At 41.1% G+C, this 72,089-nt stretch overlaps 1 protein-coding gene and 1 pseudogene across 3 annotated transcripts in view; one reads left to right on the plus strand and one right to left on the minus strand.

The window, feature by feature from the left end:
- Nucleotides 1-10,560: 10,560 nt before the first annotated feature.
- Nucleotides 10,561-12,006, minus strand: LOC120234666 (annotated as a pseudogene).
- Nucleotides 12,007-58,428: 46,422 nt separating this feature from the next.
- The window catches only part of CRADD (CASP2 and RIPK1 domain containing adaptor with death domain), a 180,332-nt gene continuing 166,671 nt past the window's right edge, over nucleotides 58,429-72,089 (plus strand). For all 3 annotated transcript variants that reach the window (XR_005529162.1, XM_039236634.1, XM_039236635.1), the window contains exons 1-2: nucleotides 58,429-58,532; nucleotides 59,818-60,121. Coding sequence is in view for 2 of the 3 variants with exons in the window: in XM_039236634.1 (XP_039092565.1) it covers nucleotides 59,824-60,121 (298 nt within the window). In the remaining variant the exon portion in view is untranslated. The remainder of the gene's footprint in view (nucleotides 58,533-59,817; nucleotides 60,122-72,089) is intronic.

A 72,089-nucleotide genomic window follows, 5' to 3' on the forward strand; every position in this document is an offset into this window, starting at 1 on the left:
ACTCTGCTTTTTGTATACCATGTGGTGATTGAGAGCGCTGGCCCTGAACCTGGCCTGCCTGGCTTTAAAGCTCAGTCCCCCTGCTGTGTGACCCTGGGTAAGTTCCTTAACCTATTTCTCTGAGCCTTGGAGAGTCCTCTTTGCAGGGCTGTTATGGGGAATTAAGTGACTTGATATGGGCATATTGGTTATGATGATGATTCCATTCTCGGATACTACCACCGGGGTCTCCTGCCCTGGAGCTGGTCACCTCCTCCAAGTGTGTCTGGGGACATGCCAGGCATTGCAGTGGGGCTGTGTTCTGGTTCCACTGGGCACTGAGGTTGGAGTGGAAGCAGCCATTCAAACCACCTAGGGCTCCGAGTAACAAATGAAGCCATCACCTCTCTTTCTAAATCCCAGTCGTTTTCTAAATAAACATTTCCCCCAACAGAGCAGCGTTTTGTGAACCACTGGTGCCGCCAGGCTCCCACTGATCTCACACAGGACGCCCGGCAAGACACCTGAACTCCCTGTGTCCTTTCCTTCTTTGAAAGAGTGCTGTGGCGGTGCCTGTGATTTCATGAATAGCACAGGCTTTGGAATCAGATAGGCCTGGGTTCAAATCCTGCCGCTGCCACTGCTTAGCTATGGGACTTAGGCGAGGTGCTGGACCCTCTTTTGTGTCTAAAATGAGAACAGTATCAATATCCACCTTGTAGAGCTGTTGAGAAGAGTCTCTGGAGGGCAAACCAAGCACTTAATACAGAATGTGCTTGGTACATGATGGCCAAGTTCAGAATTAAGTGCCATATGACATGTATGTGCTTGAGAACACACAAAATCACTGAGTGAGTATAAAGCCTTATTTTTAGTTTTCTATTATTTTTTAAATTTTTTATTTATTTTAGAGAGAGAGACAGCATGAGTAGGGGATGAACAGAGAGAGAGAAAGGGAAACACAGACTCTGAAGACAGGCTTGAGGCTCTGAGCTAGCTGTCAGTACAGAGCCCAACGCGGGGCTCAAACCCATGAACCGTGAGATCATGACCCGAGCCGAAGTTGGATGCTTAACTGACTGAGCCACCCAGGTGCCCCAAGACTTTTTTTTTTTTTTTTAAATAAAGATATCTGCAAGTGTTTTCTCATAATTATGCTACCTCTTAGTTCTGCAGAGGCCTTCATTAGATAGAACTTTGGATAACAGATTTCCACGTGATTTTAAAAACAATAACAAGGAAATGTACTCTCACAAATGGGAGCAGTGTCTTCTTCTTCCTGTGTGAAAGGCAGCAGGATTAATTCTGACAACAGAAACAAATAGAAACCCTCCCAGAGCAGTGAATGATTCTTGCCCCTGGTTTCAGAGGAGGATAAGGATTCCCATGTTTATCTACTGGAATCATGCTGAGCGCTTCTACTGACCATGGACCTGGAGGTGGGCTGGCTCTGGGCAAGGGTTGGTTTCTCAGAAATAGAGTTGGAGGCATTCTCTCCTTCCGTTCTTGCCCCCCCCCCCCCCCCTCTCATCAGCCCCACCCAGTTCTGCAGGAGTCCCCTTGCAAACGGAGCCACTTGCTGAAGGCCCAGGTCCTATAGTTTCAAGAAATCCCTGTTTGCAAAATCCTCTTGAACACTTTGGAAAGTTCCTTTATACTCTAGAGAACATTACAGAAAGTTCCTTTATACTCTCAGTAGTGGAAAGTGCTTTCTAATGTAATGAACAATATGATGAAATGTACCTTTATTGGTCAGCATAGGCTAGATTAAGTGGCAGCAAACCAACCCCGGAAATCTCAGGGAGCACAGAAAGGCTCTTTTTTGGCCTTCCTGCTCTGGCCCCACTGTAGATCTGATGGATCTCTAGGGTAGCTTCTGTCTGAGTGGGAGCCCAGGGATGGAATCTGCCTGCTCCCCACCACGGAGTTCCCAGGTCACCGGGACAGAGCAAGGACTCGTGGAGAATGCACGCTCCCTCGTAAATGCGACACAGCATTTGCACTCATGAGTCAGTGCAGAACCAGGTCTCATGGACCCACCTACGTTTAAGGAGACTGGGAAGCGTAGTCCACCCACGTACCCAGAAAAAAGAGAGAATGGAGTATGAAGGATCAGAAATCCCTGCTCCTCAGTTTTCCTTTTCAAATGCAAGGATCCTGGTCTTGGATCAAGGCTGTTTGTGAGAAAAATCTGAAGGAGGCTTGAGAGTCCAAGCAGAAGGAAACGTGGAGAGCCTGCGGTGACTAGGGAAAGTATTTTCTTAAGAATGTTGAGGACCTAAATACACAGAACAAACTGAGTGAGGGTTGCTGGCGGGGAGGCAGGTGGGGGGATGGGCTAGATAGGGGATGGGCATGGAGGAGGGCACTTGTTGGGATGAGCACTGGGTGTTATACGTAAGTGATGAATCACTAAATTCTATAAATTCTACTCCTGAAACCATTATTGCACCATGTCTTAACTAACTTGGACTTAAAAAAAAAAGAATGCTGAGTACCTCCCTTTCCTTGGTTCGGGTTTCCTTCACACAACAAGGGTATCTAGGAACCAAAACAGCTTGAGAATTGGGACAGTGGCAGCATGTGGGAAAGCAGTACCTCCCAAAATTCAGTGAACCCGTTTACCTCCTTCACATCCTCTTCCCTCATGCTGGGAGCACACTACCATGTGCCACCTTCTTAATTCTCTCGATGTGGTTATTACTGACTTACGTTTTTTCTTTCAGTAACTTACTTTTCCTAATATAAAAGGAACTTTATATTTCTGTCTTAGTGAAAATCCAGTGTCATTTACCATAGATAGAAGGTATCCATAAGAACAAATACAATGTCAATAAAGCAGAGAGTTCTGAATCTGAGGTTTGCTCTCCCAGTTACAAAGAGAGACTTAATAAATCCTGGAATGGTGATAAAGATACGCCAGTTCTAAACTGGAACTACTTTCATGGAATCAGACAGATTGAAAAAGAATTGTCAAGGAAGAGGCAAATAGCTCAGAAGGGGATGCTGTGTCCCAATGCCGGGTTCTAACTCCAGGGCCATATTACTAACTAGCTGTGTGAACTTCGTGCCTCAGTTTCCTCATCTGAGGATAATAACATTACCTGCTTCGTATACATGAGACTCCTGTAACAGTGCCTGGCAGATAAGAAGGGCTATAAAGCAAGCAGTAGCATTTTTTTTTTTTAGTATTATTTCATACTAAAGTGGGATACTAGGTGGGATGTCTTGTTTAATGCTGGCACCTCTATCTTCTAAAGTCTCCTGTACCATGTTAAGTTACCTCTCACTCCCTGGTGAGACGCATCCCAGTCCTGGAGAAAGATCCGTCAAACGGAACCAGCAGAGGCTCTGCAAACTGTCAACCCTGAACCACAAGCCCTTCGGCTCACTTGGTGACCTTATAGCAGGTTACAAACTTCCTTAAATATCAGTTTCTTAAATAAGGATAAAAATACCTACCTCCTAGAAGATGCAATAAGGTCAAACAGGTAAAACAGAATCTATCCAAACGTTAGACCTAAAAAGGAGACTGACTAAATATTGGTTTACCTTAAACCAGTAATTCCTAACTGTCTCTAAGGATTTGTGGAACGCTCTGGTAGAATCTTCAAATGTGTTGCCCACTATATTATACTAATTTGAAAATACACATACGTATCTTAGAGCAGTGGTTCTCAGAATCAACCAGAACTAAGAACAGGAGAGAGAGCAAGCGACTCATCTCAGCTTGCACCAGATTTTCCCATTTTAGCCCTTCATCCTGGGATGCTCCTCAGTGCTGAGCAGACCTGCATGGTTAGCCACTCTGCCTGGAGAATCGTTTAAATCCGGATTCCTGGGCCCCCACCTACAGAGATTCTGCGTTTATTTATTTATTTTTTTAATGTTTTTATTTATTTCTAGGAGACAGAGAGAGACACAGCACGAGCAGGGGAGGGTCAGAGAGAGAGGGAGTCACAGACTGAAACAGGCTCCAGGCTCTGAGCTGGCAGTCAGCACAGAGCCCGAAGCGGGGCTCGAACCCACGAACCGCGAGATCATGACCTAAGCGAAAGTCAGACGCTTAACCCGACTAAGCCACCCAGGCGCCCCTCACCTCCAGAGATTCTGATGCAGCAGGCCTGGGGTGGGATGGGCCTGAAGAGTCGCATTTCGAACCAAGTTCCCAGGTTCTGCTGAGTGTGAGGACCACACTCAGAAAAGCTCTGTCTCAGAGCCCTTTATCCTACTAATGCCTATACTTGGTGTTCTGTTTCTAAAAGTTGAGAATTGCTCAACTTTTATAGCTTCACAGATGTCTTCACAGCTCTCTGAGGTTGGTGTTTTTTCCCCATTTAATAGGCAAGAAACCTAAGGCTTAGCAACGGTTTAGTAATTTGCTTGACGTCATAGAACTTGGAAGTGACTCAAACCCAGATCTGACACAGAAACAGGTTTTCTCAATCTTACCCCCTTAAGCCGCAGACTTCTGTGCTCGGCTCCCTTACTTTGGAATGAATTCTCTTTACGAGAGCAAACTAGTGCCCTAGAGGAGTGGGTTTCTGGCCAGGCATTACCATAGTTCTGCAGTAGACATAGCAGATAAATACACACACACAAACACACACACTTTTTTTTTTTTAAGTTTATTTTGAGAGAAAGAAAGCACGAGTTGGGGAGGGAGAGAGAGAGAGAGAGAGAGAATCCCAAGCAGACTCTGCCATGGTCAGTGCAGAGCCAGATGCAGGGCTTGAACTCATGAACCAGGAGATCTTGACTTGAGCTGAAGTTGGATGCTTAACCGTCTGAGCCACCCAGGTGCCCCTATATATAATCCTCTCTAACTAAGACACAAATCATCCAGATGTGGTTTTGCTTTGCCGAGTGCATTATTTCAACAAATGTTGCACCATCAGATAGATACAGAAACCATAGCTACATTAACACTTATCAAACAATTTTTTTTAAATTCTTCTTTCATTACAAAGTATTATTGGCTGCCTTGAGAGTATTTGATCATGAAATCATATTTTACTGATTCTATGTTTCAGCACAGTTTACCTGATTTCTGTAGTCCCCAAAATGCACCATGGCTAAATGAACATAGGAGTGAACCAAATCTAATATTTTGTTGAATATTTTGACAAAGATCAATGCTACTATGTAAAATTTGCTTTGGGGTTCAGTTTATATTGATCGTGCTCCTTTGTCATTTCCCACAAAGGAGACTAGTTCAGCTTGCTTCCCTGTGTTCCTTACAACTCCTGTCTCTGCTCAGCGAACTTGCTAGTTTGCTCTCTGCCCCTATTGTTTGGCTGTGCCTTTGATTCAGTGCCCAGTCAGGCCTGTCATTCCTGGCTTCTTGCGGCTCTAGGAAATGATGTTCTTTGATCTCAAGAGATGCTAGAAGGACCCCTCGAGCCATATCTGCCTCATGGGATTGTCGTGAAGTCAAACGAGAGGATGTATGTAAAGTGCGGAAAATGGTAGCTGGCATGGGCCAGCGCTCAACCACCAACTGTCCATTTTACATTCAGGGAAGTTCCCAGTCTTCTTCTCTTCTCCCTCCCTCCCAACCGGGGCTCCGTTGGGCATGCTTCCCCTCATCTAGTTTGAACCTTACCTTATCTCAGTACCTCTCCTTTGTGCCACCGGTCACAGCGTTATTATACTTATTTTCTGTGATGATATGACGGCTGGCCACCTCTCCGCCAGACTACAAACACTATATCTCTGTGGGCCTCACAGGTCTGCCTGCACTGTTGAAAGCTGTTTATGTCTCTGCTGCTAGAAGGGTGGCCCTCAGCTGCCAGCCCCGTGGGCCTGGCCCCAGCTGAAGAGAGGCTGCCCCACCAAGACCACAGCCCCTTTTAGTGATTGAGCTACATGGGGGGATGTAGGCTTGGCCTTTCTCACTCATCTGAGGCCAGCTCTGAAAGGTCATTCCATCTTTAGAATCTTTTGTGGGGCCGGCCCACACTTCTCTTGAGACTGTTTCATATTTTGACTGTGTCTTCGGCGCATTCCTGTCTACTTCCCTTCCTTCCATGGATGTTAATCCTGAAAGCATTCTCTAATACAATTTATGCATTCTAATCTCCATCTCAGAGATTGCGTTGGCTTTGGAGAACACAGCTTGTGCTACTGTACCATCAGTAAGGGGAGGAATTACACTGTTTCTGGCAATTCTGTATGTTCTCAGAGCCTATAGTAGTTCCCGTTACCAGTAGGATCCCAGCAAACGTTTGTGGAATGAATGACAATAACATCATTAGTAGTTTCTTCTTTATGCTCCGCCCCCTCTCCTTTCTTCAAAGGGAATCTAATCTAAAGGAATTTCATGAGTTTCTATCCAGGGGTCTATTTTGCTCCTTTTCCTTCCCCTTCCTTTCTCTTTCCAGTCCCTTTTCCTCCCACCCATCCCGTTTCTAAAATCTCTGCTTAGTGACACTCTTAGCTGTCACCGAGGAGGCAGGAGAAAGCCTTGGGAAAGCAGCTGAGAGATGGTGATGGAAAGAGCTAAATCAGTTTAGAGGCCAATTTAGTAACTCCAGCCTTTCTATCCGGAGTCTGTGCGAGCCCTGTGAAAAAGGGTAATGTCAAGGAGCAGAGGAAATCAATATCTGAAGGCTCTGCTAATTGCATGTCTGTCAGAAGGTATTTTCTCATTTTGAATGAGAAGAAAGGGCCTTTTAAAACAACAAAGCTCTTGCATAAGGAGAAAAAAAATGAGAACTCCCATTTGCGTCCACATGAAAAATGGCCTCTTTGTTATTTATCTCTCATCCTCGTGGAAAGCCTGGGCAGCGATGCTTTATTTTCTGCCACCCGGTATTTAGTTTAGTTTAGTTTTCAGCTTTTTCCACCCCACTTAGAAAAAGCGCCGGATTCAAGCTAGACGGCTGGGTTTGAGACCCAGCCCTGCTGCAGTGGTCGCTGTGTGGTGGCTCTGGCCTGTGTCCCTTGTCTGCAAGGTTGATGTTTGCTAGCTCGCTCACAGAACTAGGCATTGAGAAGCTCAGGTGACACAAGGGATATGAACGAGATGTGAAGATGGGATGACTCTAAGGAGCAATTGTCAGATTTTCAGCAGAGATTTATAGATCACCTACAACCATTTGGGGAATAGAACTGGGCTTTTTAGGTCTTCGTTCCAGGTGGAGGAATTTTTCCGAAGGGTGAGCTTTATGTTCTATGTGGACGAAGGTGAAGTGTGAATAAACAGACATACACACCACGAAAATTACAAAAGCAAGTGGGCAGATACTGCACAGGAAGTCCCTTTACCACCAGGATGGCATGATTATAGACTCCTTGAAGACAGTAACCTTGTCTTCCGTCTCTCTTAGCCACATCATACTGGTTGTTCCTTTGTAAATGTGAGATTGTGTTACATGTAAATGTGTACATCATATGTAAATATGATGTTGTGTCCTGCTGACATCCTTCAGTGGCTTCCAGGTGCCTCCATGATGACATTCAGTCTTCTTGGTTTGGTCTTTCGTTTCCCTCACAGTCAGGCCCAGCCTCCCCTCTTGCCATGGCCCAGATTGGACTCCACATGGCAGCCACTCAAAGCAAAGGGCAGTGCCCTGAGCATGCCCGACTAGGGACACGTGAGGATGCTCTTTCTCTGCTTTTCCCCTCATGCTCACTTCTTCCCTCTTTCCAGGCGCTGTTCAGGATCCTCATCTTAGGGACGACATCTCTGACTGTCCCCTCATCTCTTAATGCCCTAAACACTGTCTCCCACCAGTTAGGTGTCCATCTGGGCTGCCTTATCATCCTGCCATAGCCCTTGACATTCTAGATCATTAATCAGTGGCTTACATGTTTAAGCCTAGCTCAGGACTGGTGTCTTAGCGACAGGGACTGTATCTTGTTCACTGTGCGTCCCCAGAGCCTTGTGCAGTGCTTGGACTCTAGCAAGCACATAATAATCATTGATTTAATCATTTAATTGAGCGGCTAGTTCAATGTTGTTTCCCTTCCTCTCCAGTGGCACCAGCCTCTTGCTTGCTTCTTTAAGGGTCACTGGGCAGGAATCCCGCAGAGTGGATGCGGAAGGCATGCATCTATGGTGGGATGTGCCCTTCCCAACAGGCTTATCATATACACAGTTATGTCTTTATTCCCCCCCCTTTAATTGGATTAAGGAGTTATCTTCTGAGAGATGAAAATACGATATCGAATTTTCCTGAGAAATTAGGTAGACTTAAAGAATGTTGAAGTGGAAGGACCTTAGAGGTTACAGGACTCATCCTTCTCATTATTCAGGTGAGAAACCAGGCCCAGGGGTAGAAAGATATGTTAAGCTTTCATGATCAATTAAAAGCTGAAGACATCTGGTGCTTTCGCCTAACCCAGTCCCACTGGGGAAACCGGCCCTTCCCACTCTCAGCTGTAGCATTTTGAGTGGTGCTGGGTTTACTCCCAAATCCAGGCTGAGCATGTGAACCGGGTCTGGCCAATCAGAGCATCAAGACATGTGTTCCCAGGAGGCCAGTGAAAAGTAATGAGACTTGATTTCAGAACATTGGGAAAGAGAAGTTCATATGCTCCATTGGGGTTGCTGAGAAGATAGGACCGACCATTGGCAGCCATCCTGCCACCATGAGTGGAGAGCCAAGGAGAGCAGTGCCGAGAGACGAGTCTGTCTTCATGACATCATTGGAGACCCTGATACAGCTGCATATGATCCCTGACTCCTCTAGGAACTCATTCATTACTTTGTGTGTGTGAGCTTTTTTGTTTGCTCTTTGCTTAAGTTGAATTCTGTCCCTTTCAACCAGCTAATCTAATATAATGTTAGAACTAGAACCAGGTCTCTTTACTCCCAAACGCAGTGCTTTTTCCACCACCCCACGCTGGGCATTCCTCCCATTAACCTGATGCCACCCATCATCACTTAGTAGAAAGTGGGACTGGGAGAGAACAGGGCTACGTTTTGATGGGTAGCGATGTGTCTCTAGTGAGGGATTCTGGGGACAACTGGGAGGTCGCTGGGGTAACAGGAGGTGTTAGAACCAGAGTGAAAAAGAGAGTAGCTCCAAACCAAATCTTGCTTGCTTTCCTGTTTTGACACGGGGTAGAGGTGGGGGGCGTATATGTGACTAGAAGCAGATCCAGCCAGGCTTTTCCTCTAGATGAATGAAGAAGCCGGCCTTTTGGTCTGGACCTGGGGAAGTTGTTGGGGTGCAGACTGGAAAGGCAAGGACACAAGTGAAGACATCACTATTTTACCCTTACCATCTCTTGACTCCCCTAAGTGTGGGAAACTCTATGCCACAGAACAGCCACAGCCACAGTGAACATTCTCTTGTGATGTGACTGTGCTGGGCCATGCCTGTTGTTACAGGCAAGATATGCTAATGAGATGGCCTCCCGCCTTGGGGATAATTTGGTTTCTGGTCTCTGCGGTCACGTCCTCATCACAATGCCCAGGATGCAGGAAGTAAAACGGAGGGTCGGCCCCTAGTGGGAATCCCATACTGCCCCCACACAGCAGGATGGAGTTTTTAGAGGTTGGCTTCATCCCGCTAATGTAGCTGTCTTCTCTGTGTTCATATAAAGTTCAAAAGTAAGCAAAAAAAAGTGTTAGAAAGGAGAAGGATGGCTACCTTTGGGAGGGTGGCCGGGAGGGTCTTGGAGAGGGTGCAAGAGTTTCCTGGAGTGCCGTGTTCTTCAGCTGTGTGCTGGTTCCCTGGAAAGGTTCAGTTTGTGAAAATCTCTCGACCTATGTACTTAGGGGTGATGTACGTTTCTCTGTCTGTGTGTTGTAATTCAATAAAAACATTACACTGTGTTAAATGATGGTCATTGTAGGCGGTCAAATGAGGCCTGAAATTATGTGATGATACTCTTCTCTTGTAAGGTGGGCGTACAAATGATCCAGAATATGTTCATAGTAATTTGAAGTGTATAATAAAAATGGAAATACAAATAAAAAAGTATTGTAGCATGCTCACCATCTTCCATGGGTCCAGGACGCTGGTTGGGAAAAACTGAAGTGTTACTATACCTCAGAATCACAGTGTAAATGGATCTCAGAACCATTCACATCTCTCCACTTCGATTGCCATCACTCTTTTTTTTTTAAGTTTACTTATTTATTTTGAGAGAGAGAGAGAGAGAGAGATTCCCAAGCAGACTCCACACTGTCAGCACAGAGCCCACCACGGGGCTCCAACTCATGAACTGCGAGATCATGGCCTAGACCAAAATCAAGAGTCAGATGCTTAACCACCTGAGCCACCCAGGCGGCCTGTTTGCACCCCGTCTTGTTCACACTGCCAACAACTCTAGGCTGGACTGTGGCAATAACCTCTCGATGATGTATAATCCACTGTCCACACAGGAGAAGACTATAGACTTAAAAAACAGCTCATATAACTCCCCTACTGGAAGACCTTCAAAGAATTCCTAAAAGTCTTTTTTCTTTTTTTTCCTCACTGCCTTTGATCAGGTCTTTATTCAAAATTAGCTGTCCAAAATGATTTGACTCTTACAGAATAAACAAATTTAACTTTTTATGCAGCGGGCTTCTGGCCTTTCGAGGTGGGGTACGCTTATGCAGGCTTCTTCTCAGCTGCTAGGAAACTACAGCCTGTTTTCCCGCCAAAGTTTCTTCTGCTTTTTCACACCAGCAGCCTTCTTTCCTTTCTCCCCTACCATGGCCTCTTGCCTGGAACCCTCTTCTCTGATCTGACTTCTAAGGCTGCTGCTGCTTTATCCATCCAGAGTCTGTGATCCTTCGCCGGGCGATCAATGAGGTTCTGGGGCATGGTCTTTGCTTATGAGATTAGCTTCAGACAGGATTCTTCAGGACTCTGCGGTGAATCTTCTTCCATGGTGCCTGGAGGGCTCTTTCGATCTCTGGGCTTTTCAAGATTCTGCTAAGGTCTGTGTTAAGCATCCTCAGCATGGGAAGCTTGTAATTATCCCTGAGGGAGGTGGCCTTATGTCAAGTGCCATACAGATCATCTAACTTGCGGGGAGCACTTTCAGCCCAAATGCAGAAAGGCCCCACATTCCCACCAGAAGCACGTTGCATGATGTTCAGTTTGCTTACATTAAGTAAAGTAAATCCAAAAAAAAAAAAAAAAAGTAAAGTAAATCCAGGGATGTTTCTGGGGACAGCGCTGTCCTCATTAGAGATAACGCAGGGTCCCCTGCACTGGATATGACAACAGTTTCTCATTTTGCCCCTTGCCAGCTCTCATTTGCTGACAGGCATAGACCTTTTTGATACCATTCCAAGCTTTAAGTCTCTTAGGGAGCAAAACAGCTGCCTTGGTCTTCTTGTAACCCTCAGCTTAATCTTCAACCACCAAAGGAGGTTCAGGAACTTCCTCAATATGATGACCTTTATTTTTATTTATTTATTTTTAAGTTTCTTATTTTGAGAGAGAGAGAGAGAGAGAGAGAGAGAGAATCCCAAGCAGGCCTGATGCTGTCAGTGCAGAGCCTGAGGCAGGGCTCAAACTCAGGAACCATGAAATCATGACCTGAGCCGAGATCAAGAGTCAGACGCTTAACGGCTTAACGGACTGAGCCACCCCGGGCCCAAGCCGGTGACCTTCAGACGTGACGGTCGCTGGTAAGGCGAGGAAGCCGGGGCAGAGAAGATGACATAACCACCGCTTCTGTGTTGTGTTCACCCTGCGGGCACCAGGCTCCAGGTTTCAGTTGGTGCAAGCAAGCGGCCCCTACAACACACATTTCCAAAGGCCCCCCAGCCAGAACCGCGAGTCCCAAGGCCTGGAACTCGGGGAATTGGAGCCACGGCACTGCCAGTACCCCAGTACCCCAAGAACTCAGCACTGCTTCGATGACCTGCTAGCTCACTGACGGCATAGGGCTGTCGGCTGCTTTTGCGCGAGTTGCTGTGAACAAAGTTCACAACATCAGGTCGAATTTGAGGCTTGAACACGGCAGGCAGTGTAACTTCTTTGCCGATGATTCCCCCTTTTCGGAGTATAAAGATATCAAGGGACAAGTACCTGCCATCGTGGGAAGAGGAAAGGGCCACGCTCCTCTCAACCCCGTGGCTCCTCCAGGTACAGCAAGAATTCCCCATAGTCTTAAAGCCCAGATCCCAGCATGCCCAGCAGTGACTGGTGCCTTCTGTTTCCCTGGGCATTGTCCCCCCCACTCTCCCCCCCATCACCCACGTCCAGCCTCCCTGCCTCTTGTCCTTCTTCCTAAGCTCCGTGCTTGTTCTAGCCCCAAAGCTTTGACCTAGACAAGCACGTGTGCCCGAAGAGGGGTCTCCCAGGTCCTGGGGTTGCCGGCTCCCACTCAGACCTTTACGTCTCAGCTCAGATGTCATCCTCTCAAGTGGCCTCTCTGGGCCATTCTTCAGTCTCATCACCTTACTTTTATTTTCTTCATGGTACCCGCGGCTACCTTGTCTATGTAGTCGTTTACCAGAATGTACGCTTCAGGAGGCCAAGGACCCATCTGCCTTCTTCATCATTTATATCAGTCAGTGTCCCCACGAGCAGTGGGCGGCATACTCAAGAGAGTGTAATCAAAAAAAAAAAAAATTTAACAAAGGGACAATGTACAGAAATGTGGGCAGGGCTAAGGGAACCAACCGGTGAGGCTCCCAGGGGAAGCCACCCTGGTCCCTAGGCTTGAAGGGGCAAGGCGAGGGGGTTCTCTTTTCCTTAATTTCTTTATCTGTTAAATATACCTCCCTACGAGGTGTTTGCAAGATGTGACACACGAAGACTGGATTGCTAAAGCACGCAGGATAATGCCTGGGATGTAGTAAGTGCTATGTGAGTGTTTGCTATTATTATTACCTATCTTATTTTAAACCCATTTAATTTAGTTCCTGCAACTCTCTGAGGTAGAGCAGGGGTTGAAAACTGTCTGCCTATGGGTGGAACTTGGCTCCCAAATGTGTTTTGTTTGGCTTGCACATTTTTCTTTAAAATGAGCCAATATTTAAAAAGCTGCACTTTTCTATAAAAATCTGGATTCCTGGCTCTTCTTAAAAAATCCTCCTCTGGCAGCAACCGGCAGGAGCTCCATGCTGCCCGCTTCCTCAGAGGAGGAGCGAGCTTACGCAGCACCGCCGTACAGTGGGTTGTTGCAGTGGTGAAATAGTGATACCCAACTACTAGTTGCTTCAGGCGGGGATTTATAACCTCAGTTAAGCCCGAAGTGGGGTAGTTCCAAGGTTAATACAGTGGCACAAAAGACATTGTCAAGGACGGGTGCTCCCCCTCTGCTGATGTCTTCTGCCTTTCCTCTCTCATATCTTCCACTTGTCAGCCGTGATGTTCCTCCTCATTTCTCCCAGTGCTCCAAAGGCTCACATGACACATGTAAAAAACACATATGTCCAGAAGAGGAGAGCATGCCCTTCCATTGGTTTCTTTTTCTTATAAAAGAAAATCTTAAAAAAAACAAAACAAAACAAACAAACAAACAAAAAAACCCCTAGCTGTCTTCCCCCCCCCCCCGAGCTCACAAGTGGCCAGGACTGGATCATATTACCAATACCCTGGTGGCAAGGGGGCCGGGAAGCATGTCCCTGTACTTCACACTGTTCTAAGTGGGAAGACAGCATCTGCCTACAGGAAGGAAACAAGGCTGGTGAGTCGGCTACCAAAAATGGCGCGTACAGCTCACCTGGTAACTGCTCAAGCGCATGCCTCCAGCTCCTGCCACTTACTTAGCTACCTGGGCAGCCGCATCTATGATTCTTGAGGAGGACTGTTTTCCCCATTTTACAGATCAGCTGAAGCTCATAGAAAAGACATAATTTGCCCGAAGTGATACAACTAATACATGTTTCAAAAACTGCTTGCCACATGATTAGCATTCAACAAGTAATAGCTACTAATTTTCTGTTTTGTGGGAGGTTTGAGGTATGATTAATTTAAGCAAGTTGGTTTTTTTTTTTTTTGTTTTAATAATCACTTTGAGTTCTTTAGAAAGAAGCCCTACAGAGGCTGAAAGTGGCATGATGACTTTACTGTTTAGAGTTTGAAATTCAGTTAAGATATTTACTCCTGCCTAGATGACCAACAGCACCGAGCCATATTTATTGCATCTCCAGGAAAACATATAAGATGCCACTTAAGATACCATTCGGGGCTGGGGGTGGGGGTGGGGTGGGTGCCTGGGCGGCTCAGTCAGTTAAGTGTCCAACTTTGGTTCAGGTCATGATCTCTCAGTTTATGAGCTCAAGCCCCATGTTGGGCTCTGTCCTGACAGCTCTGAGGCTGGAGCCTGCTTCGGATTCTGTGTCTCCCTTTCTCTCTCTGCCCCTCCCCTGCTCACTTCTGTATCTCTCTCTTTCAAAACGAAACATTAAAATTTTTTTTTTAAAAAAAAGATGCTATACAGGGATGTGGGCATAACCTTTCAGGTAGTCATCACCCAAACAACTTTGGAGGGCATTGTTTTATTATTTTCTTTATTATTTTATTGTTTTATTATTTTATATTTTATTTTATATATTTATATATATTTTATTTATTGTTTAATTATTTAATTATTTTCTTATTAATTAATTACTTAATTTTGAGAGAGAGAGGCAGATGGAAGAGGGAGAGAGAATCTCCATGCCTGGCATGAAGTCCAATGCAGGGCTCAGTCTCACAACCCATGAGATCATGACCTGGGGTGAAATCAAGAGTCAGATGCTTAACCACCTGAGCCACCCAGGTGCCCCATGGAGGGCGTTGTTTTATAAGAACAGAGCAGAGCAGGGCATGTGAATGTTGCAGGCATCAGAGATTATTAGATTTCTTAATGGGACTTGCATGCCATTTCATAAACCAAGGGGGCAAACCATAGTTAAGTAGAAGCTATGTAGGTAAAGTCGTTTCTGATTCCATGCTAGTGATAGAACCCCAAAACAAGACTCGGCAAGAGGTTTCTCAGTGGAAAGAATCTTCTTGGGTTAGCAATGAGAATGACTGATGCAACTTATTATTCTTTTCCAACTGTATCTTATAAGCTACCGTTGGAACAAGCAGGTTAGAGCCCAGCCCTTCACTAATTCCTTGAGCTCATCCTTTTAAAATTCTCAGAAGCAAGGGAAGGTCCCACTTTTCCCCACTTCTGACGTTCCTTTCAGATCCCTTCGCTGTTGCAATTTGCTCTGACTGGTTATTTCCCATGCTGAATCATGCACCGGCTTTCCGGCTGTCTCCTGGGGGAGCCAAATAGTTTAAAACATCCTCAGTGACTCATGTATCCTTACTAGTTCTCTTATTTACTTATTTTTGTTGATGTGTCACACACACATGCAAAGTAAGGCTCTCAAAAAGAGTTTCAGTCATCTAATACCAAATCTCTGCTTTCTCAGTGCATGTCTTCATTGGTATTGTAGTTTTCTAGTTCATACAGATGAAAGAACAACTTGATTCTTGAATCTTCAACTGAGCCCCAGCTTTAGTCAAGAGTATTATATTCAGGATTCGGCCTCACGAAGCTTAAGAAGTCCTTGATGAAAAAGAAGGGCGTATCATCATTTTTTTTTTTGCCTATTGAATCCATTGTTTTGCTACCTTCCACTCTCTGGCATCCAAACCCCGTGTCTGAAATCATTCAGTAATGAGACTAACAGAGCCAGTGGTGCAATCCTATTTTAATAGTTTTAAAAAACCCTGAAAATGTAGGATGTTCAGTAACTAAGAGAGGAAGGCCTGGTAAAAGCGATAAGAGATGTGAGAGGCACCCAGGGTGGACACTACAGCGAATACTTAGGCCGGCTGTTAAACTATTCTGCCAGACTTGGCTCTTTACAGCTTGAGATCATCGCTTAAGTCTTCCTAGGGAGTATTTAAAGTAAAATGAGCCTCTTTTGTTGTTGTTGTTGTTGTTGTTGTTTTATATCCCACAGCTGCCATTTTGTCTAATGTATTCCTTGAAGGCTTCTTAAGGTCGGGCTCTGCTGAACACAGAGATACCTTTGCAGACTATGCTGAGTCCTGACTCCTTGGTGTGGCCCACGTCTCCAGCTTTATCTTGCTGACTCTCCTCCACCCCTGGCAAAACCTTCCAACACACTCTGCGGTCCAGGCATACCTAACGAATCACACGATTACCAAGCGGGGCCACTGCTTTATACATCAGAGCCTCCTCTGAACGAACATGCTATTCCCTTCCTAGAATGGCCTGCTTCACCTCATCTATGTGGAGAACTCCTACTGATTTTTCAACACCCAACCCAAGCATTTTTTAAAAATCGCACCAGAGCTTTTGCTCCACACTGTACCTTGTGTGCACCTCTAGCACAGTGCTTACTCTCTTGACCTTGATGTCAGTCTCCCTCGTATTTTGCCATCCATAGGCAGCCACTTATCCACACTTTGTGTCTATAGATTTGCCTATTCTGGGCATTTCATATAAATGGAATCATACAATATCCGATTCTGTAGCCCTTTGTGTCTGGCTTCTTTCTCTTAGAATGTTTTCAAGATTTATCCGTATTATAGGATATATCAGCACTTCATTCCTTTTTCTGGCTGAATAATATTCCATCGCATGAATGTGCCACATTTTATTTACCTATTCATCAGTTGATGGACATTCAGGTTGTTTCTATCTTTTTGCTATTATGAATAATACTGCTGCAAACATTTGTGTACACCTTTTCATGTGGACATATAGAATTCCTGGGTTCTATGGCAACTCTGCTTAATCTTTTTAGGATCTTCTAGACTTTTCTCCAAAGGGGCTACACCAGTTTGCATTCCCACTAGCAGTGTATCAGGGCTCCAAATTCTCCACATCCTCACCCACACTTACTACTATCTGTGGTTTTGATTAGAGCTGTCTTGGCTGCTCTTAAGTAGTATCTCATTGTGGGTTTGATTTGTGTTTCCTCCTTGATGGCTCATAAAGTAGAATATTTTTTCATGTGTTTACTGACCACTCATATATCTTCTTTGGAGAAATGCCCATTCAGATCCTTGGCCTATTTGGAACTGGCTTATTTGTCTTTTTATTACCAAGTTGTCAAAATTCTTTATATATTTCAAGTACAATTTCTTTTTTCAGATATATAAATTGCAAACATTTTCTCCCATTCTGTAAGTTGTCTTTCTGCTTTCCTGATAGTATCCTTTGAAGCATGAAGGTTGTAAATTTTGAAGTCTTATTTATCTATTTTTTCTTTTGTTGCTGTGTTTTTGGTGTCATATCTAAGAAATCATTGCTTAATCCAGGATAATGAAGATGTTCACCTATAGTTTCTTCCAAGGGCTTGACAGTTTTAGCTTTTATATTTAAGAGGTTTTTGATCCATTTTTAGTTAATATTTGTAAGTGGTACAAGGTAGAGGTCCTACTTCCTTCACGTGAATATCTTTTTGTTCCAGTACATCTGTTGAGGAAATTATTCTTCCTCCATCCAACTGCTTGGGCAACCTTGTTGAAAATCAATTGACTGTAGATATAAGGATTTATTTCTGGAAGCTCCTGGCTGGCCCAGTTGGTTAAGTGTCCTGCTCTTGATATTGGCTCAGGTCCTGATCTTGCTGTCATGAGATGGAGTTGTGAGATTGAGCCCTGCTTTGGGCTTCTGGGTGAGGGTGGAACCTGCTTGGGATTCTTTCTTCCCCTCCCCTCTCTCTCTGCCCCTACCCCTCATTCTCTTTCTCTCTCTTTCTCTCTTCAAAATAAATAAATAAACTTAAAAAAGAATTTATTTCTCATTCTCAATTCTATTCTGTTGATCTGTATGTGTGTCCTACTGCCAATAACCACACTACCTTGCTTACTATAGTTTGTACAATTTTGTAATTGAGAAGTGTGAATTTTCCAACTTCATTCTTCTATTTCAAGATTATTTTGGCTATTCGGGGTCCCTTGAATTTTCATATGAATTTTAGGATCAGCTTGTCAGTTTTTGCAAATAGGTCAGCTAGAATCTCAAAAGGGATTGCATTAAATCTGTGGATCAATTGGATGAGACTTGCCCTATCCAACAATGTTGTCTTTGGATCAATGAGCATGAGATGTCTTTCCATGTATTAAGGTCTTCCATAGTTTCTTGCAGCAGTATTTTATAACTTTCAGGATAAATACTTTGTACTTCCTTTGTTAATTTTATTTCTGAGTATTTTATTCCTTTTGATGCTGTTATAAATGGAATAATTTTCTTTTTTTAAAAGTTTATTTATTTTGAGAGAAAGAGAGAGAGAGCATGTGAACAGTAAAGGGGCAGAGAGAGAGGGAGAGAGGATCCCAAGCAGCCTCTGCCCTGTTAGCACAGAGCCTGATGCAGGCCTCAAACTGATAAACCATGAGATCATGACCTGAGCTGAAACCAAGAGTCAGACGCTTAACCAACTAAGCCACCCAGGAACCTCAACAGAATCACTTTTTTCATTTCATTTTCAGACTGCTTACTGCAAATGTATAGAAATACAATTGACTTTTATTTTATTTATTTATTTATTTTTTAAATATTTTTATTTATTTTTAGGAGAGAGAGAGAGACAGCGTGAGCAGGGGAGGGTCAGAGAGAGAGGGAGATACAGACTCTGAAACAGGCTCCAGGCTCTGAGCGGGCAGTCAGCACAAAGCCCGACGCGGGGCTCGAACCCACGAGCCGCGAGATCATGACCTAAGCGAAAGTCGGACGCTTAACCGACTAAGCCACCCAGGCGCCCCAACAATTGACTTTTATATACTGATATTCTATTTTATAACCTTGCGGAATTCATTTTTTGCTGAATAGTTTTTTGGTGGATTCTTTAGGATTTTCTAGATATAAGATTATGTCACATGCAAATATAGTTTTACTTCTTCCTTTCCCATCTGAATGCCTTTATTTCTTTTCTTGCCTATTTGCCTAATTCACTGCAGTACAGTGTTTAATACAAGCACTGAGAATGGACATCCTGGTCTTATTCCTAGTCTTAGGGAGAAAGCATTCAGTCTTTTACCATCAAGTGTGATGTTAGCTGTGGGTTTTTCATAGATGCCCTTTATCAGCTTGAGAAAGTTTCTATTCTTAGTTTGTGGAGTGTTTTTTAATTAATGAAATGGTGTTGGGTTTTTTTCAAATGATTTTCTATATCTTTGCATCTATATTCATAAAGGATATTGATCTGTAGTTTTCATTTGTTGTTATATCTTTGTCTGGTTTCTGGGTCATATTGTCCTCATAGAATGAGTTGGGAAATATTCCCTCCTTTTCTATTTTTTGGAAGAGTCTGTGAAGAATTGGTATTGAGTCTTCTTTTAAGGTTTATTTACTAATTTATTTATTTTTGAAAGAGAGAGAGAGAATCCCAAGCAAGCTCTGCACTGTCAGCACAGAGCCTGATGCAGGGCTCAGTCTCATGAACCATGAGATCAGGATCTGAGCCAAAATCAAGAGTAGGAGGTTTAACTGACTGAGCCACCCAGGCACCCCTTGATTCTTCTTTTAATTATCTGCAGAATTCACCAGTGAAGCCATCTATAGCTGAGATTTTTCTGTGGATAATTTTTAAATTACTAATTGTTTTAAAACACAGATTTTATTATGGTTCAGGCACGGTAAAGCTATTAGATGAGGGGATAATTGCCATTGAGAAGATAGTTTGTTACTCTCAGTTCCCAACATTTGTTTACACACCTGGGGAAACAACAGGGTCAGTCATGAGGCAAAGGGCTCAAGGGAAACACACTGGCAAGAACTTTTTTTATGGTTTCCATGGAAAGCAGTGTAATCAGGTTTAGGATTGGTTACTCTGAATCGTTTCAGCAGGCTCTGGGGCATGGAGATTGTTCCTAGTTGCCTGGTAATTGGAGCTGGGGTGATTAGGGCAGGGGAATAGTGGCCCAGAGTATAAGAGCCCACTAACAGAGATGGTGAGGGTGTGGGCTTTGGATGTGTTAGTTTACATATGAAAGGTATGCTCAGGGGTGAGTAGGTTATTATCTGTAGGAATTTGCTAATCTGGAAGGGGCAGTCTCTCCAGGTTCCACAAGACTCCAGGTATCAAAGCATCAGAAATACAGAAAATAAAAATACATGATTGATACACAAATTCAATCTCTTTATTTATTATAGGACTGCTAAGACTTTCCATTTCTGGTTGGGTCACTTTTGGTAGTTTTTGATTGTAGAAATGTATTTGTTTCATCTATGTTATCTAATTTGTTGACATTCAGTTGCTCATACTATTTTATTATAGTCTTTTTCGTTTCTCTAATGTTGGTAACAATGTCCCTTTTCTCACTCTTAATTTTAGCAGTTCAAGACTTCTTTCTCTTTTTTTTTTTTTTTTCTTGGTTAGTCTAGCTAAATATTGGTCAATGCGGTTGATCTTTTCAAAGAATCAACTTCTGGTTTTGTTGATTTTTGTCTGTTGTTTTTCTATTCTCTATCTCATTAATTTCCACTGTAATTGTAATTATTTACCTCCTTCTACTTGGTTTGGATTTAATTTGCTTTTCTTTTTCCAATGTCCTAAGGTGTAAGTTTGGATTATAGCTTTGAGATGCTTTCTCCTTTTCTCAGTATGGGTGTTTGTAGCTATAAATTCCCTTGTAAACACTGCTTTAGCTGCATCCCATAAATGTTGGTATGTAAGGCTTTCATTTTCATTCTTCTGAAAATATTTTTTAATTTCCCTTGTGATTTCTTATTTGAGGTGTTATTTAGAAATATGTTGTTCAGTTTGCACATATTTGTGAATTTTCCTAAAGTTCTGTTATTCTTTATGTTATGGGTTTCTATTTTTATTCCACTATGGTCAGAGAACATATTTTGTATGATTCCAATCCTCTTTACATTTATTTAGACTAATATATATCCACAGTGCACTTGAAAAGAATGTGTGTTCTGTGATGTTGAATGAAGTATCCTATAGATGTTAGGTATAGTTGGTATATAGTCCAGTTCAAGTCTTCCGTTTCCTTGTTGATCCTCTGCCTAGTTCTATCGATTATTGAGAAGGGTATTGAAGTCTCCAACCATTAGTATTGAATTTTCTATTTCTTCCTTCAATTCTGTCAGTTTTTGTTTTGTGTGTTTTGGGGCTCTGTTGTTAAATGCACAGACATGTTTATAATTATTGTACCTTCCTGCTTAATTGACTCTGTAAACATTATAATACATCTGTCTTTATCTCTAGTAATATTTTCTTTTGGTTTTAAAATTCATTTTTGTAGAAACTAATTTGACAATAAACTATTTGTAAAAAAAAAAAAAAAGGGGGGATGGGCATGAAGGAGGGCACTTTGGGGATGAGCACTGAGTGTTATGTAGAAACTAATTTGACAATAAACTATTTGTAAAAAAAAAAAAAAAAAAAAATAAAATTCATTTTGTCTGATATTAGTATAGCCATTCCAGCTTTCTTATGGTTGCCATTTGCCTAATATAACTTTTTCTAACCTTTTACTTTCAGCCTATTTGTATCTTTGAATCTAAATTGTGTCTCTTATATACAGCATGTATTTGGATCTTATTTTTTTGATTCTGTCTGACAGTCTCTTCCTTTTGATTAGATTGTTTGATCTATTCACATTTACCATTATTATTGAAATAGTTGGATTTATGCCTATTTTCCTTTTTCCTTCTCCAACTCATGTCTTTTTTTTTAATTTAATTTTATTTTTTTAAATGTTTTATTTATTTCTAAGAGAGAGAGAGAGAGACAGCGTGAGCAGGGGAGGGTCAGAGAGAGAGGGAGATACAGACTCTGAAACAGGCTCCAGGCTCTGAGCTGGCAGTCAGCACAGAGCCCGACGCGGGGCTCGAACCCACGAACCACAAGATCATGACCTAAGCGAAAGTCGGACGCTTAACCGACTAAGCCACCCAGGCGCCCCTCCAACTCATATCTTTTTTGTTCCTTTAGTCTCCTTCGCTGTTTCTTTTGCATTAAGTGATTATTTTTTAGTATGACATTTTAATTCCTCGAATAGTTTTTCTCACTACATTTTTTTAGCTATTTTCTTAGTTGTTGCTCTAGGTCTTACCATATCCACTTTAGCTTATCCTACATAGTTCTATTACCTCTTCCCCTTTCTTGTGCTGTTATATATATCTTTTCTTTTCTCTCAACTTCTTTAAAAGACATAAAATTATACAAAATAATAGTAATAATGATGTATTGTTGGGTTTATATCATATATAGATATCATTTATGTATACATATAATATATACATATATATATAGCATGTGTATTTATTCTACAAGTACATATTTATAGAGTTTGTTATATTAGCCTTCTTATTTATTCTGTCTAGTTCTCTCCATTTGTTACTGTGTATGTTCATTACCATCTAGTGTCATTTTCTTACTCCAGTATAGCTTTTCCTTCTCTGTGGTATTACTGTCAAATATATTATGTTTCTACATGTTGTGGGCCCACAAATTATACATAAACTGTTTTATATAATTACTCTTAAAATAAGTTAAGAAAAGAAATGTGCATTTATTCTTTCTCTTATTATTACCTACATAATTACCTTCCTGGGTTCTCTTTGTGTTTTGTGTATGGAGTCAAACTACTCTCTAGAGTCCCTTGCTTCCAGCTTGAACAACTTTCTTTGGTGTTTCCTGGAAGGTGAGCCTGTGTCTTTTGCATTGAATTGTTGTTGCTGCTATTGTTTTCACCTGATAATGTACCATGTCATTTCCTGTCAACTCTTCTTCAAAAAGCGTGGCTAATTATGCCTGCATGATATTTCATGGCTAACATGTGTCTAACTATTCTTCTAAGAGGTTATCTTCAACTTTTCATTGCTACAAATCATGCTATCATTAACATCTTCGCATGTATACCCTTTAGGGCACCTTCATTTTTTAAGCAGGCAATTCATGTGACTATGCTTATACCTAAAACCATTCAGACAACAGGAAGTCCCCTTCATAGGGCATCCGTATCTCCTTCTAGACATAATCACTCTTACTGGCTAGGTGTGTACACTTTTGTCTATGCATTTATACACACATACACACACACAAAGTTTTTTATTTGTTTTGGTGCTGGTTTTAGTTTTACATCAATGGGATCATCCTGTATGTCCTATTATTGTTCATCTTGTTTTCTTCACTGCATAACATGTCTAGGGGATATTTCCATTTAATGATTCGAATTCATTCTTTTTCTTTTTTTTTAACTGCCACATGGAATTTCAGAGTCAATTAACAAACATTTGTTGAATCCCTGCTGTGTGGCAGGCCCTGGGGATTTGGCGACTACTTTCTCATGGAACTTTACTGTTACAGTATGGATATGTCAAAATTAGTATTCTATTTTGATGAGTGTGTATTTTCCTAAAGACAGATGCTTAGAAGAGGAATTACTTAGTCAAAATATATGAAAATTTAAAAGTCTCTTGACATGCATTGTGAAATTGCTTTCCAGGAAGTGGGACCAGCTAATATTCCCGAGAGGAGTGAGTATATGAGAGTACTAGCTTGCTTATTCAGTAGATGGAAAATTTCTGCTTTAATTTACATTTTTTATATTACTACTGAGATAGAATATTTTTTATGTTTATTAGCCAATTGTATATTCTTTGTGGATTAAGAGTTTTTTGCCCAATTCTTAGTAAGGCTTATTTCCCTGTTTATAGAACCATTTAACATACTGTCAGTATTCTTATTTTGTACTTTTTGTTGCAAATATTCTTTCCCACTTGGTTTTGGCATCTAATTTTTCTTTGTGTTTTTTTTTTAAGTTTATTTTTATTTATTTTGAGAGAGAGATAGAGAGCAAGCAGGGGAAGGGCAGAGAGAAAGAGAGACAGAATCTGAAACACACTCTGCACCATCAGCACACAGCCTAGTGTGGGGCCGGAACCCATGAAATGTGAGATCATGACCTGAGCAGAAGTCAGGAATTGGACGCTTAACTGACTGAGCCACCCAGGTGCCCCAGTACCTAATTTTTCTAATGTCTCTTTGTTGGACAAAATGATTTTAGTTTTTAAACGTTTTATTTTAATGAAGTCAATGCATTCATTTTTTTCTCTTTTGATGTTTCTTTTACTGCATTTATGCTTACCATAAATGGTAGATAAGATACATTAAGATAAGATAAATAATCAGCCATTTATTTAGTTATTTGGTTTCATTTTTAAGATTAAACTTTTTAATCCACCTGAAGAAGGTACTGTAAGGGGTGAAGAAGGATTTAACTTTATTCTTTTTCCCCCAAATTGTTCTCACACAAATTACTGAATGGCTCTTTCTTTGCTCGTTGTATCTGATGTCACAGAACTCTGTCCCCATTCATCCGTGTGAGACCCATCTCTTGATTTATATTTTTTACTTCCATCACTGATCTTACTCTCATTTCTCACGCATAGACACTTACCTTAGTATGGTTTGTGTAGGCCTTCAAATAACATACGCACCCTTCTAAGTTATGTATTGTTCGTTGTGTGTGCTTAAAATGCACACTCAGTGTAAAATCCCGCAGATCATTCTGTCTATTTTGTTCATCTTTTCAAGTAATTTGTTACTGGTTTATCAGTCTTCTCTGTTTTCTTTCTTTTTTTTTTTTAAAGATTTTTATTTATTTCTAGGAGAGAGAGAGAAAGATAGCGCGAGCAGGGGAGGGTCAGAGAGAGAGGGAGTCACAGACTGAAACAGGCTCCAGGCTCTGAGCTGGCAGTCAGCACAGAGCCCGACGCGGGGCTCGAACCCACGAACCGCGAGATCATGGCCTAAGCGAAAGTCGGCCGCTTAACCGACTAAGCCACCCGGGCGCCCCTTCTCTGTTTTCTTTCTATTCCTACCTTCATTACTTCTTTCCATCTTATTTCACTGAACTTATTCATTTTTTTTCTAATTTCACAGTTTAATAGTCTAGCTCATTTCCTTTCAATTATTCATTTCCTGATAAATTTATTCAAAGCTCTAAATTCTCTTCTTGGTTCTTTCTTAGTATTTATTTCATGTAATATTTCTGGTGTCTTCAATTCTAAGCATTTTTAAAAATAATTTAAAAAAATATTTTAGTTAGTTAACATACAGTACAATATTGGTTTTAGAAGTAGAATTCAGTGATTCATCACTTACATGAAATAGCCAGTACTCATCACAAGTGCCCTCCTTAACACCCATCACCCATCTAGTCCATCCCCCCACCCACCTCCCCTCCATCAACCCTCAGCTTGTTCTCTGTCATTAAGAGTCTCTTGTGATTTATTTCCCTTTCTTCTATTTTTTGCCCCCCCTTCCCATAGGTTCATCATTTTGTTTCTTAAATTCCACATATGTGTAATCATATGATATTTGACTTTCTCTGATTGACTTATTTTCACTTAGCATAATGCATTCTGTCTCCACCCACATTGTTGCAAATGATGAGATTTCATACTTTTTGATGATTGAGTAATATTCCAGTACATATATATATATATATACCACATCTTGTTTGTCCATTCATCAGTGGATAGATATTTGGGCTCACTCCATAGTTTGGTTGTTGTTGATAGCGCTGCTATAAACATTGGGGAACATGTGTATCCCTCTGAACCTGTATTTTTGTATCTTTTGGGTAAATGTCTAATAGTGTAATTGCTGGATTATAAGGTAGTTCTATTTTTAGCTTTTGAGGACACTCCATATTGTTTTCCAGAGTGGCTGCATCAGTTTGTATTCCCACCAACGTTGCAAGAAGGTTTCCCCTTCTCTGCATCCTCACCGACACTTGTTGTTTATTGCATTGTTAATTTTAGCCATTCTGATAGGAGTGAGGTGGTATCTCATTGCGGTTTTGATTTGTATTTCCCTGATGATGAGTGATGTCGAGCATTTTTTCATATGTCTGTTAGCCATATGGATATTGTCTTTGGAAAAATATCTACTCATGTCTTCTGCCCTTTTCTTAACTGACCTCTTTGTTTTTTGGGTGTTGAGTTTGATAAATTCTTTATAGATTGGATACTAACCCTTTAGCTGATATGTCCTTTGCAGATATCTTCTCCCATTCCATAGGCTACCTTTTAGTTTTGTTGATTGTTTCCTTCACTGTGCAAAAGCTTTTTATCTTGATGAAATTCCAATAGTTCATGTTCATTTTTTTTCCCCCTTGCCTTTGGTGATGTGTGTAGAAAGAAGTTGCTCCAGCCAAGGTCAAAGAGGTGGCTGCCTGTGTTCTCCTCTAGGATTTTGGTGGTTTCCTATCTCACATGTAGGTCTTTAATCCATTTTGAATTTATTTTTGTGTGTGGTGTAAGAATGTAGTCCAGGTTCATTCTTATGCATGTCATCTTCCAGTTTTCACAGCACAATTTGTTGAAGAAACTATCTTTTTTCCATTGGATAGTCTTTCCTACTTTTTCAAAGGTAAGTTGACCTTATGGTTGTGGATCCATTTCTCAGTTTTGTATTCTGTTCCATTGATCTATTTTTGTGTCTGTTTTTGTGCCAGTACCATACTGTCTTGATGACTACAACTTTGAAATATAGCTTGAAATCCAGAATCGAGATGCCTCCAGTTAATTTTTTCTTTTTCAGGATTGCTTTGGTTATTCAGGTCTTTTGTGGTTCGATACAAATTTTAGGATTTTTTGATCTAGCTCTGCAAAGAATGCTGACATTATTTTGGTAGGGATTGAATTAAATGTGTAGACTGCTTTAGGTAGTATAGACATTTTAATAAGGTTTGTTCTTCCAATCCATGAGCATGGAATATTTTTCCATTTCTTTGTGTCCTCCTCAATATGTTTCATAAGTCTTCTATAGTTTTTGCAGTACAGATCTTTTACCTCTTTAGTTACGTTTATTCCTAGGTATCTTATTGTTTTTGATGTGATTGTAAATGGAATTGATTCCTTAATTTCTTTTTCTGCTGCTTTGTTATTGGTGTATAGAAATGTAACAACTTTTGGGGCGCCTGGGTGGCTTAGTTGGTTAAGCGTCCGACTTTTGCTTAGGTCATGATCTCGCAGTTCGTGGGTTCGAGCCCCGCGTCGGGTTCTGTGCTGACTGCCTGCTCAGAGCCTGGAGCCTGTTTCAGAGTCTGTGTCTCCCTCTCTCTCTGACCCTCCCCTGCTCACGCGCTCTCTCTCTCTCTCCTAGAAATAAATAAAAATATTAAAAAAAAAAAAAGAAATGTAACAACTTTCTGTACATTGGTATTATATCCTGTGACTTTGCTGAATTCATGCATTAGTTCAATTTTTAGGTGGAGTCTTTTGGGTTTTCTACATAGGGTATTGCATCATCTGCAAATAGTGAGAGTTTAATTTCTTCCTTGCTGATTTGTATGCCATTTATTTATTTATTTATTTATTTATTTATTTTTGTTATCTGATGGCTGAGGCTGAGATTTCCAGCACTAGATTAAATAGTAATGGTAAGAGTTCACATCCTTGTTTTGTTACTGACAGTAGAGGAAAGGCTCTCAGTTTTTCCCCCTTGAGGGTGATGTTAGCTGTGGGCCTTTCATATATGGCTTTTATGATGTTGAGATATGTTCCATATATTCCTACTTTGTTGAGGGTTTTTATCAAGAATGGATGCTATATTTTGTCAAATGCTTTTTCTGTATCTATTGACAGTATCATATGGTTGTTATCCTTCCTTTTATTAATGTGATGTGTCATATTGATTGATTTGTGAATATTAAGATGGTTCCATGATGTAATGGTTGGCACTCTGGACTTTGAATTGTGAATATTGAACCAGCCCTGCAGCCTAGAAATACATCCCACTTGACCATGGTGAATACTTCTTTTAATGTACTGCCAAATTTGATTTCCTAGTATCTTGTTGAGAATTTTTGCATCCAGTTTCATCATGGAGAGTGGCCTGTAATTCTCTTTTTTAGTGGGATCCTTGCCTGGTTTTGGAATCAAGGTAATACTGGCTTCATAGAATTAGTTTGGAAGATTCCTTCCATTCTTATTTTTTTAGGACAGTTTGAGGAGAATAGGTATTAGCTCTTCCTTAAATGTCTATTAGAATTCTCCTGGAAGCCATCTGGCCCAGAACTCTTGTTTGTTTAAAGAATATTTTTTAATGCTTATTTTTTTTATTTTGAGAGAGAGAGAGAGAGACAGAAAGAGAGGAAGAGAGAGAAAATCCAAAGCAGGCTCTGTGCTGTCAGTGCAGAGCACAGTAGAGGACTCTAACCCATGAACAATTAGGTCATGACCTGAGCCAAAATCAAGAGTTGGATGCTTAACCAACTGAGCCACCCAGGCAACTCTAAGCATTTTAAAATGCTCCTTATAACTTCTGCTTTAATCCAAGAATTAGTTTAGTAGGATATATTTTAGTTTTCAGTCATAAAGAATAATTTGAAATAACATTTTGTTATTGACTATTTATTACAACATGATTGGTAAGACATCAACTGTACTTTATTAAGGTGCCCTTTGTGATTACTTTTTGTGAATGTTCTATGTTTGCTTGAAAAGAATGTAAATTCTCTGTTCCTTCCATATTTGTTTATTAGTTGTTTTTTCAAACAGTCCATATATTTGTGTATATGTGTGCCCCTTGGGTGTTGCTGGAGGAGGTGGTATGAGCTTGATCACAGAGCTTCTGACAAGCATATATGAAATATAGCAATAACATTCATAGCTCTGTTTCTCCCCATAGTTCTGCCAGCTGTTGTTTTATTTAGTGGAGCAAGGTCCACAGTCCTTTTTAAACATTTTTTTTGGCGGGGGAGAATAATTTTTTAAAACATTTTTTGTTTTTAAGTAATCTCTACACCCAATGTGGGGCTCAAACTCATAACCCCAAGATCAAGATTTGCATGCTCTACTGACTGAGCCAGCCAGTGCCCCCACACCCATTATCTTGTAGTGAACTTCATTCCTTTCTCTCATGCATAATGTCCCTCTTTATCCCTGTGCTTTTGGTCTTCAACTCCATCTTGTCTGGCAGTGAATATTTCCAAGTTATTTATTTTCCTTTATCTTGGTAGTAGCCTTCTATATTTCTCTTTCAAAAGTTTTTTTTTTTTTTTTTTTTTCCAAAAAGAGCCATAGTATGGTAAATGTTTGGGTCTTTTTTTTTTTTTTATTGTATGCTCACATAGAAAAGACACTTCAGCTGGGTTATAAATTTCAACATAATACATCCAGGTGTTATCTTTCCCTTAATTTTTGTTTGGCTTTCTCTAAGGTCTTTTGATCTGAAACAATTTTCCTTTATCTGGTAAATTCTGTTATCCTTTCAAACACTTCCTCCCTTCTGTTTTTTTCTCCTTCTGGGATTCCCATTAGAACACACGTTGACATTTCTATGTCTATTCTCCTATCTCTTCATTTTTCTTATATATTTTTCATCATCTGGTCCCTCCTGTGTATTGATAGGGCAGAGATCCTCCAATTTGGTCTCCCAGCTCAGCAACTTGTTCTTGAGGTGTAGTTCTTGAGTTATCATCTCATTTACTGATTTATTTCAACAAAATAAATCAGGTATTCCACCTGTTGTTTTATTCTGTTACTTCTGATGTCATGTTACCAATAGTGTCTCATGTTTTTGAAGGTTTTTATGCTCATTTAGCATTAGTTATTTACTCTATTAATTCTGTCTCTTCTCCTTTTGTTGTCTTTTTTTTTTTTTTTTTAAATAGTGATGCTCTTCTCTTTGGGTTTCTATTCCCCTGGGGAATCAGCTTCAGTATTTGATAATATGCACTTAATTGTACTGGGGAACAGCGAGGTCTTGGGTATGGTGGGGTCAGGTTCTGGGAGGGGGTGGGTCTGCTCCCCCAGGATGGAGAGTTCCTTGCCTCCCACTCTCAGTGCCATTGTACGGACGTCAGCCATCTTTGCTGTCTCCTGCTCATCACAGATAGGGCAGGTCACCTGTCCTCTAGGGAACCTCCATCACTTCTGCCCTACATTTGTGCTTTTTCCAAGAGTTTTTCCCTCTTAGGGGTGGGCGTGAGAGCAAGAGGAAGTACCTTGTGCTGGCCAGTCCACCTGCACCTGCTGTTTTCTTCTCACCCACCCAGCTCCAGGGTCGTCTGCCGATGTGTTACCCTGCCTACGCTGACACTGTGGGGCTGACGCCACTGTTTTTCTGCTTCTCTAGAGGCAGGCAAAAATCCACCCAGGGTATTGTGAGAGAGGAAGAAAGAACACAGCTCCCAAAGAATCCTCTCTTCTTCCAACTGTCCTCATCCCCCAAAAGTTTCTTGCAGTGTTCACACGGGTCTCACAGAGCTACATGCACTCCTTCTTCTTCTGGATGCTCCAAACTCATCCCCCACTGCTTACCAGACCCTGTCCCCCAGGCCCTTCTGGCTTCTCGAGGCACCAGACACACTCCCACCCAGAGTCTTTGTGCTTTTGCATTTTGCTCCTCTGCTTGGAGGGGTCTTCGACCTCAGGGCTGTCTTCTTGCCTCCTTCAATCTCTGCTCAGTGAGAGCATCTCTGGGCATGTCCCACAAACACAGATCTGGTAGTTTGCCATTTTGCTAAGATCCAATTCACTCCAGATAACATGAAGTGTCGGCCTGTGAAACTGCCCCCTCCACCTATCCCAATGAGATTTTGATTAGGATGGGGGGACTTAGCTATTTGTTTACAGTTGCAGCAAACATAAATCTGAACAGAATTAGCCATTTTACATTAGACAAGACTCTCTCACTGATGGAACTTGCTAAGTGTATTAGTTTCCCAGGGCTTCTGTACCCAAGTACTGCAAATAGGGTGGCTTAAAACAACAGAATCTTATTCTGTCACAGTTCTGGAGGCCAGACGTCTGAAATCAACGTATTGGCAGGACCATCCTCTAAAAGGCTCTAGGGAAGATTGCCTCTTTCCAGTTTGTGGTTGTTGCCTATCATCCTTGGTGTTTCTTGACTTGTAGCTGCTTTACTCCAAACTCTGCCTTCATCTTCACATGGCCATCTTCCCTCTGTGTGTGTGTGTTCAAATTTCCTTCTTATTATGATGACAGTCATTGGATCAGGGCCCACCTAATCAGGTATGATTTCATTTTAGCAAAGACTTATCTTCAAATAAGGTTACATTTGCACGTTTCTGGTTGGTGGATGTGTATTTGGGAGTATGGAAGAGAGAAATTGTTCACCCCAGTTCAACTTGTTGTTGTCTTTCTGTTTTCATGTCTTTGTGCCTATTGGAAATGGGATGCCTGCATATATTTTTTAACCATAGTAGTTTTGAACTGGTAATTAGTACAAAAGGAATGCTTTTGGATAGTGGAAGTAGAAGACTGCACCAGACTTCTGCTCAGCAATCCTGTCAGTGGACTTGAGACTCCTCCCACTGAAAACTGTAATAAGTTGTTCATAAAGACAGGGCTGGTATCTTTACTCTGTAGGGGATTTGTTCTTTTGTCCTCTTCTGTTAGTAGATTATTTGTATTATTTGATCAGATAAATGCTCTTCTAACTTGGTGCATCAAAGTGACTTTCTGGACTTACCAGAAAGGACAAGGAAATTAATTTGTTGTGAGCTAATAGGAGGTTCAGCATTAGGTGGAGCAGACTCTGGAGTATGAAATCGACACTGTGGATGATGAAGGGGACAACAGTGGGAGAAGGGATTCTGAGAGAAGGGGTCATTTTCATCTCAGTTGCCATAGCCATTCATCTTGTCCCCATGCAGAGAGAATAGCTGGATGTGGACAGTAGTGGTGAAAATGCATGCTTGACTCTGACACTTAGCTATTAACTGCTGGGCAAGTCATTGAGCCTCAGAGTTCTCATTTGAAAAATGGGGCCATAATACCTCCGAAAGTTGTTAGAAGTTGATGAGTTACCATACATAAAGAGGGTTTCAAGCACCATGCCTGGCCCATAATAGGTGTTTAACAAATGTTAGTTCCTTTCCCCCAGACCCTTCTCCATCATTTCTGTATCCACCAGAAAGTTAAACACATGAGACAAGAGAATGACTGTTATAATTTTCAGGGAATATGAATGTCTTGACATTCCATTTACAATTCTTTTCCTACTTCTAAAGCATTCTATGTTTCTTTAAGTTATTGCAAGCTAGGAACACAACCTTGAATTAAGCTGGTGCATGATATCTGAAATTCATGGAAAACTAGTCAAGGAAAACACACCTTACTCTCTCAACCTGCTCCTCTGCACTGCAGCCCAAGCCATTGCCTTTCCCAAACTATCATTTGTGACATGCCCTGGTCCTAGAGTGTAAGCAGGGGGCAGGTAGCGGTAGTCTCCTTCACATAGAAACATTTATGGCTTCTATTCCAAGCACTACATGGTGCCCTTTTCTTTTGTTCTTTTACCTGTGTTTTGCACTTTTGTAAAACAGCTGCTACTGTTAGTGCCTCCCAGTCTCCTTGTGAATATTGGGAACCATTTTGCTATCAAAGTCTTTGCGGCTGGCTCCTGGCTAGTATTTTGTAAGCCATTCTGCAAAACTTAATAGCCTCTGGTTTTTCATGTGTGTCTGTTTCTTGTCTTAGAGATGATTATGAGTGACATTTGAGGTTTGGTTGGGCCATCTAAACCCTTTTTCATATGTCTTGAAGAGGCACCCGGAATTCTGAAATTTTTTTAAGTTTATTTATTTTGAGGAGGAGGGAGAGAAAGGGAGAGAGAAAAAGAAAGAGTTCCCAGCAGGCTCCATGCTGCCAGCATGGAGCCCAACATAGGGCTCCATGTCATAACCATGAGATCATGCCCTGAGCCAAAATCAAGAGTTGGATGCTTAACCAATTGAGCCACCAAGGCACCCTTGAAATTCTGATTTTTAAGGCTGATAGAAGCTGACTAGTTTCTGTTGGTTTTATGACTTTTCTCAAAAGTCTATTATTTATCCAATGTCTAAGTACTGATGTGTCCTTGAAGTTTGTGTGATTTAACTTTCTGAGATGTAGGGGTGTTTGCCAAGTTTTCTCCATTTTACAATTTCTTTGTGAATGATTCTTAAAGAGTTTTGCACTTTTGAACGGGTACCAGACTCAACAATTTCATGGACCGATGAAAGAGAAAAAAGTTGAGAACTGAAATCCTCTGCCAACATTTTATTGTGCCCGGAGTATACCTTTTTAAAAATTCCATTTTCTATTATTATCATTTCATAAAAGGACATTTTAACATCAAAGCAAGCAAGGAAGTAATCTTGCAATAAAGGACAGTCCTTTAAATGGAATGCATTTAAAAAGAAATACTTGCTACATTGTCCTTTTTCTCTTTTTGCCTGGGACCAGTGAAAATCTCTACAAAGACATGTGAGAGTGGCTACCTTAAGAGCCCTTTCCATTCCTCTTACTAATTTGCTTTGAGTACTTTCTGTTCTCCTTATTTTGTCAAGGTTGTTCCCACCTGGCACTTTCTCCTCTCACTTGGCAGTAATTCAAACGCTTTCTNCATTCCTCTTACTAATTTGCTTTGAGTACTTTCTGTTCTCCTTATTTTGTCAAGGTTGTTCCCACCTGGCACTTTCTCCTCTCACTTGGCAGTAAGGCATACGAGATTTCTGAACCCCCCCCCCCCCCCCCCCCCCCCCCCCCCGCAGAGGCTTCTCTGCCACACCAGAGAGTCTTGATCATCAATTCTGTTAGGCTGGGTGTCAAAGGAGCTGGTTGGTGGTGGAGAAAACCCAGCAGAGGTGGCAGCTGTTAGCTCGGAGGAAACCAGGCAGCTGTTCACTGTTGTTCCAGAGCTATCTCGTCATTTATTGTACATCAAGATGGATTTCTAGTTCTCCCGCATCTTCGTTCTTCTCACCCAAGCTAGGAGAACCTGATGCCTTTCATCTTGGTGCCACGACTCAAGGACTTTGCCATTTGTCTTGCTTTCCTTGCTTGCTTTCTCTAAGTGTTTCTTCATGGTCATCGTCTAGACTCTGTTCCGGTGCCAGACACAAAATGTAGGTCTCCATATGGCAATGACTCCTAACCTCTCGCCTTTGAGCAGATTTTCTTTCTGAATTCCCAACACAGCCTCTGCAAAATTGGAAAGAAAATGAAGTGTCTGGTCTTCCTGGACTTTCTACAGGAAAGTCCTTCTGTTTCATCCTCACCCTTCATTTCATCCTCATGTACCCTTTCTCTTGAGATCTGGTGGCTTTATGCGATCTTTCACTCTGCCTCCAGAGTGCGAGCATTCTCACTAATCTCATAAAAACCACTCACAATGAGGAGTCTAGAGTGTAATTGCCATCCTCCCAGAGGTTATTCCTCACAATGAAGTGGAGAGAGAGAGTTCGGCTTTGGGGTCTGAAGGATTTAGTTCCAATCTTGACGGTTCATGTTGCTATGGGACTTGGGCAATTGACACAATTTTTCTGAGACTCTGTTTCTTCATCAAGAAAATGAGAATGGTAATAATATTTATTCCATGGGCTTGACGTAAAACTTAATTGAGATTGTGAGTGGTCCAACTGCTTTATAATCTGAAAAGTATTTTGATTATTTGTGAGTCTTTTCCTTGGATTGTAAATGGTAGAAGTCAATTGTGTGAGCATCAGTGAGGATATTGGATTTGACTAATGAAGCCTCGTATACAAGGCAAGATTAAGGGTCTATGGGAAACCAAGATGTTCACTCTCTCTCCATATCCAGTGGATCCTCTCGGTGCTGACCAATATCTGGGTTTGCTGTTGTTCATAAACACAAAGTAAAGTTCTATTTCCTCGCCTTCCTTGGATCTAGATGGAACTACAGGACTGAGTTCTGGCCAATAGATTGTGGAAACAAGTGATATATGCCTCTTCTAGACCTGCTTACAAAATGTCCTGTGTGATTTTTCATGTTCTCTCTCTTTAGTACTGGGATGGGATGGGATGATGCCAGGGGGATCGTAAAACCACCAGATTGTGGAAAAGTGACATGAAATGAAAGAACCTGAGTCCCTGAATCACTACTTGGAGAGAGCTGTGCCAGAGAGCTGCCCAACCAACAACACTAACATTGGACTTTGTGTGAGCAAGAAATAAATCTGCATTGTGTTAAACCACTGAGATTTGGGATTGTTTCTTATAGTGGTCTACCCTAATGCACCATGCCTTGAGTCTGCTTTCCCCTGCCCCTTTCATGGTCTGTCTCTCTTGCAGCATACCAGCTTCCTCTGCCTTCTTATTCATCGTGAGGTAAAATGGCCACCGGCCATAATACCAAGGTGATCTCTGTTCCATTCAAGAGAACAGCTTGATTATAACTAAAAACATTTATTTCAGGGGTACCTGCGTGGTTCAGTTGGTTAAGTGTCTGACTTCAGCCCAGGTCATGCATGATCTTGCAGTTTACGAGTTCAAGCCCTGCGTCAGGTTCTGTGCTGATAGCTCAGAGCCCAGAGCCTACTTCAGATTCTGTGTCTCCCTCTCTCTCTCTGCTCTTCCCCTGCTTGTGTGCTCTCTCTCTCTCAAAAATAAATAAAAATATTTTTAAAAAATTAAAAAAACCCATTTATTTCATATTTCAAATTCCTTTGAGAGAACTGGGTAAAGTCCAGCTCATAATAGGTGTCAGTCTCTAAACCATCACTATACGATATCTGTGGGATAAGAAAGAGAGTGAGTTTCCAGAAAAGGTGGTGCTTGGCAGCCAACTCAAAACATATTTACCCAGTACCCCATACTTGCTGCTGACGTTTTTGAAAAAGAACGTAGGCAGAGTGGAGACACACTTTTCTTTCTTAGATACCTCTGAAGAATAAATCTCTAAGGATGGCTTTGGCTTCTTAGTCATCAGGTAATAATTTACTTCTTGGGGCTGGGTAGCCTTTCCCAACTGCCCTTAAACAACATAATGTAACAATATTGCCTTTCTGGGGTTGTGAGGCACTGGCCTAGGAGCTGCAGAGTCTGGCCTGTGGGCCACACCAGACATGGTGATCACACTGATGTCTGCAGTAGGTGATGGGTGGGGATTATTATCCTGTGCACTGGACTTCAAGTGTGATGCAGGAAAGAGATCTCAGGGTGGTGCTGAAGTGGATGGTAGATAGACAGGAGTTTGATTCCCCCCAAAGCACAGAATGAATGTCACAAAACAAAAAAGTGGCCACAGAAATGTCCGTTTTTCCACATAAGTAATTTTCTATATCATTGTTACATCTCACTGCCTAAAAGATAAGTTAGGATTCAGAGCATGCTTTGCAAGGCCCTTTGTGAGAGGCCCTCCCCAGTGTGATCTCCCACCAGGTCCTATCACACACTCTATCCACCAGCCTCTAACCAGGTTAAATCATGAGCATTTCCCAGAAAGGGCCATGTTTCCTAAAGGCTCAGTTTTCAGGGTATGCTTTCCCCTTTGCCCGAAATATCCCTTTCTCTTTATGATGTTGATGCTACAGACATTGGCACAAAAAAGAAAATAGGGGTACCTGGGTTGAATTAAGGATTCAACTCTTGATTTTGGCTCAGGTCATGATCTCACTGTTCTGAGACTGAGCCCTGTGTCAGGGTCTGTGCTGGGCATAGAGCCTGCTTAAGATTCTCCCTCCCTCTTGCTTTGCCCCTCATCTGCTCCTGCTCTCTCCCTTTCTCTCTGTCTCACAACAAACAAACAAAAGAGAAAATAAAAATCTCCTATCATCCCACCATCCAGGAGGTGTATATGTACAGTACATACATACACACACATACATACTACATACGTATGCATGTAATTTCCAAAACGTTTTCATTTTGTACTTGTCTTACTCTCTTGACAATATGTCATAAGGAATTTCTTCTTAAAAATTTTTTAAATGTTTATTTATTTTTGAGAGAGAGGGAGAGAGACAGATCATGGGCAGGGGAGGGGCAGAGGGAGAGGGGGACAAAGAATCCGAAGCAGGCTCCTGGCTCTGAGCTGTCAGCACAGACTCTAATGCAGGGCTTGAACCCACAAGGCACAAGATCATGACCTGAGCTGAAGTTGGATGCTCAACCGACTGAGTCACCCCAGCGTCCCTGTGATAAGGAATTTCTTATTCATCTACAATACAATTAAAAAAATTTTTTTAACGTTTTATTTATTTTTGAGAGAGAGAGAGAGACAGAGACAGAGTACAAGTGGGGAAGGGCAGAGAGAGAGGGAGACACAGAGCCCAAAGCAGGCTTCAGGCTCTGAGCTGTCAGCACAGAGCCCTAGGCAGGGCTCGAATTTGTGAACTGAGAGATCATGACCTGAGCCAAGGTAGGATGCTTAACCAACTGAGCCACCCAAGTGCCCCCATCTGTAATACAATTTTAAACAAATATGTAATACCTTATGGATGGATGTCCCATACTTTATTTAACAAAACATATTGCTAGCTGTTTGTGACTGTTTCTTTTTTTTCCTCCCCAATTTAAAACACTCTTTATTCACAGCAGTGTAATATTAGCAGTTCTTTCCCAACCAATTGACCCTTCATGGAGTAATCCTTGGTGAAAATAGAGCACTATATATATTATGCCAGTTTCCTATTGTTTATGACCATTTCTAATTTTCATTGTAGTAAATAATTCTGGGATGAATTATTGGGATGTAAATCATGACATACCTCTGATTATTTCTTTAGGATGAAGACCTACAAATAGAGTTGCTGAGTTCAGGTGTGCAAACAAGATGCAAAGGAAAGAAAGCAATGAATGTTGCTGTCTTGGGTCCCTTTCACAGAAAGAAGAAAACCTTGGGGCACCTGGGGGGCTCAGTCAGTTTAGCAACCAACTGTTGCTTTGAACTCATGTAATGATCCCATGGTTCATGGGATCAAGCCCCGAGTCAGGCTCTGTGCTGATATCATGGAGCCTGCTTGGGATTCTCTCTTCCTCTCTCTGCCCCACCCCCTGCTCATGCTTGCTCTCTCTTTCTCTCTCTCAAGCTAAATGAATAAACTTAAAAAAAAAAAAGAAAGAGGAAAACCTTCCCAGGAACCTCCTCTTCCCAGAAAACTCCCCCTTAGGTCTGACGGACAGAATTGCATCGCGTGCAAATGTAGAAACCAGGTGCCGGCAAGGGCAGCAAGTCTATGTGATTGGCTTAGACCATCCAGATGTATCCTATCACAGCCAATACCTCAAAATAAAATGGCTTTTTGTTATCAAGAAAGATTTGAGAGTAGCTGTTTTAAAGGATCCAAGATCCTTCTCTACCTGGTATAGAATAATAAAATATTTAAAAGCCTTTTCTAACTTGATAGGTGACAAATAGCCCCTATTGTCATGTAATATTCTTTGATTACCAGTGGGAGTGAACATTTTTTCAAGTATTTATTGGTCATTGTATTTCTATTGTGATTTGCTGAATCACATTATTTCATACACCACATATATGTATTTCCTTTCAAGTGGACTGCGTTTTATTTTTGGAACACTGGAGACCTAAGGCTGTGTCTGCAGATAGCTGGCCCAAAGTAAAGGCTTGTCAGACGAATGAACGCCCGCATATACATGCGCCTACACACAGTTTGGTATGTATATTGTAGTAGTAAGTCAGAATAGGTGGGAGAGTAGTTCGCAGTGCACTTGACCTCCAGAGACTGGAAAGTTATGCGTTAGAGATGTAAGGCAGCCTGGGATGCAGTAAGAGACTTTTCCAGGGTAAGTCAGGCAGTCATGTCCAAAGTCCAGCTTACTTCCTATTAGCTCAATGTATTTTCCACTGACTAGCTTTTGAGTCAGTTTTACAATGACCATTACAATGTCATCATTACTTCAGCTGAAGGTGCTTTGATGGGCTATGGAGAAAATATTTCATCACCTGGAGAAAAAAAAGCAACCCACATATTAATTATAGAATTGTTCACCTTGATAGTGATTCTTATAATGAGTCCTCATGTAATTCTCATCCAGTTTTATGAGAATGAATTTGCAGTTGGGAGAAATTGCCATGGTCTCTTAAGGCTAGATGTACAGAACTCTGGAGAGCAATAGCAAGAAATATCAGTCTATTGCTGAGAAACTAATATGGTGAGTCATTGGTCTGAATTCTAGGTTTATAGGAAATGAATAGGTGTGGGTGGAGGGGATCTCCTGAAAGCTGGTTTTGGTAATGGGAGGCTTGGAAGTTTATCTTTCAAACCCAGGAGCTGAGCTTCAAGTTCTAAATGAGGAAGGTGCACAGTTTTTATTTCATGATTAAAAATAAAAAAAAGAACTTTTTAATTTCTGTGACAAAAATTAAGACTTGACTTTTATGGAGCTTTAGATAAATGAACCTGATCCCCTTTTCTGATGTGGTTAATGATGCCCATCAGCAGAGTGATGAATCAGCATCATCTCCAAGATAACGAATAATTGCGCACCCTTTTGTCCATCGATAAACAACTACCTGATGGTGTTAACATGACCAACCTTCATGTGGAAATGGTTATTTAGATTTGTATTTATTGATAATTCTATTAAATTGATTTTTACAATAATTTATCTAAATCTAATGCTAACAGTTTATGCTTATGGTAAGCTATTTTTTTTAAACCATAGGAAATGAATGCATCAAATCACTTTTTCTTTGCGTTTCTGGGATTTTTTTTCAATAATTTAACATTGAGATGGCTTTTGCATGAGGGAGATGTGGACCATTCAAGGGCTGTGTAATTGATTATGAAATCCTATAATTAAATGCAAAATTCTATAATTCTCCGTCATCTAGACGTGAAGGCAATCAATGACAAGATGATGAGAATTACGAAGCCAATCATGAAGTGTTAAGTGTTAAAATTCATTGGCACTCAGGTGTGGAAGAGCTTTTAGAAACGTGTGGCCAGAAAAAAACATACAATTCTGCCACCATTGTCCTCTCTCTGCCTCACCCAGACATGAGACCCTGAGTGTGGGTAGTAGCCCCTAGTGCCCACACTCTGCCTGTTCACTTTGTGACAATGTTCATCGGTGGACTGTTAAGTCTGGATGGATGTTATGGACTGAATGTTTGTATCCACCCCCACCCCCACTACTCATCCCCAGATTTGTATGTCAAAGACCTAACCTCCATTGTGATGGTATTTGGAAACGGGGCCTTGGGATTTACTTAGGTCTTGAATGTTGGCCTTCATAATGGAATTCGTTTCTTATAAGAAGATACACAAGAACTCCGTCTCTGTCATGCGAGGACACAGTGAAAAGGTGGCCAGGAAGAGGGCTCTTACCAGGAATCAAACTGGCTAGCACCTTGACCTTGGACTTCTCAATATCCAGAAAGATGAGAAATAAATGTCTGTTGTTTAAGGCACCCAGTGTATGGTACTTTGTTATGGGGAGGCTGAGCTAAGACAGGCTGAGATCTAGGCTTCTGGGGATTTGATGAATAAATTGGATTTCTCAGGTGTATTGTCTCATGACTATATCTTTTTTTATTATATTACCTTCTTTTCGCATTTTTATAAGCAGCCATATCACACTGCATCAGCAATTATGGAATATGTAATTTAGCCTCATTATTTTATTGTATGTTCATTAAGCATATACTAACATAGCCACTTTGGCCTTAAGCTTTGGATAGGCTACAAAGGTAAATAAGTGCCAGTCACTGCAAATGAGAATCCAACAGTTTAACCCTGAGCTGAAAAACAACAAAAACAAAAACCTGATAATAGGGGACTAAAATAGATGCTGTGGGAGCCCAGAAAGAGAAACTTCCAGAGGATCCTGAGAAGGCTTTCAAGAGGGGTGACTTATGAGTTTTACAGAGTAACAAAAATGCATGTGAAAATTAATATTAACACTCTAATATTATAGGCTATAAACTATGAAGCATATTAAACATACACAAAACACAGAAAATTCTGTAGCAGACTTCTGCATATCCATCACCCAACGGTAATAAAGAGAGCTTTGTTTTAGATATCTCCCCTCACATTTGTTTTAATTTTAAGAAATAAAATGCAATAGTTGCAGCTTAAGTTCTATCCTTTATCCCTGTTTGTTTTTTTTCCTTATCCAGAAGTAATATCTAGTGTGAGATTGCTGGGTATCACCATACAAATTTTGGGATGCTTCACACATAGGTAAGTATTATATATAGAATTGTACCATGTGTTTTCAAAATACACACCATAGTATTCTTCTAAAATTTGCCATCCTCAGGTAAGCATATGTATTTGAGATTTATTCACATCTAGATAGGTTGATCTCCCGCTTTTTTGGGAGGGGTAGTATCAGTAATGGAATAAACTTTCCATTACTATGAGATATACATATCTCATGTATACTAAAGAGTATTTTCTAGATGCCTAGAAATGGAGCTGAAACTATAGTTTAGTCATTTCAAGAAAGTGTTGCTCTAACTTAGGAAATTGTTTCATTATTTGAACACAAGCTGCTATATGAATCTTGCCAATAACAACATAAAGGAACACGGTCGTTATTTCCTGGGACTTGCTGTGTGCCAGGCACTGTAGTATGTGGTTTATATGAATTACTTTAAGCATATTTAGTTTCACCTGTTTTGTTTTATTTTATGGTCACTTCAACTGTATTTGTATAACAAAACCTCCATCCCTAAAGGGTTTTTAATTTTAGTAAAGTCAGGTCCATTTTGCTTTCGTGGATCATGTTTTTAAAAATGACTATTGTAAGGCATTTTGGGCTCAGTTGGTTGAATGTCTGACTTTGGCTTAGGGCATGATCTCGTGGTTCATGAGTTCAGGCCCCGTGTCGGGCTCTGTGTTGACAGCTTAGAGCCTGGAGCCTCCTTCAGATTCTATGTCTCCCTCTCCTGCCTCTCCCCTGCTCGCACTCTGTCTCTCTCTCTCTCCCTCTCAAAAAGAAATATTAAAAAAAATTTAAAAATGACTATTGTAAAAAACATATAACATAAAATTGACTATTGTAATCATCTTTAATTGTACAACACAATAGTGTTAACTATATGCACCATGTGGTACAACAGATCTCTAGAATTTTTTCATCTTACAAAACTGGAATTCTATGTACATTAAACAACCCTCCATTTTCCTCTCTTGGTAACCACATTCTACTTTCTATTTCTATGTGTTTGGCTACTTTATACCTCACATGAATGGAGTTATACAGTATTTGTCCTTATGTGATTGACTTATTTCACTTAGCATATGTCCTCACAATTTATGCATGTTGTAGTATATGACAGGATTTCCTTCTTTTTAGAGGATGAATAATATGATCTTGTATGTAAACACCGTGTTTCGTTTATCTGTTCTTCCATTGTAGGACATTTGGGTTGCTTTCATCTCTTTTCTAGTATGAATAAAGCTGCAGTTAACATGGATGTGCACCTATCTCTTCAAGATCACATTTTCAATTCTTTTGGATAAATAAATGCCCAGAAGTGAGATTGCTGGGTCATATGGTAATTTTATTTTTAATTTTTAAAAGAACCTCTAAGGGCACCTGGGTGGCTCAGCTGGTTAAGACTCTGACTCTTATATCATTTCATGCATATTTTCAGATCACAACACTATGAAACTTGAACTCAACTGCAAAAAAACTTTCGTAAAGCCCCTAAATACATGGAGGTTAAAGACCATCCTACTAAAGAACGAATGGGTCGACCAAGAAACTAAAGAAGAAATTTAAAAATATATGGAAGCAAGTGAAAATGAAAACACAACAGTCCAAACCCTTTGGGATTCAGCAAAGGCAGTTCTAAGAGGAAAATACACTGCAATCCAGGCCTATCTCAAGAAGCAAGAAAAATCCCAAACATAGAACCTAACTTCACACCTAAAGGAACTAGAAGGTTACCAGCAAAGAAAGCCCAAAGCCAGCAGAAGAAGATAAATAATAAAGATTAGAGCAGAAATAATATAGAATTAAAAAAAAAACAGTAGAACATATCAATGAATCTGAGTTGGTTTTTTGGAAGAATAAACAAATTTGATAACCTCCTAGCCAGACTTCTAATAAAGAAAAGAGAGAGGACCCAAATAGATAAAATCACAAATGAAAGATGAGAACTCACAACCAACACCACAGAAATACGAACAATTATTAGAGAATACTATAAAAAATTATATGCCAATAAGCTGGACAATTGGAAGAAATGGACAAATCCTTAGACACCCACAAACTACTAAGTTCATAACAATTGGGATCTCATCAAGAAAAAAAGCTTCTACACAGCAAAGAAGACAATCTGCAAAACAAAAAGGCAACTAAGGGAATGGGAGAAAATATTTGCAAATGACATATCAGATAAAGGGCTAGTATCCAAAATCTATAAAGAACTTATCAAACTCAACACCCAAAAAACAAATAATCCAGTGAAGAAATGGGCAAAAGACACGAATAGATACTTTCCCAAAGAAGACATCCAGATAGCTAACAGACCCATGAAAAGATGCTCAACATTACTCATCATCAGGGAAGTATAAATCAAGACCACATTGAGATACCACCTCACACTGGTCAGAGTGGCTAAAATGAACAACTCAGGAAACAACAGATGGAAAAAGGAAACCCTCTTGCACTGTTGGTGGGAATGCAAACTGGTTCAGTCACTCTGGAAAACAGTGTGGAGGTTTCTCAAAAATTTAAAAATATAATTACTCTATGACCCAGCTATAGCACTACTAGGAATTTATCCAAAGGATACAGGAATGCTGACTTGTAAGGGCACATGTACCCTAATGTTTATAACAGCACTATCAACAATAGCCAAAATATGGAAAGACCCCAAATGACCATCGACTAATGAATGGATAAAGAAGATGTGGTATATATATTCCATATAAAATGGAATACTATTTTAGCAATGAAAAAAAATGAAATCTTGCCATTTGCAAAAATGTGGATGGAACTGGAGAGTATTATGCTAAGTGAAATAAGTCAGTCAGGGAAAGACAGATCTCATATGAGTTCATTCATATGTGGAATTTGAGAGGCTTAACAGAAGACCATAGAGGAAGGGACTAAAAAATAAAATGCAAACAGAGAGAGAGGCAAACCATAAGAGATTCTTGAATACAGAGAGCAAACTGAGGGTTGGTAGGGTGGGGAGATGGGGGGTGGGGAAAACGGATGATGGGCATTGAGGAGGGCATTTGTTGGGATGAGCACTGGGTGTTGTATGTAAGCGATGAATCATGGGAATCTACTCCTGAAGCCAAGATTACACTGTATGTTAGCTAACTTCACAATAAAATTTAAAAACAACAACAACAACAACAACAACAACAAAATGTCCAAATCTTGATTTTGGCTCAAGGCATGATCTCACAGTTTGGGAGATCAAGCCCCACATTGGGCTCTGTGCTGTCAGCACAGAGTATGCTTGGGATTCTCTCTCTCCCTCATTCTCTACCCCACCCCCACGTGCATGTGTTCACTCTCTTCTCTCTTGAAATAAATAAATAAACCTTAAAAAAGTACCCCTCTACTGTTTTCCAAGAAGCTGAACCATTTTACATTTTCACTAACAGTGTACAATGGTTCCAATTTCTCCACATTCTCACCAGCACTAATTATGACCGACCCTTCCTTCCTTCCTTCCTTCCTTCCTTCCTTCCTTCCTTCCTTCCTTCCTTCTTCCTTCCTTCCTTTCTTTTTGAAGTTTGCCATCCTATAAGGTGTAAGGTGTATCTCATTTGGTTTTGATTTTTGCATTTTCCTCATCATTAATGACCTTGCTCCTTTTTTTTATATGCTTGTTGGCCATTTGTATATCCTCTTTGGAGAAATGTCTGTTCAAGTTATTTGTCCATTTTTAAATTGAACTCTTTGTTTATTTTGTTGTTGAATTTTAGGAGTTTGTTATATATTCTGGATATTAACTCTTTATAAAATATATGGTTTGCGAATATTTTCTCCCATTCCATAGGCTGTCTTTTCACTCTGTTGATGGTTTCCTTGCTCGAGAGTTCTCATTTCTTTGTATCCTAGACAGGGCTGGGCAGTGTCAGATTTTTTCATTCTTGTCCCTCATAATTTATAAACTCTGAAAGCCTCAGAACTTGGGCAAAAATAGTTCTGGAACTCAAGATTCCTTATTCCCGACCCAAGGCTCAACAGTGGTTTAAATATTAACCATTTATTCCCTTATATCTCTTTCTACAAAGTTTTCAGACATATTTTAAGATAATTGACAAAGTTGTGGGCCTGGAGTTTGGATTTGCCTTCATAGCCCCCCTCAACCTGTCTAGCCATGGGGAAATGTATCCATTCTTACCTTTCATTTGAAAGCCTTCTGGAAAACATGACCACTTACCTTCCTGTGTTTTTTTAAGTGTACATGGGAAATAGGGGCAGAGCATTGGGGATGGTATGATACGCCATTTTTTGGAGACTTGGGACAATTTAAGACACAGCTGGAGATAAAATTCAAGGAATAGGTGAGTTGAAAAAGTTCATCAGAATAGGTCCAGGGTATTGTTAATGCATCAGAGAGAAAGGTTGTTCGGGCAGAGATGCTGAACAATTCAAATCTGGAAAGCTGTTGTGATTTTGCTGTTACAAAAATATGGGACAGGCATTTACAGGTCAGTGTACTTAATTCCATGCAAATCATGCATCACCTTATAGAACACATTGCTCAAATATAATAAAGAAATCCTTTTTCCTTTACCTTTGTCCCAGAAGAACTGCTATTGGCTGAAAGGTATTCACAGTGGTTTATAGGCATGAATTAGAGCATAGGTCTTTTCCCTGAGGAAGTAGGAATTAGGCCCTGCATTTATGAATAATGCAGAAAGATGCCAGGGAAAAGGGCAGTATGATGGGTGAGTCTCTGTCTAGCCACATTCCATCAAGCTCTCCTTTACTTATCCCAGACCTGGGTTTGTTTGTTTGCAAGCTAATTAACCTTAGTGTCCTCATCTGAAAATGAGGATAATAATAATTCTGACTTCTCAGGACTGTTGTGACCATTAAAAGAGATAATGCATTCAAAGTGCCTAGCATATAGGAAGCACTTGATAAAGACACTCGTCTTACTAGTGTCTACCCTCTCTGAATCCTTAAAAGGCTTTTGGTAAAGCGCTTCATAATTTAGTAGCTAATTGTGTACCATCTTATATAGTTTGCTAGTGTTCTTCAAAGTTAATCGTATCTTTCCTTTGCAACATAAATTTCATGAGGGAGACACTGTCTTAATAATATCTAGATCTGCTCCTTTGCTTTGTACAAAATGTGTCCACAGGTATTCTTTTACACATCTTTTGAATCTCACACTTGCTCAGCTCACAGCTGAACCTGGACAAGGCACTCTACAATATATATGAACCAATTGATGGTTCTTTGTCAGAAAGATGAATCCCTTCAGAAGCTACTTCAGTGATTGTGAATCATAAAGCTTCGCTTTGAAGAAAGAGCAAAGTGCATTTAAACATCCTAAAAGAAAGCTTCTCAACTTGAGAATTTTCAGTCTGCTAGATTAAATACATGATGATTATTAGTCCTTTTTCAGGGGAGCACTCTGGTAAAGTTAAAAAGTACCTGTGGCACACTGTCCCTTTTTGAAGAGGAAAACACAATACTGTAACGGTACGTGGAGCCCATTGCTAGGCAACAAAACCAGGTCTGGACTGCACAGGAGTGAAAATTCTTCTTTGTTCAGGACAATGAGGAATTATTAAATGGAAAGTGCTTAATAGAATCTTACCTGCAACAAAAACACTCATTATTTTTCAGAGCACTAATCAGCACTTGATAACTAATTTTCATGGGAGGCTCTGACAATAGCTCACATTTTCTGTTCTCTGAGTGAAGGAGTTCAACAAGGCTTTGGATATTCATTTTTGTGTGGAAGGAATGGATCTGTGTTATAGGTTTAATACAGGACTCTAAGAATCCATCTCAAGTAATTTCAGTTCCAGTTAATCTTGATGCAAAAGTGTTTATTGGCATAATTAAACAGTAGTCTCCAGACAGCATCACCTTGGGGACTTGTTAGAAATGCTAATTGTGGGGCGCCTGGGTGGCTCAGTCAGTTAAGCGTCTGACTTCGGCTCAAGTCATGAGCCCCGCATCTGGCTCTGTGCTGACAGCTAGCTCAGAGCCTGGAGGCTGCTTCAGATTCTGTATCTCCCTCTCTCTCTGCCCCTCTCCTAACCACGTTGTCGTTCTCTCTCTCAGAAATAAATAAAACATTTAAAAAAATTAAAAAAAAAAAAAAGAAATGCAAATTGCCAAGCCCCATTCTGGGCCCTCTGAATCAGAAACCCTGGGGAGCAGGGTCTAGCACCCCACTCTCAGGAGCCCTCCTGGTGATTCTAATGTCTCTTAAGGTCTGATAACCAGGGACATAGAGGGTTAGGATTACTGTATGAGACACATCAAAGTAGATAGGGAAGGACTAAGTTCAGTTTGGTACTAGTGGATCATCTTGAACAACTGTTGAACCGTTGAACCATTTTGAACTGAGGAAGAAATTAATTCAGGAAGTGACCATAAAGGAAAAAAGCATACGTATTGAGAGAGATTTTTCAAGGCAGCCCATATTTATGCCCTGCAGGAATTGGAGCCATTTATAAACACCTTTCACCAGGTGTATCGATGGACAACCAGTTATGGAGGAGATCATTTACTGAGAATATACAGCAATTTCTTGGCTTTCTCTCCTCAAAGACATTAAGATGAAATGATGTCTATTGCTAATAACAATGGAGATTGGTAACCTGAAAAGTTTTAAATGAAACAAAATATGAAGTCTAGAAAAATAAATACGTGCACATCAATATCATGAACTTGGCATCATTTTGAAAGTTAGAAATAATGGGTACTAACTCAGACAGAATGACTGAAAAAGTCATTGCTCACCTACATATTGAGAATTAAATTTGGCAAATGATGTAATTTCATTCCATCAGCTACTAGCTCTGTGACCACAAGTCATTTCACCTCTCCTGCGTCTCCTGTTCTACTTTTGTGACATAGGGCCATTTCTCATTTCCTTTCTACGTCCAGAATTCTGTGAGTGGATGATACTGCACATTCTGTGAAATATCTCATTTCTTTTCAGAGAGATATCACAGGTACTAGCTGACTTGACTTTTATGAGAACACAGTCCTTCTGTACAGCAAAAGAATGTTTATCTGTGGAGACCTGAATCCTAGGAAGCATGTAATAATCATTGTGTAGGGTTCAGCAGAAAATTCACACATTTAATAATCAGCTGACTCCGGACATGCTGTTTCGGATAATGTCTTGCTAAACTAGCAGGATGTGCATCGTAAGAAGCATATTTTTTGGGTGGCCATGCCTTGATCTCTATGTTCTCTCAAAGTGAAATGCAACGTCCCAGGAGAGATCGTGAGCTCTAAATTGAGGCTAAGCTGCCATTACCATACTCTCTGGGGTGCATATTTCCAGGGAATTTGGCTGGTCTTGAAGGGAGGAGAGTATCAGTAGGTCAGTAGTTAGGACTTAAGATTTTGGGATAAGACTGACTTATATTTGAATCTTAGCTTTGCCACTTGGCTAGAGGTACCTACTTCCTAAGGCTGTATAAGGATTGAAAAGATTAAACAAGATGATATGTCTACAGTTCCTGGGAGGAAGTAAGTGTTTAGTAATTATTAGCTTAAAAAATTAAGGTTAGAGTTGTTGAGGGAAATTGGATCATTCAAAGTGGGTCTCGGTGAATACGTTATTTTACATACAAACCTATGTTGTTTTGCATTCTGCTTATTTTTCATGTACAGTTGTGTCTTAGGCTTATTGGCTAATTGACTCATTGATTTTTTAAAATTTATTTTGAGAGAGAGAGAGAGAAAGAGAGAGAGAGAGAGAGAGTAGGGGAGGAGCAGAGAAGGAGGGAGAGAGCGAGAGTCCCAAGCAGGCTTTGCACTGTCAGCACAGGACTTGATCTCATGAACCATGAGATTATGATCTGAGCCCAAATCAAGAGTCAGACGCTTAATCAAGTGAGCCACCCAGGCATCTCGATTCATTGACTTCTTAATTCAAGAACCATTTAGGGGCACCTGGTTGGCTCAGTTGGTAGAGAATGTGACTCTTGATCTAAGGGTTGTGACTTTGAGCTCCACACCTTGCAGTTGGTGTGGAGCCTACTTTAAAAAAGAGAAAAAAAGGGGCACCTGGGTGGCTCGGTCAGCTGACTTCTTGACTTCAGCTCAGGTCTGGATCTCGTGGTTCTTGGGGTTTATGAGTTTGAGCCCCACATTGGGATCTGTGCTGACAGCATGGACCCTGCTTGGGATTCTGCCTCTCTCTCTCTCTGCTCCTCCACTACTTGCTCTCCTTCTCTCTCTCAAAATTAATAGAAACCAGCTTTTAAAAAATAAAAAAAAATAAGATAGAAAAAGAACTATTTATTGAACACCTATTATGGATCAGACTTTCTTGTAGACATTGGAAACACAGCAGTAAACAAGATAGTGAAGGTCCCTGCTCTTATGGACCCACATGTTAATGGGGAGAGACAGAAAGAAAGAAACAGATAAGTAGGAAACAACAAACAAACAACAAAAAACAAGAAAATTAACTGCTAGTGATAAATGCTGATGAAAAAATGAAACAAGATGATGTGATAGAGTCTAGGGAGCAGTTTTAGATCAGGTGTTCAGGGAAGGCCTCTTTGAAGAGGTGACATTTAAAATGTCATCTGGGGGTTCCTGGGTGGCTCAGTTGGTTGAGCCTCTGACTTCAGCCCAAGTCATGACCTCACAGTTCATGAGTTCAAGTCCTGCATCAGGCTCTGTGCTGACAGCTTAGAGCCTGGAGCCTGCTTCAGTTACTGTGCATGTCTCTCTCTCTGCCCCTCCCATGCTCACACTCTGTTTCTATCTCTCAAAAATAAATAAACTTAAAAAAAATGTCATCTGAATGACAAGATGGAGCAAAGTTCTAAAGTATGAGGAAAATATGATAGTAATCTTGATGAGGGTGGAGGTGGTAAGGATGGAGAGAGACATGACTGGATTAGGAGATATGACAATAGAATCAACAGGATTTATTGGTGGTTGGATGGAAAGTGTGAGGGCAAAGGAGGAATCAGAGATGACTCCTATGGTCTCTGCTGGTACCATCTACAGAAGTGGAGCAGGTTGGGGCCAAAAGAATCACAAATCTGGCTTTGGAAAGACTGAGTTACCTGTTGAACTCTGTGTGGACTTTTTAAGTGGACAACTGGGTACATTAGACCAGAGTTAAACATTTGGGAGATTTCTTTTTTTGCATTTAGATAATATTTAATGGAGTGAGCTGGATGAGAGTACTGAGGGAAATGAGTACAGTTAGAAAAAAGAAGAGGTTGTAGGAGTATTCCTAAAATGTCAGGTACTTATGACTCATAGCAAAACTTTAGAGTAATAACACTCTTGTAGAATTAAAATGAAACGAAAGGAAGTTTTGACATTCTTACATTCTTTGATATATTTTGGGGACCAAAAAGAAGTCTGGTTTTAATATACCTGTCTTATATTTGCATTCATTCAACCCATGTTTTTGAGTGCCTACTGCAAGGTGCCCTATTAGGCACTATATACAAAATGAGATCAAAAGAACCAATTATGTTGTTGGTCAAACATATTTACTGAACACATGCTGTGTGCATAGTACTAGATGGTTTGAGTATAGACCTCAAAAATGGAGACGCAGTTCTCTGTTCCCAAGAGAAGATATGTCTACCACTGCCATTCAAGAGGAGAACACACTTCTCAAAAGTCTCAAGGAAAGTGTGTTTCTTTTTCCTTCTACATATTGATGTCCTTAGACCATTGGCTATAAGGAGGTCTATGTGGGCCAAATGAATTTGGTGAAGTGGGCCATAGTCTAAAACCCATTTGTTTTCTCCCCTCTCTTCTACTTCTGGTCTATGGGAGGGCTTTCATGACTGGAGAGAAGCTTATTTCAGCCCATCTCATACTTGTGGTCCACTGGTGCTCCAAGCATTCACATTCTCATTATCCGGCGAGAAGAGACATAAAGAATCCATCAGCACTTTTAATGGCTGATGTCTTTTCCCCATTAAATGAAGCACAGTCTCCCTGAAGAACTGTTCTAATGCTTTCAATATTAATATCCACTATTTATTCAAAATTCCATACTTCCTCCATCACTAGTGGATGGATTGAATGTGTGCCCACTTATCAGTGCAAAGGGGAAGGAAAGGAAGCACCTCTTCTGGGCTAATGGTTGTATTTGCTTTATGAAGATGCAGCTGAATGTTTTGGTGGATTGTTGTCATAAAGAACAGCCTCACATCAATTATGCGGAAACAAAAATCATTATATTTAGTAGTCATTGTCTAATTTTTAAATGGACTTTATTAAATAAACCCAGATAAAAGCTTAGTTCATTCAAATACCTGGTACATTTACTGATAAATAATCCTGGCAGGACCCATCATGACAATGAAGTTCTGCGTGGAAGAGACACTCAGTGAGTTCCGTGTGACGTTTTTTTTTGTGGTCAGTGTGGCCAATTAGTAATAGAAATACTTAGGTTTCTTGCAGGGGGAGATAGGGTCAAATAATTTTTTGGTACCCTACGAGGTCAGATTCTGTCGTCTTGGCCAAATGCTTGGCCATATGCTTAAACAATTTCAAATTTGTGTTGTTGCTGTTCATTGAGAAACATCTTAACCCTTTCTCCCTGATATCCATTTAGTTTGCTTCTTTGTCTCTTTGAACAAGAATAGAAGGTTGGTTACTGAGTTGTTCATCACAAAACCTTAAGTTAATGCCTTACGTCTGCTACCCAAAGTGTATGGATTTCTCCTCAAGTAATGATACATGATGTGAGCCCAGTAGCTACTCAGCAGAGAATTTAGCTATTAAATTTTGCCATTCAGAAGACTTCGGTTTGGTTGTTAGCTAGTACTTGAGGGTCTAAATGGCATTCATTTACTAGTTTCTTTCTGTCACTGCATTTAGTTATATCACCAGGAAGTCACACCGATATTGTATTATGTTGTGCTTTATGTTGGGGTAATATCATGAAGGTACATTTGAAGAACATTTTGATATCTTATACAAAATAATACAGGTAGTATTAATTTATCTAATGTTCCTTATATAAGGAATCGCATGATAGATTCCTGCTTGAAACCAGCATCAGAGAAATGTTAGCTTTTTTTTAGACGACTCAGTGTATTTTCTGAAATGGGAACCACAGTACAAATGGTTTTCTCTTTGTATTGTGAATGTCAGGAAATTAAGAACTTATTTTAGCATGTCCTAATATCTTTAGGTATCCTAATATCTTAAACTCTTAACTGGCTTCTTATCCATCTTTTAAACGTGTTAGTAGAGTTATATAACAATTGCAAGTTTTTTTGAAGAAAAATAGGAGGCTTTCCTCTCCCCTGCCACCCTCCCCCACTGGGTTTTCTTATCAAAGCACTCTTCATTCATTGAACTTGTAATATTTTATAAATATTAATTATTACTTGTGTCCTTGTTTATGTGTGTCCCTTCTCTAGACTCTAAATTCCAGGAGGACAGAGACCAGATCTCTCTGTCAGTAAGTTAGCCCTACCTGGTCCGAGGAGGTAGTAAGTGCTCAATAAAACCTGGTCCGAGGAGGTAGTAAGTGCTCAATAAAAACTTATAGTCAAATTATGAATAAATTGTAGTATTCCTAGTACTATCAATCACTTAGACTATCAAGTCTTAAAATACTTCAAACATCTAGAACTGTTGTTGGGATATTACCTAAGTACATGATAATTTGCATGATAATATATTTGGCTCTTTTAAAAGGTTTACAATTTAGGTTTTTATAAACTGTCCCAGAATTTTTACAATAAGCAATAAGTAACCTAAGTTCAAAACAAAATATTAGAGAACTTAAGAAATCATTACAATTCATAACTTATTGAAAGAAGAATCAATTAGTAAGCATGATTCAGGTAATATTATCTACAGCATAATACCTTTATTGAGAGTTATACAGAAAAAAAAGGACAGTATGGCTGCAGATTCTAAGTATAGTTTTAAGATTTACAGTTAGAAAGATAGATGCCTATATTTCCTTTGACAAATTCTGTTTCTAAGTCTTTTGGGGGGAATGGGAGGGTATGGGGAAGACTAGCTACGTGATATTCCTGTTGCCTGTTCAGAAAATAGCAAACATGAAATGAGAAATAAGAGTTCAGGTTCCGACGTCTTCATACCTACCTGACGATGGGCAAACCTTTCACCAGCTTCCTTTTCTTCTTTCCTCTACTCTTCTATTCCTTTCTTTAGTTGTCATATCTCCTTAGTCTTCTCTGATGTGTGACAGTTTCACAACTTTGACACTCTGACTAGTGATTGTCAGATGTTTTGTGGAAGGTCTCTCAATTTGGGTTTGTCTGACGTTTCCTCATGAAAAGACTGAGATTTTGAATTTTGGGGAAGGATAGCAGAGGTGATCTGTCCTTCTTGTCACATCATGTTGGGGCCCATGATGTCAATATGATTGATTTCTGGTGATGTTTAACCTTGATCATTTAGTTCAGGTGGTGTCTGCCAGATTTCTCTGCTATAAAGTTTTTTTCTCTTTCTATATTGGTTAGAAGTGCTATTGTACCCAGCTTTACTGAGATATAATTGACAAATAAAATATTGTTTACATTTATGGAGCACATGTGATATTTTGATATATGTATACATTGTAAATTGATTACCACAATCAAGCTTATTAACTTATCCATCATGTCACATAGGGTTATCATTTTTTAATGTGCAGTGAGAACATTTAAGATCTACTCTGATAGCAAATTTCAAGTATGCAATATAGTACTAATGACAGCTACCATAATCTACGTTAGATTCCCCAGAACTTACTCATCCAGCATGACTCAAACTTTGTAGCCTTTCACCAAAATCTCATTTTCCCCACTCCCAACTCCTGGCAACCACCATCATACTCTGCATCTATGAGTTTGACTTTTTCAGATTTTGGACAGAAGTGAGATCATGCAGCATTTGTCCTTCTATGTCTGGCTTATTTCACTTAGTGTAATATCGTCCACATTCATCCATGTCGTAGTATATGACAAGATTTCCTTCTCTCTCTCCCTCAAGACTATTTTTTAGAGCAGTTTAAGAGTCACAACAAAACTGAGGGAAAGGTATACAGATTGGCTATATACCCTGTACCCCATGTATATAGATAATCCCCATTATCAGCATCTTCTTGCAGACTGGTATATTTATAACAAGTGATGACCCTACATTGACACATTATAATCACCCAAAGTTTATAATTTACCTTTGGGTTCACTCTTTTAAAAAACATTTTGTAATGCTTATTTTTGAGAGAGAGAGAGAGACAGAGACAGAGAGAGGAGACACAGAATCCAAAGCAAGCTCCAGGCTCCGAGCAGTCAGCACAGAGCCCAGCGTAGGACTCGAACCTACAAACCGTGAGATTATGATCTGAGCTGAAGTCACACGCTTAACTGACGAAGCCACCCAGGTGCCCCCACTCTTGGTGTTGTACATTTTATGGGTTTGGACAAATGTATAATGACATGTACCCATCATTATGGTATTGATAGAGTATTTTTGCAGCCCTAAAAATCCCCTGTGACTGCCCTATTAACATCCGCCTCCCAATCTCCTGACAACCACTGATCTTTTCACTGTCTCCATAGTTTTGTCTTTCCTAGAATGTCATAGAGTTGGGACATACAGTAGGTCGCCTTTTCTGATTGGCTTCTTTCACTTAGTAATATGCATTTAAGGTTCCCCCATGTATTTTCGTGCTTGGTAGCTCATTTCTTTAGGGATGAATCATATTCCACTGTCTAGAAGTATGACAGTGTAATCAGCCATTTACCTACTGAAGGACCCATTGCCTCCAAATCTGGCAATTATGAATAAAGCTCCTATAAACATTTGTGTCAGGTTTTTGTGTGAACACGGTTTCAACTCCTTTGAGTAAATATCAGGGAGGACAATGGCTGGATCATATGATAAGAATATATTTGGTTTTGTAAAAAACTGCCAAACTGTCTCCCAAAGTAGCTCTACCATTGGGCATTTCCACTGGCCATGAATGAGAGTTCCTGTTACTCAACATCTTCAGCATTCAGCATTGTCAGAATTCTGGATTTCGGTCATTCTAATAGGTGTGATTCTCTTCTTCTTTAAGGCCAAATATACGTATATTTAGAATTGTACATAGACACATATACATACAGTCTCACATTTTCTGTATCCAGTCAACTGCCAATGGACACTTAGGTTGATTGCATATCTTGCTTATTGTCTACAACGCTGCAATGAACATGGGAATGCAGACATCTGTTTGATATCCTGATTTCATTTCCTTTGGAACCATACTCAGAAATAGGATTGCTGGGTCATATGAGAGTTCTACTTTTGATTTTTTAAGGCATCTCTGTACTGTTTTCCATCTTGCTGTACTAGCAGACTTTTTTTTTAAATCAAGAGTTTAAGAGTTATTTTATTTAGTTTCTAAGCTTATGGGAATGATTGAAGCTATCTGTTTTGTTAAAATTTCTAACTTTATTGTAAAGTGGTGGAGTGCATAGTTTGTACGCTATTGATTTTTTTTGGAATTTACCGAAGTTTCTTTGTAACTTAATTCATGATCTATTTCTGTGACTGTTTCAAGTGTGCTAGAAGAGAATCTATTTTTCTCCATGACTTAATTTCCACGCCCATGAAACAGGAAGAACCAAAAATGTCCAACTCCTTTGATTTTTGTTTTGAAAGTTGCAGGACTAAAGACAAAATTGAAAGAAAAATGACACATTTGTTCTTTTTGACTCTTTGTTTTGCAAACTAACAACGGGTTTGACACAAGGAAACATGGTAGGAGAAAGAGAAAAAGGAAAATATCTGTCCTTCCTGAAAATAGACTTGTTACCACTGAGTAACAGGTGCTTAATCCCCTGTGGGGGCACATTTCCAGCCTACGGAGAGGGGATAAACAGAGTGGAGGAGTAATCATCTGTGATAGTGATTCTCATCTGTGTTTGATTTTTTCAGGGCCACTGGCCTTAGATATTTATATGAGTGAAACTGAACCTTCGGCCTGCTGCTCCGAAGTATCATTGTACATCATTGTGGGGTGGTGATCCTCCAATTGGCTAACTGATGGCAGTTGGCTAGTCAATCAGAAAGCCAGCCTGGATGCTTAGGGGGCAGCATGAATACTCTTCTAAATTTGCCATAGGAAGAGGAATTTAATGGTCAAGGGCTCCATTTTCTGGATCTAAGTCAAATCCATAACAGCCAACCTCTTAGGTTGTTCACCATCTGGACTCCACAGCCCTCAGCTCCAGCACTAACATACCTCATGCTGTCTCTTACTCTCCTTTCTTCTCTTCTGCGAACTCTTCATGGAACTCACTGTTGGCTCCCCACGTCACCTGGACATCATCATCAATGTCTCCTTCTAGTTCCCAGAAGATCTCAAGTCTTTCCAAGTAGAACAAGTCATTAGGAAGTGTATGAAACTAGGCGGTTTTATGTGGGTGTGCCTTGTGCCATGTGTTTCAACTTTACTATATGTTTGAAAATGATCAAAGTTTCTAGTCAGAAAAACTACTCCCAGAAGTCTGTAGCCTCAGCTATTGCTAATACCATGAGAGGTCTGGACTTCATCTGGTTGAAGGCAGAAGATGCTGCTAATACCTGTCCACTTACAGAAGGTAAATCTTGCCCAAGAAATGAAAGCCATTCCAGAGGGGAGAAAAAAGGGAAAAAAGAGGAAGGGAGGGAAGAGAGTCCTAGCAACTCAGGAGTATCAAAAGTAGGAGGTGGCACCAGAATGATTTGCCAATGTTTTGGCTGTCATTAGAACAACAGACCCTTCACCATACAGGGCTGTGTGGTATATTGTGTACTGGAAAGGGCATGAAATTGGAAGGAACTGTTTAGAATTCAGGTTTTTCTATATATAGCTGTGAAATTTTGGCTAGGACATTTGGCCACTTTGATTCTAATACTTGTCACCTATGTAAAAAAATTGTCACTGCTGTATAATAAAATGGCATATTAGTATAATAACACTTAACACTGGTTACAAATATTAGAAGGTTTTGAGGAGGGCGGTTTAGAATTGCTTTCCACTACTTGCCTACAAAGATATTTTCATCTTCTAATAGAGGTTTTTGTTGAGAAAACCTTTATAGAAATAGTGATATTTGAGGTTTTCTTTCCTGTTACTGTCAACCAATTTTTAGCAGGCATATGATTTTCTGCATGTATCACCTAATTGATTTAAAAGTGAATCAACGAATGTATTTATTGATTGCCTCATTTCATAAAGGAATTCAGGAAGGAGCCTCCTATTGATAGTCTGCCAGCTCTCTATATTTAGATCATGCATTTGTCTTGCCTTCCAAATGAAAAATGTGGTGAACTCAGCAGATCACATCCTAGTATCAGCTGCTGTCTTTTTATTTTTATTTATTTATTTATTTTGACATTTATTTACTATTGAGAAACAGAGAGAGACAGAGCATGAGCATGGGAGGGGCAGAGAGAAGGGGAGACACAGAATCCAAAGCAGGCTCCAGGCTCCGAGCTAGCTGTCAGCACAGAGCTCGACGTGGGGCTCGAACCCACGAACCATGAGACCATAACCTGAGCTGAAGTTGGATGCTCAACCGACTGAGCCACCCAGGTGCCCCAGCTGCTGTCTTTTGAGAATGTCTTTCTGTGTTTCAGAAGTTGGAAAACTCCAAACTACATGCCCCAGACACTTTTGCTGCTAATGTCCTGCATGCAAAGTAGATTTTTACCAATTGCACACATCAGAGTAAGATTTGTAGGTGCTGTTTTGATGCTGCTGGTAATTACAGTTGTGGAGACCTTGGTTTTTCTGCAGCAGTGTTTCAATGTCCAGTCACTTGCTCTGTCAGTGCTGAGAAGAGGTGGGGACTGAAGAGTGGTGGCTTCCCAATGGAGACCTTCCTAATTGTGGCCATGAGTCAGGCAGTAGGGAGTCATTTTTGGATGGCCAGGACTTTTCCAGCCTTTCTTGTGAATGTCTCCAATTCTCCATGACAAATCCCTTTCTGTCTAGAGTAGCTAGCAGATTGCTACAACCGAATCATGATTTACTGACTTGTAATCTCTTCGTGGGCAGGAACTCTGATATAAAATGATATAAACAACCATACATTTTAGTAGGGGTTAACAGATGACAAATAATTAAGTGAAAGTTTTAATAAGACAGTAATTTGTGCTACAAATGAAAACAAAGTTGGAAAAGAGATGGGAGGTGCAGGAGATGAATGTTGCAATTTAAAATGTTTATTTATTTATTTTGAGAGAGAGAATGTGAGCCGGTTAGGGGCATAGAGAGAGAGAGAGAGAGAGAGAGAGAGAGAATACCAACCAGGCTCCGCTCTATTAACTCAGAGCTGGATGAGGGGCTGGATCCTATCAACTTTGAAATCTTGACCTGAGCCCAAATCAACAGTCTGCTGCTTAACCGACTAAACCACCCCAAGCCCCAGTGTTGGAATTTTAAATAGAATGGTCATGGAAGGCTTCGCTGATAAGGTACGCCAATTGTGTGCAAGGCCCTGGTGGAGTTCTGGTGTTAAAATGCAATCATCCAATTGTTCCTTTCCTTAGATAACCCCCTAAATGATGCTACTATTTTCCATATCACGGGGATAGATTGTTTACCCACAGCAAACATGGCGAAAAAGGCTTCAATCTGACACTTGGGTCCCCCAATAAAGATGGCCACAGCACTTCCTGTGTTTGCCCTCAACAAAGATGGCGATACCACTTCCTGTTCAGGGCTTTCGCCTTCAACAAAGATGGTGCTTATGGTACAGGTTTCCTAACATTTTGGATTCCGGTTGCGGTTTTTTTTTTTTTTTCCTTTAAATATACGTGTTTGCAGACGTAAGTAACAGGAAACCAGAAACCCGTATCCATTTTTTTATCCTCAAAGGCCCCGCACCGTGCTGTCTGCGGCCTGGGCACTGCTTGGCTCCCCCGCACCCTCCCCCCCGTAACTTACTCGCGGCGTTTCCGAGCCCGGACCGGGTTGGGGTGGCCGTAGGGGTGCGGGGGCCGCTCCCGCTTCTGTGCGCTGTGAAGATCATTCCCAGCACCCCCATTTTAGCATGTCAGGTTGCTCCGAAAATCCCTCAGAGTTCTTCCCGTTCGGGATTTCGGCTGGCGAGGCAGGGAATAAAAAGTTCCAAACAGGCGCTGGCAGCCGAAAGTGCACACCCTCCCCTCACCTGCCACCTCTCACTCAGCACAGGGGGCTACTCGAAGGGGTGGGGTCGGGTCGCCGGCTAGTTGTACTTTCTGCGGGTGTCTGGAAGCCCCATCTGCCGCGTACCGCCCCCGCTGCCTCTTTACATCCATAGCTCGCACCGGCGTCCTCAAGCTCACGGGCAGTGGCCTTTCAATCGGGCATGGCTACTGACCAGGACTGGGGTGTGGACATTTTTTTCTTGTAAAGAAAAAGAAGATCCCCATTAAATGTCCCATGCATGTGTGGTCCTGGCAGTGTAGTGATAGGGATTAAGAATTCTTAGAAGGAATGGGTGGACTCTGACCATATGTAAGATGGAAGGTTTATTATAGACTGGGCACATGCAATATTCATCTTGAAGGTGATGGTATATAGTTTTTTTTTGTTTTTTGTTTTTTGTTTTTAAAGGGGAAAAGAACCTTAAATTCACTAGTATCTGCTGGTTTCTGGTGCTCAGTCCCATTGCCATACAGGCTCAACAAATGCCCATGGTCAGGAGGGCACCTTGCATGCATATTGCCAGTGACTCTGGTATAGGGTATCTCTGATATAGGCGATGTTAAAATAAAGCCACTATTTCCTTTTAAGTATGTTAAAATGAAATGCTGCTCTGTAATTCTCAGATCAAAGTTGCTTCATCAAATCTCTTTAACAAGCAAGGAATCGGGCTGAGACCCCACTGTGTGGAAAGTAAACACAGAAAAGGTGATTCACATTCAGGGTTGTTCATTATGTTCGGAAACATTCAAGGTTAGTTTGCGTTGATGTTAACAGCCGGCTATTAAACACCATGGCGTGGCACTCTGCTAAGGTTCAAAGATACACCTGACGTTCAGGAGTTTGCATGGCATGCAGGGCGCGCTGTCTTTAGGAGCTGGTCGGTGTTCCTGTAATCCGAGCTATGATTTTGTCTTTTCCCAGGGAGAGATGGAGGCTAGAGACAAGCAAGTGCTTCGCTCCCTCCGCCTGGAGCTGGGTGCAGAGGTACTGGTGGAGGGACTCGTTCTTCAATATCTTTACCAGGAAGGAGTCTTGACGGAAAACCACGTTGAGGAAATCAAAGCTCAAGCCACAGGCCTCCGGAAGACAATGCTGCTGCTGGATATCCTACCTTCCAGGGGTCCTAGAGCATTTGATGTGTTCCTAGAGTCCTTGCAGGAGTTCCCCTGGGTTAGGGAGAAGCTGGAGAAGGCAAGGGAGGAAGCCGTAACTGAGCTGCCTGCAGGTAGGCCTCAAAAAGATCATTGGACACCAGTTGCAAAATTGTTGAAACTGCCCTTGGATGTGAGGTTGGGGTTTTGGGCTGGGAGTGGGTAAGGAGGTTGGACAGAAAGCACATGGTATTGGAGGCCCAGGATGAGGAAGTGGAATTAGCAAGTGCAGGGAAAGAAGGAGGAATGAGCCATAACTGAGAGGGTGGGGAGGGAGGTCAGAGAATACACTGAGAAATGCTTCCAGGGAAACTTGGCACATCATTTAGGAGGCATGTTCTCATCTGAGAGCCAGGTCATAGCTCAGCCCTTGGCATCGGGAGCCATTTGGAAAGTGCAGATGGGAAAGCAGGCATTAGGCCTACTGATAACTGATTCGTGGGGTGCCAGAGCTGCTGGCTGGAAAAGGTCAGCTTCGTGAAGGAGGAGACAGCCTCTAGGAAGGCATGCCTTACACCTGTTCCCTAAGCCGTCCTACGGGGCCAAAGGGGATTATTTGGAAAGCTGGTTAAGTAAGTTTTTAAAGGTTATGACTTAAAATCATTCTTTTTAGTTTGGCTTTGTTCAGACACCCGGAGTCTTTAATGTTATAAGGTCAGTAGTTTGGGGAGGGTCTCTTTTTGATTTTAAGGTAAGTTGGAAGCTATGGAAAAGAGAAACACAGTCCTGGTGCTGGTAGCCTGGCTTGTGGCAGGAAGATGTGCTGTGAAACACTTTCCCTCACCACTTCCGCAACTTTTAACTGTTTTATAAAGATGGAGGAGCAGAGAATTGAACTGGCAAGAAAACAAAACCCTACCCCTCCAAAACCCAAAAATCCCATAAAAAAAAAAACCCTATAAATAAATAAAATAAAAGCAAATTAATTTAAAAAATAAACTAAATAAATTGCAGGTTGGCTTACAGACTCTTAACAGGAAGTCAACGTTCTCTGGGGTGTTTGAAAGCAGTGACGGTCAGACCTCATCCAGGACAGTGGTCTTCATATTTTGTTGTTGCAGTTTTGAAAGTACCAACCCAACTGGTGAAAAAACCAATACCAGGAATAAAAGACTGATTTTATTATTTTTGCCCCATGGACCTCATATTTTGTTTTTGTTTTTTTGTTCATGGACCTCCTATTTTGAATGATTTTTCAGACCACACGTCCTAAGTAATCATGATTAATATTTCTATTTTTATTAATGACATATGTCTGAATACTCTGCATGAGGTAACCACTTGGGAAGGCTTGGTTAAATCCCAGTGGAAAAAGCAAACATATTTTCATTCTCTAGCATGGCCAAATTATAGGTAAATGTATGTGTTAGGTGTTCTGAAATACTGAAAATACCTGTCCTTTGAGGACCACAGGAATTCTCAAATTCGAGTGTCCTTACAGAATTAAATACTCCATGTGTGTGAACAGATCTGAAGCTAAAGTATCTAAGACATTTCTACTGAAAGCAGAATAAATAACGTAGATATGGGGTCATGGTAAGAGGAATATTAGGGTATCCAGTGTCTTTTCCTGGTATTTGACTTCGGAATTCCTCTTGGCACCAAGCAGTTGGACAGGCAAACTGAGAGCCTGTTGCTACCAAAATATTTAATTTAATTTTACAATCAATTGAGGTGATGTAAATAGTCCTGTTGTATGTTGTTCATAGAGGTGTGACCCTATTTCCATTTCTTCAGATTTATTCAGAGAACAAGAAAATTGTGATTTTGATTGTATTTTTTGCCAAATGGTGAAAGTTACACAGAAGCCGAGTGCAAAATAGTTTTTTTTTTTTTTAATTTTTTTTTTTAAGGTTTTTATTTCTAGAGAGAGAGAGAGACAGCGTGAGCAGGGGAGGGTCAGAGAGAGAGGGAGTCACAGACTGAAACAGGCTCCAGGCTCTGAGCTGGCAGTCAGCACAGAGCCCGACGCGGGGCCCGAACCCACGAACCGCGAGATCATGACCTAAGCGAAAGTCGGACGCTTAACCGACTAAGCCACCCAGGCGCCCCTAGTTTTTTTTTTTTAAAGTAAGCAGAATGAAATAGTATAACGTGAGAAAAAATTGTGTCTGTGTGAAAAATAATATTGATTTGTTAACTCTGCTGAAGTGTTCAGATGATCCATGGGTTGGCTACTGTACACACTGAATACTCTTAACTGTCTTACTTTTTGTTGAGCAACATAGCTGTTGAAAAATGTTTTGAAGGGAGAATCTGATTTACAAATGTTTCCCTATACCTTCTGCAATGATAGTCACATAAACTCATTTTTAAAATAACTTTTGTTAATTATTGAATATTTTAAGCAAGATTATAAAATATAAGTAAGGTGTGGAGAAAAACAGTACAGAGAACACCTGCCTCCCCATCACTCAGTTTAAAAAAAAATGTCACTGGGCCGTCTGGGTGGCTTAGTCAGTTAAGCTTCCGACTTTGGCTCAGGTTGTGATCTTGCGGCTCAGGTTGTGAGTTTGAGCCCCACGTCAAACTCTGTGCTGACAGCTCAGAGCCTGGAGCCTGCTTTGGACTCTGTGTCTCCCTCTCTCTCTGCCCATCACCCTTTATTCTCTGTCTCTCTTGATCTCTCTCTCAAAAATAAATCAACGTTAAAAAAAAATCACCATTGCCTTTGAGGACCCTGGATGCTCCTCTCCCAGTCCTAGCTCAGTCCAAACCCCACTTACTCATAAATCCAGGATTTGGAGTTTATCATTCTCTTCTTCATTCTGTAGTTTTCCCTCTATAAAAATCACTTTTAATATCCATATGGTATTCAATATCCGCTGTACCATTAGTTTCAGCCAGATCTATAAAGACATAAATTTTAAAAATATATAAAATGTGCATGGGAGGTTATGGGATAGAGGAGATGATATATTTTAAAGGAGTTGTTAGTGAACAGCCTTCTTTTATTTGGGACTTTAAACTTTCAGTGGTTTTTTTTTTTTTTAATGTTTTATTTATTTCTAGGAGAGAGAGAGAGAGAGACAGCGTGAGCAGGGAAGGGTCAGAGAGAGAGGGAGTCACAGACTCTGAAACAGGCTCTAGGCTCTGAGCTGGCAGTCAGCACAGAGCCCGACGTGGGGCTCGAACCCACGAACTGCGAGATCATGACCTAAGCGAAAGTTGGATGCTTAACTGACTAAGCCACCCAGGCGCCCCTAAACTTTCAGTGTTTAAATTAAGTTGATGGCAATATCTTAGTTCTATAATTGATTGGTACTTAACTAATTGAAAACCTATATATATATATATATATTTTTTTTTTTTTTTGAAAATCCTGGAAAGAGTATCAGAGTTGAGATGCTTTCAGTTTCACGTTCCTGTAATAAATGCAGGTGGACTCAGAGGTCTATTTCCCAGGAGCCCGTGCTTTTCCAGCATTGTAAGAGAGTAGTTTTAATAAGCTTTTAAAAAGTCCATTTAAGTCTTGTAAAGGCATTTTTGAATTTTGAGAAATTAAACTGTAGGGAAATGTGGAGCTTATATATTTGGTGTATACATTAACCTTGTCTGATCTTTTACTCCCTTTGATTGTCATTATTAGTTAATTTGTGTAGATTTGATGGTCTCCTCTTAGGAGGCTTGAGAACAAATGGGCTGGAATACCTATTTCTCTTTGGCCAAGAGACCGAAATTTCTCCAAGAAAGAACTAATTTCATTTGATTCAAAAGCGTTTTTGTTTTTGTCTTCTCCGGGAATCCTGGTTTCCCCTTTGCTTGTTTAATTTCTTTGTTTCACTGTAAGTTTTGAGCTGCCTCAAAAGGCCTTATTTGGTGATTGATCCTTGTTAGTTGGTTTTTATTTATATTCTGGGTGTAATGTTTTAGAGAAAAATCGAGTTGTATCTTAATCCCCTCTGGTCTCTTAAATCACACCCTTAGCAAATCCCAAACATGAAGAAATACTTTAAACCTTTGATTCCTTCAGAGTCTGCCTAGATGATAGGTCGTCCTCTCTCTGCTATTAAAAAAAAAAAAGTCTAAGATGTTAATGGATAATTGATTTTGTGTTTTTCTCACCTTGTAAGGACTGTTACATTTTATTTTATTTATTTATTTTTTTTTTAATTTTTTTTAATATTTTTTATTTATTTCTAGGAGAGAGAGAGAGACAGCGTGAGCAGGGGAGAGTCAGAGAGAGAGGGAGTCACAGACTGAAACAGGCTTCAGGCTCCGAGCTGGCAGTCAGCACAGAGCCCGACGCGGGGCTCGAACCCACGAACCGCGAGATCATGACCTAAGCGAAAGTCGGCCGCTTAACCGACTAAGCCACCCAGGCGCCCCAGGACTGTTACATTTTAAAAGAGGATTCTGGAGATAAAATTACTTAAGCCAGCGTGGCACCGTGGAAGGGACACTTCTTAGTGTGTCTCTTGCTGGCAAAGGTCACTTAGTAGACAGTAGATCAGCTGGCAGCCATCCCTGGGCTCCTGTCCGGTCTTTTAGGAGATGAGGACAGTGCTGAATCTGGGTGTAGGCAGCATGTGCCTGCCTGCCTGGCTCCCTACTGCTCATGGGCCCTGTCTGCTGACAGCCTCTCTCTAGGGCCTGAGCTAATCTGGATCTGGAAAGGAGGTTTATGGGCAGCCCCAGCCTCACCAGCTGGTAGGACGTAGCCTGAGATGTGGTGGGAGCGACTCCTGGGCCCCGGGACATCCTGTTCCACTGCGTTGACCCTGTTTGTGGGACTGGGTCTCTGCTGGGATTCTCACCTAACAGTCAGCGTGGCAACTTTGCCTTTAACTCCCGTCTTATGTTAGACTTGGAGTTTTTCTCCACACCCCCCCTCCCCTCCTCCGCAGGCTAGATTCCTGCATTAGGCCCTCTTAGCCACTGGCAAGGACGAAGAGCAGAAGTCTTGGAGCACAGCTCCGTGTCTCATGTGTTAGCATCAGATGCCTCAACTCTTTCGCCTCCTGAGGCTATTTGCTTCAACTTTGCCTGAGTTTGAGCCGGTCCTCGCCACTGACCCTATGCCCTGACACCGTGGCTGCCCTCACTGGCACGGGACGTGGGTCGAGCCTGTTTTCTCCTCTACCCGTGGGCTCCAGGGCTCAGCCTGTCCCTTTTCGAGCTGGCCTGTATGACCGTGCAGAGGCACATCAGCTACCATCTCAAGATATACTCTGGCTCTCGGATGGATGCTTGAATGTGTCTGAAGTTACTGAGCAATAATGATAAAAATCTTAGGGATCATAATAGGTTTATTAGAGAAATTTCTAGCCTGGGATTCTCTGGTCATACCGTGAAAAAGCCCTACTCTGCATATATAAGTTCAATGTTGATCTCAGTTCATCCAGCTTGTGGTCTATCCAGGCACTTCCGTGGCCGAGTAGAGTTTGCTACGTGGCATCCTGTGTACTCGAGAGGGAGTGGTGGGTCAGCCTCCACAGTAAGGCCCTTCGCCGGGGCCGGAGTCTACGGGGAGCCCCAGCGTGCTTATCGTAGCCCTCCTGAGGACCCACTGGACGCCAGGCACTAAGTAATAAAGTCATGTGAAGGGCCTCCAGATCAGCCGAGGGGATTCACTTGTTCATTCAACAAATATCGAGTAGTGACATTAGGTGCAAGGATATTATGGGAAACCAAGCCCCTGCGCTTCTGGGGCTCACTGCATTCTGTAGTCTGACAGGGACAGACAGCAAGTGGATAATAGTGCTCTGAAGGACAGCGTGTGGTGCTGAGGGAGGGCTTCGCGTACTGTGCGCGAGAGGCGGGGGTAGGGGGGGGTCAGAGAAAGTCTCTCTGCTGCGATGACGTGGGCAGACACCTGAATTCTGCAACAGAGTGGCTACTTGGAGGAAGAACGTTTTAGGTAAAGGGGACCAGAACACACAGGAGCTCCAGTGGGAGCCCTCAGTGACAGTATGGCTCGAGCCCAGGCCTGTGTGGGATAATAACCTCCCTCACGGAGAGATGAGTCACGCTGCATGTCAGCAAAGGCCCAGTCTTGGCCGTTTGTTGTCATGCTTCCCAAAATGTGAGATGCGTGGACAGCCATGATGTTGGATGGTTCTTAAAATGATTTTAGACGATATGCAGGTATGGGAGTAAATCTCATGGTGGGAGTCATTTCCTTTTTCTTTCCTTTCAATCCTGATGATATCCAGATGAAAGTCTCTGTTTGCTGGAATATAGCTCTTGACACTTGCTAGTTTTTTCTTTTTAACAAAGAGAAACAGGTCCTTATGCCTAAAGCCTTCTGTGGACAACAGAAATTAGCTAGAATTGAGTGGTGTTGCCTTTTCCCTCATATTAACCTCATGGTTTCTTTCTGTTTATGGAAAGTAAAACTGCTTTCTATTTATGAACTTACTTTTAATTTTTTAATGTTTATTTGCTTATTTTGAGAGGAGAGGGAGTGAGCAGAGGAGGAAGGGCAAAGAGAGAGGGAGTGAGAGAATCCCAAGCAGGCTCTTCACTGTCAGTGCGGAGCCCTACTTGGGGCTTAAAACCACAAACCGTGAGATCATGACCTGAGCTGACATTGAGTCTGGTGTTTAACTGACTAAGCCACCCAGGCACCTCAGGAAGTTACTTTAAAAAATACATTGCTTTTATCTAAGTAAAAATGAGTCACATAAAGAAAAATACTATGAAATAATGGTTTGAAGATGTGGCAAAAATTGCAAAGATTCTTCACACATTTTCTCATTTAAAAAGACAGGAGTTTGGGGCAGGAATCATCCTCTGGTTGTGTAGTTAGGGAAGGAAGGTTCCAGCTATAGTTCATATGGATGTTGGTGCCATATTCAAGGTATTTTCTAGTTTTTCTCATTCAGATTATGCAGAGTGACTGGGAATTGGTTAAATTTATTAGTAGCATTGCCAGAATGACTTAATTTTAAGTTTTCTAAATTGTAAACATATTCGTTTGCTAATGTCCCAGAGTCAGCAAGATGGAGACATATTCTGCTATTCTAGAATTTGAGGCTGGGCGGGACTCACAGATCATCTAATTTTTTTCTGAGAAAGCTGAGGCCTAGGGAGATTAAGTCAACTTGCCCATGATTACATAGCTAGTTAATGCAATTTATTGCCGAACTAGAATCCAGGGCTCCCAACTCTTGATGTAGGATTTTTTTCTGCTAATCTTGGTTCCCCACTGGGTTTCAAATGGACCTGTATTATGCTGTTGTGTTAATAACTGAAATAAGCTTTTAAAAAAATTAGAGTAATGCCTTTTGTTTTGTTTTAAGAGGAAAAATTTCAAGGGCTTTTAGAGGTATACTGGGATAAAATTTTGCTAAAATACTTTATTTTTATTAATGCTAATTTTAATCATTTAAAAGGAAATGTAGATAGTTTAATACTACATTTTATCAGAATATTTCTCCCCCTGCTTCTGCGAGGCTGACATAAAGGAAGGGTGGAAGACTTTTATCGAGTATTTATGGGACTGATGAAATAATGCATCTGTTGGCAGCTAATTGTAGCTCTTTCTAGGAATAGCAAACCATGTGACAGGCCTCTCCCCAGCAGGGATGCTTCCATTTCACTTTAAAAAATGGATTTAATGTTCTCTTCTCTTAGAAATTCTCACTGTGACTTTTTTCTCCCTCCTGTGGGTGTATGGGCCACATCAGTCACCCTATTGACTATTGTGGTTGATTTAGCTTAATGTTTCTCAGCCGTGGCTTTAAAAAAATTACTGATCCCTAGACCAATTCATGCCAAAATCTGTCGAGGTGTGATCTGGGCAGTGGTAGTAAGACACGCACACATACATGTACATACACATTTGCACACCCATGCATGTGTGCATGAGCAAGCACAGGGACCTGTGCAAACACCTCGTGAGGTTATTTTAAAATGCAGCCAGGGTTGAGAACCTTGAAATCAGACCAGCTGATTTAGGCACATGGCTCCTTTGTCACTTGCTGTTCCCCAAGTATGAACTTCCCAAAGTCGTGTACTTGCTTGAAGAGTTGTTTTTGTTTTCTAGTGAGGCGCGGTGGAAAGGTGGTAGGAATGGGGATGTAGAAGGATGTGTAGTTTTGTTTTAACCACAAGTGTTTGTAATTCTTTGAATTTCTTGAACAGTATTGCTCAAGAATGTTTCAGAACCTCAGACCCTACTGCCAGTGACTCTACTGCCAATATTTAAATCTACTAGAAGAACTCTGTGGGGATATAAAGGCTTGATGGACATGAAATAAAATTGACTGGAGTGTTTTGAATTAGCAGATACGTTAGGATGTGGGGAATCATTCTCATTGTCTATTCACATTGTTCAGTAGTTACAAACCATCCACAACACTTTGTGCTCCATACATTAGGCTGTCCAAATGGAGACAGAACCTACCAGGGGAGAATGAGACGGATGCTGCTCTCCGATTCAAAGTGAACTGAAGATGGCTTGAGGATGGATGAGAGGAGAAGAGAGACAAAGGGCCTTTTGGGAAGACTGGGAATGTCTTAGCCAGTGAAAGAACTATCGAAATATTTATTGGCAGCTTTACTTTGTGCCATGTACTGGTCCAGGTCCTTTGCATTTATTAATTCCTTTGATCCTGGCTGTAACTTGGTGAGACAGGTGATGGTATTCTTACTGTTACTGCGGAGAGATGTTTAGTCATTTGCTCAGGGGCATACAACCAAGTAGAGCCAGATTTGGAATTCAAGCACTTCAAAGCCTGCTAATTCATAGCCTATAAAAAAACACATTTTTGAGATACGCTCTTCTCTCCCGCCCTAATTCTGACAACCCGTGACTGCTCCAGAACCCATCATTTGCCAGCCCCCAATGTCCTTCCTTCCTCTACTCTAGTCACTCCTGGATGCAGCATGAGGGGCATCTCTGTCTCTTTCCTGCCTATCATCAGAAGACTAAATTCTGATTGGTATCTCTCTCTTCCCCATCTCTTATTTTATTCTTTTTGGGAGTGAGGTCTAATGTGAGGCCATATACATGGGTCAAGGAGCGGAGCCCTTGGGTTGCTCCTCTCCCAACTTGCTACCTTGAGAGTAAAAAAAGACTGAGTCTTCTTGGCTGTGATTAGGAGACGGTGTGTTGGCTCTCCTGACACTGGAATCAGGTTCCGCTTTTGCAGCTCTTAAATCTTGCTATCGAAAGGCGAAAGTCATCAGTTCTAATGACCAGCCCTTCTGGCGGCACAACCTCAGAGTTTAACCGTACACTTAGCAAGGTAGCTCTTTTTACGGGTGTCGTTCAAACTTGTAGGCCGTTGTTGTAGCTAGCTGCAGGAATGTTTGCCTTTGCTTCATTTTAATAGGCAGCTGTGTTTATACTTGTTCTTCAGTTTGAACAGTAAGGAGTATATGTATATGCTTCTCTGGCAGACTTTTTCCCCAGAAGAAGAAAAAAAAAAGGTACATTGTACTTTTCCAAACAGTAAATTTTAATTAAGAAGGAAATGTGACCTCTAAAAGAAGTTTAGTCCTAGGCTTTATTTTTGTTAACGTTATAAAAGAAATCTTAACTCCTTGTAAGAAGTGCCAAGTTGACAATTCCTGGAAATGTTCATGTTCTATTTATGCTCCGCACCATAGCAGAGAGGGTGGTGACGCTGTTACCAAAATAATACTGCTGAGATGTAGTAAGTGGCAAAGGAGAGCTTTGTGGTTTCATAACCTAAATATAAGACTTTTACAGCCCCTCTCAGTTCCATCATTTGTACATAAGGTGTATGGGTGCTGAGTGGTAATGACCAAGTTGTTCTGGAGACTTGCAGAGGCATAGACCACGTCCGCCGGGACTTGCCCCATTGTTAGAACTGTAGATGGGACCGCAGAGACCCTCACTGTACAGATGAGGAAACTCAAAGATGTAAGTCAGTCTAACAGCATGTATGTGGACTCTGGTTCAAGCAGTGGACTTCCTGCTAACATAAGCAAAAATAGGAATTTCTCTGACGTATACTGGGTTGTCCACAACTTTGAAAGAATTGTTAACATTTCAGGGTCCAGTAAAGTGGGAGTGAGGCACCTCTGGGGATCTCTGGCCATTAATGTTCTTCCACTGAGCCCCTCCACTGTGCCCTCTCTCAAGATTCAGGGTCTGCTTGGTCTGGGTTGAGTCATGAGCCCTTCGTTTAGGACACCAGAGTCACCTGGAATGGGGAAGGGACAGATCCAAAAAGAAGAGGTGAAAGCTGAGTAAGACGTGGCCACCATACTGTATCACTCCCATTCTTTTTTAATTGAACCCATTCTATACTTGTGGACCTGGAAAGAAACGAAAGCCCTTTAAAGAAAGGAGAATGTTCTACATCATAGGACAGCAAGGATGGGGTCGAAGGCCAGAGGTAGTAAGAAAAGTAGAGGAGAACAGTTTTTAGAGCAAGGTAGGTCTTCTGAAACCTTTCCAAAATGAGAAGATACTGGGGAAAAAACAGATTTGAGAATGTTGAAGCAGAGAGGCGGTAGAAAGAATTTGGATTGGGTTCTGGCCTCAGGACTTTACGTACACAAACCTACTTTATCCTTTGAGGTCAGCACTATTACTGTTACTTGCATTTTACAAATAAGAGTATTAGATGAATTTCCCAAGGTCATATAACTTGGTAGTAGCAGAGCTGAGATTTGAACACTGAATAGTCTGGTCCTGGTCCAGTCCATGCTATTGATTGCTAGGCTATTCTGTTCCTAATAACCAATTCTTGGTTCTGATCCATGTCACATGTCTCAGAGTACCTTACCTGGGCTTGCTAGAGCTTCTTTATTTTCTAGCCCTTTCTTCTCTGGAGTCTCACATGTAGCCAACTTTTTCATCGTGCTTTTACAAAGTTTATCAGATGAGAGGTTAAAAAATACCAAAGAAGATAAAAAGTATTTTCTAAGAAATGTGATTAGACAAAAATAAAGATTTTGAATGAGATTGACGTGGCAGTTTTTGTTCCTTGAATCTTTATCTCTTCCCTTTCAGTTTTGTTTGTTTGTTTGTTTGTTTGTTTAAGTTCTGAATCAGCCCTTTGTTGTCCTTTTTCAGGCCTCCTCGTATTTGAGCCCTTTTATTCCTTTATGTGCCAGTCAGGATCCATTCAGGAAACAAAAACCACATAGTAATTTGAACAAGGAAAGTTTACTATAAAGAATTATTAACTAGTAAAAGGTTAACTGTGGTTAACTGCTGAAGGGGTAGAAGAGCTCTCTAAGGGATATGGGAAGAACAGATGGAAAAAGCTATATTTTCTAGGAAGAAGCTATTTTTCTCCGAAGGAGAGTACAGGATGAAGTTTCCAAGAGCTTGCAAGAGGCCCCTTGCCACCCCCAAGACTGAGTGTCAGTCCCCTTTGGAGATGACGTGACTGCCACGTGAATATGGGGCCTACTGGTGGCCAGTGCACTGGCTCGACCGGTCTGTAAGAGCAGCCCGCTTGGCTGAGAATCTTGGTAGAGCATGTGGGTGGACCAGCGCTGATCCTTAGCAGTCTGCTGAGTGGCAGAGAGATTCCCTGCAGAGTAAGCCCCTTTGGGCTTCCCAAGTGCCCCTGGCTGTACACTTTGGGGGTGGGGGGAATAAAGCAGGAAAGCATCCCAGACCCCGGTGAAGAGCCCCTGCCTCTGCTGTGGACTTTCAGTGTCTCTCCAGTGCCCTCTTTTGATGGAAACGAACACTGCACCATCTGGCAAAGGCCAGATGTCCCCAGGGTCCAGCCCCAGGGTCACCAAGCAGGGCAAAGAGGGCAAATTTAGAGCTAAGAAGTAATACATCGCTAACTGGTGTACCTCATCTATAAAACGATGGTAGTATATAATTCCCAAAGTAGTTCTAAGAACCTGATTTACTCAATTGGTTTATTTAGCCAACATTTATTGACTCTCTACCATTGCTGGCTATTCAGCAAAGGCTGCCATTGTCTATTTTTGTTTGTCTCTGAAAATAGACTCGTCATATCTAAGGCAGAGGCTGTTTTTATCTCTACCTGCACAACCTGTCTAGCATAGTGCTGGATACACATTAGTCCTCACATGTTTGTCAAGTGAATGAAGGAATGACAGCGAAGATGGATGTAAAGATGGAATCATACCCTC

Source organism: Hyaena hyaena, unplaced genomic scaffold (assembly GCF_003009895.1).
Source record: "Hyaena hyaena isolate Hyena2069 unplaced genomic scaffold, ASM300989v1 scaffold_113, whole genome shotgun sequence".
Classification (NCBI taxonomy): domain Eukaryota; kingdom Metazoa; phylum Chordata; class Mammalia; order Carnivora; family Hyaenidae; genus Hyaena; species Hyaena hyaena.